We start from the raw sequence: 72,089 nt of genomic DNA on the forward strand, positions 1-72,089 counted from the left end.
AATTTCTAGTCGCTAGCTTCATAATAATTCTGTAACGCTTCCGCATAATTTCCTTCGGATTGGGATTGGGTTGACATCCGTTACGGTTGTCATTTAGTTCAAAGAATCTCCGTTACATAACCGTACATAAGATTTTCATCTCATACGGCTCCTCCATTATGTGCATAATGATAAAATGATAAAATAAAGAAGATGAAAAACTTCTCATTATGAATTGAGTAGGGCTAGTGTTTTTACAATAAATCTCTAGTCAACCTTCCTGCAAGAGGTCTTTTCTTAACATCAAACGTATTGGTACTAGAGAGAAATGATAACTCCAACAATTTCTTTGTTCTCAACGCTTCCCAATTTCCAAAAATAAGTCACTTCAACAGCCTTCGAGGATTCGCGTTATGTCAAGCCCTGATAAGGTTCTTCGCTTTGCATCGAATTAAACCACATGCTCCACCGTTTGTGCGGCCCCCCGTCAATTCCTTTGAGTTTCATTCTTGTGAACGTACTCCCCATGCGGGATACTTAACGCGTTAGCTACAACACTGCACTGGTCGATACACATTTAATATTTTTGCAAGACAATCACATTGTAACGAGGAAATAACTTTTCCTGAATCTCATTGTAACGAATAAATAACTTTTCCTTGCCCATAAGATCGGACACTATGGGTGCGTAAGAGGGCGGCCTGGGGCGCGGAATACTGTCGGGGTGCGACAATGGCGGGGGCGACGAGGGAGGGGCGGCCTTGGAACGTCGGCCGCCTTCGCTCTCTCAATCTCACACACACACATACATACATATATATGTATATATGTATATAATAAGGGCGCCCAAGGGGTTTTAACCACATCGGGGCGTTATAGGTTGGGGCTTCGATGCCCCCGGTGCTAACATGGCGCTGACGTGACATTGTGGAGGGGCTTCGATGTCCCCCACCATAGAGAACAGTCTAATAGTGTGACATTTGACGTGCTAGTTGTGTGATATCAACTTTGTTTCATTTTCTTTTTGGTTTTGACAAAACTAGTATCTTTACTCCCCGCGTTGCGGCCGGGGGGTGGGGGGGTGGGGGTGTGAACTGTAACCTATGATCTTACGTTGTTAAATATGACGAAAAGAATTAACGTAATGGTGTTGCACATTCGGTCAAATCATAGAAACCATTTTTTCTATATAAGGTTCAAATAAATATACCTATTGTTTCCATTCTAGAGTCAGTTCACTGTTGATCAACACTAAATTGTCCTTAGTAGAATCTCAAAGTGATCAATCCCAAACAGCTCACATGCGGGATACGACAAAATTTACGGTTAGCACCACAACTACACAATCATCCTCTTTACCGATTCCAAAAAAACGTACCATATGACCGTTTGCTCCAAGTGATGACCTGTAATTAAAATTTGACGTAAATGGTATAAATAAATATGGTGAACGGGTTTTGTTGTGCAAGTTGGGTCGAGTAATTTAAAACGGGTATGTTTGAATAAAAATCAGTTGTTTCTAACGAAAGTTTGAAAACACCAATGCGTACTAAACGAAGCAAGAAAAAGCAAAGTCGACACTACACTAACCAAAAAACGATAACTAATTAACAACGTGGGCAGATAGTAAATGAAACCACATAACACATACCTTATATGACAAAGCTAGCAATCATCTTCTACCATAACCGCACAAAGTAAACACCAAGAAAGTCGAAAACCTGTTACACCAGGAGAAAACACAGTACAAATGCAGCTAAAAAATAGACAACCTAGCATGCAAAGAAAGAGGATACCACTTTTTGATTAGTTATTGTTTGCAAGTAAACTGTTGATTTGTTAGATTTATATTTTTAGATAAATGTAAGCTGCGAAATGAACTTTTTAGTTTAGTTAGCGACCCTTTTGCAACACACTGTAACCAGATATTAAATATTTTGTAGAAGAAATTGTCATTTTATGTTGATGTGAATCTCTTCCTTTCAATTTTGAATTCAAATTAGTATGTAAGCTATGGCTGTCATTTTTACCAGAAACCCAAAACCCAACCCGAGAAAACACGTACCCAAACCCGAATTAAACCGGCCCGAAAAACCCGAACTCGAGAAAAGACTAACCTGAATCCGAACCGAAGTAATTCAGGTTGGTTATCGGGTTTAATTTATAAGTTTCAGGTCAACCCGAATAACCCAAATAAACTTTTAGTTTTGAAATTATATACCTAATTTTTAGGTATATTATAGATCGATTGTTTATTGTTAATTTATGTTTTCAGTTTATTAATAATATCAACCGTAATCGAATAACCAAATCACGCTCGATAGAAGACGATTATGGTTCGAGTTAGTTTTACTCTTCTTTACGATTGTTTTACCAAGTTATATTGGTTTATTCTTTGATTATTTGCTTACGAGCAAAGAATAATATGTTGTTTTAATTTTAGCATTGTAGTTTTTTATATTTTTTTGTTCTTTGTTTTGTTTTCTAGGATACTCGAAACCCCATTAACCCAACCCGAAAAAACCCGAACCCGAAAAAAATCGTGGGAGATTCAAGTTGGGTTTCAGGTCAAGATTTAAAACTTTTAAAGCCGAAGAACCCGACCCGAAAAATCCGAAACCCGAAAAACGAACCCAAAGAACACCCCTAATGTAAGCTGTTATGATGCAATAAAAAATATTATGGGTCAAACGGGCCATGGTCATCCTGTAAAGATGCGTGTCTAGTTTGGGTCCTGGTTCGGTGTGTCACATGTCTTTGATTGTGTTCAGGTTTATGTGTATATATACACACACACATGGTCTTCGGGTCCGGTTTCGTGTCGTAGAACATGCTCAATATAGTTGTTTATAAAAATTTGTAGTTGATAACCAATTCAACTTCCCCTAAAATTATTACTACACCGACCCATCTCCAGTTTTGATATAAAAATTAGCTATAAGCATTTCATCAAACACCTTATGAGCAATTGAGAAAATAATGGTTATTTATTTGATGAAACCACTGTCGCCAACAACAACAGTAAGTACAAGTGTTGGTGGGAGGCTGTGAAACTGGGATGAGGACCACTGATTGTGTAGGAGAATGTTCCACTTCTAGACGAGGGTGATGTTTGGAACTCAAAGGATTGTGATGACATGACCAAAGGTCTACTCATTTCCGATGAACTATGACCTACGTTTTCCTCCAGCGAGGAGTCGTTTTTCCAGCCGATCATCGTTTGTAGAAATGCCTTGATAGGATTACTTTTCCCGGCCATAAGAGGATAATACTTGAGAATAATGGAGCTAACACTACCATAATTGTTGTTCTAAGTAGCGCTAGCCCCATGTTGGGCACCACTTGTTGCTACAAGGGGTATAGCGGACAATGAGAGTATGGCGGTTCAAGAGTATGATCCTATCAAAGCTTCCTAACCTGCTAAGAATCAAAGAAAAACCGACCGGTTAGTCTCACCGTAGGAGGGAGCCTCCTACGATCAACCTCTGGCGTGAGAATCAGTGATATGATACAAGAGATATTGTAGAAGTATGAAGAGAGAGTTTAGAGAAAATAGTGAGTGAGAATGATCAATACCTTTGGTGGAGTGTCCTATTTATAGGTAGTTTGGAAGCTTCTCCGAGGAAGCTAAAGCTTCTTAAGTAGAAAATGTCAGCTCTCCTTTCAGCTCATGCAGACTGGGTAGATGCCATTTCCGTGTAACCTGCTCACATCTTTTATTTTGTCTTGTAGTTGCTTTTACTTTATGGCAGACGTCAGCTTTTGGTCAGTTGTGACTTTTTCTGAAATTACTGTAGCATGAGTTTCTTAGTCAACTTAGGAATCTTGTTGGGCAAGTGTCAAGCTTCCCATCTGACAGCTTATGCTTCCTGCTCCTTTATTCCTAAGCTTCCTAGCTTGTGAGATACTTCTCTATTGTTAAGCTTATGGGTGGGTAAGGGTACCCACGCCATCAGAACCAATGAACGTATTTGGTTAAACTGAATAGATTTGGGTTAACATTTCCTTTTTTAACTATTAACTTTTGATTTAAACAAATTTTATTTAAAATATAAGTATAAGTGGATAAACTAATTGGCACAAATGAAAACTGCAGCTGCCACAACTTTTTTTCAAATTTGACTTTTCACTGGTTAAAGTTGACCTGAAAGTAAAAAATGATCAATGAGATATGACTATTAGATGCAATTATTATGTGTATTACGAAAGAAATAATGTTGGTCATTTATATATTTTTGTATTTGACTATTTTTGCATGCGGAGGAGTCCATCATACACCTTCATGTTGGGGGTCTGAAATCGTTTTGGGATTTCAGCATCACAAATAGATGGAGCAAATCTGGACAATTTGTGGCTTCCTTCTGGTATTTCAGGGATTGATCGGACCACCCCTGGTACACTGGATATCATATCCTTAAGCTTCTGCAGTTCCTTAGCCATAGCTTGGTTGATACCTGCACCCTGCATAGAACCAAGGTTAGCATCTAAGGATATTGGATTATATGTGTTACCTCTTTGTTGCGTGAATGTCGGCATCCCAGAACAATAGCTGAGGTAAGAAGCGTCTGCTATAGGAGTTGGTCCGCCAGAGGCAATGGTTTGCATGGGGATAATATCTCCTTCATGGACCTCTGAAGACCTCTGATGTTGAATTCCGGAGGATCCTAGATCATGAAAGAAGGATCCTTGAGGATGGAGGTATTAGGATCCTTGGTGACACAACCTAGATGATCCTGGTTGAAGGATTGATGATCCTTGCTGGAAGATCGATGATCCTCGAGCCTTCTGACCCATCGACCTTGGATTAAGGATGGATGATCCTTACTGAAAAATCGAGGATCCTTGAACCTGCTGACCCATGGACCCTGGATTAAGGATGGATGATCTTTGCTGAAAGATCGAGGATCCTTGAACCTGCTGACCCATGAACCCTGGATTAAGGATGGATGATCCTTGTTGGAAAACTGAGGATCCCTGAGTCTGCTGACTCATGGGTCCCGGTTGAAGGATAGATGATCCTTGAGTAAGTTGAGCCAACAATCCCGGAGTGGTAAAATCCAGCATCCTAGGCATTAGTGTAGTTTGATCATCCTCCGTTGGCCTCTTAGTCCTCTTGAGGTCTTATATCTCCCGAAGGATCCTCTGGTTAGTCTTGTTTTGTTGCTCCATTTATGCTTTAACCTGCGAAAACATAGCATAAACATAATTGTTAGAATTAACAACCGAAGTGGCAGCAGTGGTTTTCGAGCTCTGAAAGACTGATAGTTGCGTCTTATTTCCAGCAATAGTAGCCCTTGGTGCTCCCGCAAGTGGATGACGCATTGGTAGTGAGGATCTCGGTGGGAGTGAAACTGAGGAAGGCATGGTTGATGAAGCAGAAGATTGTTGAGAGGCCATTGATGGTGATATGGGTATGAAAGGTTGAATATTGATAGGGTATTTTCTGGATTATAGCACCAATTGCCTCACGGTGGGTGCCAAATTGTTTTGTTCAAAAATCTGCCAAGGATAATGTAACTAAATCCGAAATTGTGAGGTCTTGTGCTATGATGATAATAACGATTAGGTAATGATTGTTAACACAAACACGTAGGATTTGTTACGAGGAAAAGCCCATGATCTTGTTCGGATCGCGGGCACAAAAACCCCTGGTGACGACAATTGTCTATCACCACTTTATTAATCAAAAATCGGGTTACAAATGGTGGAGATATGATCAATGATTAAAAGAATGCTAAGTGTAAGTGTTCTGCTAGCTTGCTCAGTGAATAAGTATGAACGTGTGTTGTGTGACCTAATTGATCATAATCTCGTTTATAAAGATAAATAACAACTACTCCTACAAATCTGCCACTAACTCCTTCAACGTCTTTTGACCACGTGCTGGGAGTCTCCACTAGCGAAATATGAGGTGGACTTGGTCATAGAGTCGTTATACCTATCAAACACAACACCACTCAAACACAATTATTAGTAAACATATATTACTGAGGATCCTTGATCCTTCGCAACCTTGAACATATCTCAAGGATAAGCGACAATAAGTCGCTTAAAAATAATGGATCCTCAGCATAAATTCTATGCCCTAACAGCAAGCATGAACATTTTTCCTCCTGGTGCTATAGGCAGCCTACCCACAATATCCATGCCCCACTTCATGAAAGGCCATGTTGAGGATACAAGATACATATGCTCCGCTGGCTGATGCAAAATGTTGCCATGTCTTTGACAGGAATCACACTTCTTGGAGTACTCCATGGCATCTCTCTTCATGTTTGACCAGAAGTACTCTTGTGACAATCGTCAATTTCAGGTTAACTCCGTTAACTCAACTCCGTCAATTCAAACTTAAGATCACTGAATCTATAACGCACACCTCATTACATTTAAACTAGGGTTTAAATGACGCTTAACACTTACTACATGTGTAGTCTTTCGGGAATTGCACCGAAACGCAAACGAGTTGACGCAAACGATTGGTGAATAAACGAAAAACGTCAAAACAGTAATTATGTGATAATTATGTGTTAGACTTATGTGTTGTGTGATAACATCGTTATAAACGTTAACTCAATGTACTAGAACTAGTTAGTTAAGCTAGAAAAGCAACAATCGAAAGTAGAGGGGCTTGAGTGTAACATAGTATTATTATAAATAATAATAATAATAATAAACCCTAACTCACTTTTTTTCTTTCTCTTCCTCTACCCCGATCGGACTTCTCTTCCCCCCCCCCCCCCTCACGGCTGCCGCCACTTATATACACACATACAACCAAGTTTTCAAGCCTTTGATTGAAGATTAAGGTGCTAGGAAGGTATAAACGACTATCCTATGCATCCTTTATACTTAATTTTGATGTTTAATGGGTTAATTGTAAACCCTAGGGGCCGATTTTATGTGTGTATGTAGTTCATATGATTGTTGTTGATTGGATGATGATATGATAACTAGAATGGATATTGTTAAATGTTAATTGCTTGTGTCTTTGATTTGAATTCAAACAAAAACCCTAATCATGTATGTAATGTGTAATTGATGTGCTTGGATAGTGATTATGGAGTCTAGAGTGTTATATGAATGAATGATGGTCCATAGATAGTTAATATGTTGAGTTTGGATGCAAACAGTTTCTGGACAGATTGTGTTATTGATGTTTAATTGACTGTAATGAAGTGTAAATGTAAAAATTGGTTGAGATTATTGATACTACAGTAAACTAGATTGAGTCTAGTTTCTAAATAATATAAATTTGCAATTTTTGGACGTGTAAAAGTTAACTTTTATGATTTTACAAAAACGTTGTGCAAAGCTGAGCTGTTAGACCTGCTGTTAGGTTGTTTTGTAAATATTATATCTCATGAACTACAAAGCCAAATGGGTTGGTTCCACTTCTGGAAGTTGACTTGTTGAGTTAGGAACCTAACCCAAGTGGTCTTGCACTTGTTGGATTTTTCATTTAACGGGAATTTCAAATAACATTCTGTTGCGCATGAATTTGACTGTTATGAGCTTGCTGTAGTGTTTTGATCATTATGAGAAATCTAGGTGGAATAAAATTAAAATAAAATATGTTCTGGAAACCTAACAAATGCATGCTTTAGTGATGATTTTTGGTAAATTAATTGAGATGCTATGATCAGTGGAATAGTACAATCTTTCAAGTAGAATTTCTGTCTCGGTGAAACTAGCTGCTGAATTTTGTGAAAATGCATGAAACATGATAATTGCTAGTTAATTGTTATGTTTTGACCAAATTGCCCCTGTGGGGAATACTTGCTATATAATTGTTATGTTTTGACCAAATTGCCCCTGCGGGGAATACTTGCTAAATAGTTGTCGTGTTTTGACCAAATTGCCATTGCGGGGAATAATTGCTAGTTAATTGTTATGTGTGACCAAATTGCCCTTACGGGGAGAAATTGCTAGTGATGTACATTATTAATACATGACACATAAATAATTGCTCACACACGTATCGTATCACAAATGTATTTGTTAAAGTCACACACGATTCACAAACGAAACACGAAACATGTTATGTGCATAGGTATTATGTGCCGGGTCTAGAGACTCGATAATATTCCGACACTTAGAAAAATCTCTTTATTGTTTTAGAACGCTAGAGAGAGTTTTTCTGTGACGCGCATCTTGGTGAATTATTTTGGGAATACTTCGCAAACAGTGAGTTTCACTTTCCCCTTTTAAACTTTTTAAACGCTTTTCACTTGGGGGAGATAACATACTCCGAAACGCATTTAAGATTTTGTTAATATAGATTATATATCACTTGTAAAGACTAAGTGGCAAACGCGTTAACTAAAGTCCTTCATTCACATCGAACCGTTTAATATTGGATAATAGCGAGTCATTGTTGAGTAGTACTACTGGGTTTGACAAACCCCACCCAACGCTAAACTCGACTGGAGGTCGAGTGGGTGTAATCTTGGCTAAACACATACCATGGTCGGGATAGACCTGGTGGCAAGGCAAATGATAAACAGTCAGCTTCGGTGTCGAACACTTAGTGATACTTGTTTTATAGGCTAGCTACCTATAGATATATAATTGACATAACACTATCTGGTAACGCAAAACGCTGTAACGCAAAACGCTGAACACAAACGCTAAACGCTTTATTTTATATAAACTGTGAACTCACCAACCTTGTGTTGACACTTTTAGTATGTTATTCTCAAGTAGCCGAGGCGGGCGCGCGGTTTAGGGTCATGCATTGCTTGAAACACTTTTAAATATGCAAACTTATTTTAAACTATTATCATTGGTTTTTAAGTCGTCCTCCGTGACGCAACATTGGTTTCTATGGTTTTACGCTTCCGCACTTATTTTCATTTAAACATTTTTATGGTTTGATTATAACTAATGATTCTGATCCTGTTAGTTCACATCCTCTGACGGTAAAACTCCGTTAGTGGATTTTGAGGGTGTGACAGATTGGTATCAGAGCCATTGGTTATAGCGAACTAGAAGCTGCATGCATACTAGACTATAACCGCGACGACCCATTAGTTATAATGATACGCACTACATATGTTTGTGTAGTCTTTGTTATCTTATCTCTTTACCTCTTTCACTCATACGCGCGCGCACACACGGCTTACCTGTAGGAATGTCGACGCCGCCACCCTCATCATCATCTGATCCGATGACTCATGCTCACGGGAAGGAACCGCAGTTACCTACCGCATCGCCACCCACCGCGTAGTCCCGGAACTCGAAGCTCCTGCACCGAAGAGGTACCGCTTATCCGGAGGCATGTACGAAAACGAAGTTAGCTGGGATTGGTACACTAATATGATCAGACGTATGGTCTATCGCGAACAAGTTCCCCCGTTACCTCACCCGAACCACCCTGCTTACCCCAACACCCTACCACCCATAACTGAACCTGTAGAGCGAGTTCTCGCGGCTGTCGTTTCTTGCTTGGAGCGTGACGTGGGTTACATGCGCTATACGAGAGCTAACGTTTCCGGACTGTTAAAAGACGGAACCGAGACTAAGGAGGAGATTGCCCGCATGGCAGCTGGCAATGAAGGAAATGCAAGAGGCTAGTGATCAACAGATGAAGATTATGAGAAAGATGCAAGCCGAGATGATAGACTTGCAAGAGCAACTCCAAGTAGCAAGGACCCGAACCGAGATAGCTTTAGAGCGCTGCGATGTCTTACAAATGCAGATTGCTCAGAACGCAGCCGAACCCGAGGCAGAGCCTGAGGCAGAACCTGAAGCCAGAGCCTGAGGCAGAGCCTGAAGAGGAACCCGAAGAAGATCCCCGAAGTGGAGCCTGAGGAAGATCCCGAGGAGGAACTTGAAGAAGAACCGGAGGAAGAACCGGCTGAGGAGGAGGCACACTCAGAGGTGTCCTCAGATGATGACATCTAGTGATGATGACACCTAGATGGAGGGGTTGTCTCCATCCGAACTATTATTTTCTATGATTTTAAGGATTGATTGGAAATACTTTGTAGTGAATACAATGGTTTTAATCATGAATTATTAAGTAGATTAATATATGGTTGTGATGTGATGTTGTTTCTTATTTCTTTCTTACCTATCTTTTTATTACATGTATGGTGTGTTGGATATGAAAGAAAAATTCATGTTTAACATTTTATACTGTGATTCTAGGAAATGGCTGGAAGAAACGCTAGACACGGTCGCGGTAACATCAACTTGACTGCAGCAGAACTCCAAACTTTGCTGAACGACCATGCGGGCGGCTGCTCTAGCCGCACACGTTCAGAATCAAGCTGGAGGTCCAACTGGAACGTGTACTTTCAAGAATTACCTTGACTGCAAGCCCAGTACGTTTAAGGGCACTGAGGGAGCTATAGGCTTCCTGCGTTGGGCTGAGAAGGCCGAGTCGGCCTTTGAGATGTGTAATTGTCCCCCTGCCAGTAGGGTCAAATTCGCTGCTGGAACACTTGAGGATTCTGCCCTCACTTGGTGGAATTCGAACGTACAGATCCTTGGATTAGAACTGGCTAACGCGATGAACTGGGAGGAGTTCAAAAACATGATGCGAGAAGAGTACTGTCCGAGAGAAGAGATTTCAAAGTTGGAGTCAGAATTTTGGTCGTTGAAGATGGTGGGTTCAGAAATCGAAGCCTACACTACCCGTTCTCACGAGTTAGCTGTGATGTGTCCGCGGATGATGGATCCGCCGAGTAAGAGGATTGAAATGTATCTTGATGGGTTAGCACCGCAAATTCAGGGCATGGTGACGTCTTCCAGACCAGCCACGATTCAACAAGCGATTCGTTTAGCTCACAAACTGACGGATCAAGTAGTGACCCAAGGTACGCTACCACCTAGGGGTTCAACCGCTAAAGCCCGTGACAACCTGAGTAATGACAACAACAGCAACTGCAACCCGAGCAGCGGAAAGAGAAAGTTTGACAACACCAGATCCTCATCCTCGAACCTCCCACAGCAACAACACTACCGTAAGCCCGAATTCACTCGGAGCTTTAACAATCAGAGTCACAACAACAATAACAACGGTAGCGGGCAGGGTTCGAGCGGATATGCTGGGAAATATCCGAAGTGCAATTGGTGCAACTATCATCATGTTGGCCCGTGTGACCGTGTCAAGTGTCAGAGATGCGGAAAGATGGGTCACCAGGCGAAGGAATGTAGAGGAGACCTTGCGGCAAAGGGTGCTCCTAAACCACCTATGACGACGAAGGGATGTTTCGAATGTGGGCAGGAAGGTCATTTCAGGAAAGATTGTCCCAAGCTGAAACAGAACGACAACAATGGAGGTAATGGAAATGGCAGTAATGGTGGAAGCAATGGCAAAGGGAGAGCTTTTGTAATTGGGTCGGGTCAAGCCCACAATGATCCGTACGTAGTGACTGATAAGTTCCCTGTGAACGATTGTTTTGCTTCTGTATTGTTTGACACTGGAGCTGATAGGAGTTTTATGTCGAAAGCCTTTAGCCAACTCTTAGACTTAACTCCAACTCCGTTAGATGCTAAGTTTCCTGTTGAATTAGCTGACGGTAAGACTATAGTAACGACTCATGTACTTGCGGGATGTAAGTTAAAACTGTCAGGTCATGTCTTTGATATCGACCTTATTCCTTTTACGCTTAGTAGTTTCGATGTCGTGGTCGGCATGGACTGGTTGTCCGAGAACCGAGCGGAGATTATATGTCACGACAAGATAGTCCACATTACTACCCCTTCCGGCGAGATCATTTCGATCCGAGGTGAGAGAAGCGGCATGACCACCAGCGTCATTACCCTCATGAAGGCGCAGAAGTACCTACGAAAGGGTCATCCGGCAATTTTGGCGCAGATTGTTGAGAAACCCGCGGAGGAGAAGCGAATTGAAGATATACCGATTGTGCGAGATTTTCCGGAAGTTTTCCCGGAGGATTTGCCTGGACTCCCTCCTATACGACAAGTCGAATTCCAAATCGAGTTAACACCCGGTGCAGCACCCATAGCACGAGCCCCGTATCGGCTCACACCGGCGGAGCTTCAGGAGTTGTCCACTCAGTTGCAAGATTTGTTGGATAAGGGTTTTATCTGACCTAGCTCATCGCCATGGGGAGCCCCTGTCTTGTTTGTCTGAAAGATGGACGGGACTTTCCGCATGTGTATCGACTACCGGGAGTTGAACAAGGTGACGGTTAAGAACCGTTATCCTTTACCCCGAATTGATGATTTGTTTGACCAGCTTCAAGGATCGAGTTACTACTCGAAGATCGATCTGCGATCTGGTTATCACCAACTAAGAGTGCGCGAAGAAGATATTTCAAAGACGGCTTTCAGAACACGGTATGGTCACTACGAGTTTTCGGTTATGCCTTTTGGCCTAACCAACGCACCAGCCGTATTTATGGATCTCATGAATCGAGTATGCAAGGCGTACCTCGACATGTTTGTGATTGTTTTCATTGATGATATTCTCGTCTACTCCAAGAACGAAGCTGACCATGAAGAACACTTAAGGGTAATTCTGGAATTATTGAAGAAGGAACAACTGTATGCTAAACTCTCGAAATGTGAGTTTTGGCTTCGCGAGGTTCACTTTTTATGACATGTGATCAGCGAGAACGGTATCCATGTCGATCCCGGTAAGGTAGAGGCCATCAAAAACTGGGAAGCACCTAAGACTCCGACTGAGGTGCGGCAATTCCTAGGACTGGCCGGCTACTACCGACGTTTCATCGAGGGATTTTCAAAGATTGCTCGACCCCTCACCGCATTGACTCACAAAGGCACTAAGTACAATTGGGGTGACGCGCAAGAATCCGCTTTTCAACTGTTGAAAACCAAACTCTGTAGCGCCCCTATTCTAGCCCTCCCCGAGGGAACGGAAAATTTTGAGGTACACTGTGACGCATCGATACAAGGTCTCGGTTGTGTGCTGATGCAACTCGAGAAGGTTATAGCTTATGCCTCTCGACAACTACGGGTTCACGAGAAGAACTACACGACCCATGATTTGGAACTCGGAGCTGTGGTGTTTGCCCTTAAGATATGGAGGCATTACTTGTACGGTACCAAGTTTACCATTTACACCGACCACAAGAGTCTCAAGCATATCTACGATCAGAAGGAGCTGAACATGCGACAACGTCGTTGGGTCGAGCTACTCAAGGATTATGATTGTGCCATCAAGTATCACCCTGGCAAGGCCAATGTAGTGGCTGATGCCCTCAGCAGAAAAGAAACAGATAAACCCAGACGAGTGCGAGCATTGCAACTCACGATTCATGCAAACTTACCCGACCAGATTCGCGATGCGCAACACGAAGCTTTGAAAGATGATAATCTTCCATCGGAACTCATGCGGGGCATGAACAAGCAACTTGAAACCAGATCGGACGGGGTCCGATATTTTGAGAACCGGATTTGGGTTCCACGGTTCGGAGAGTTGAGAACTCTGGTGATGGACGAAGCACACAAGTCCCGATATTCTATCCACCCTGGCTCAGATAAAATGTATCATGATTTAAAGGCACTTTACTGGTGGCCGAACATGAAAGCCGACATTGCCACCTACGTGAGCAAATGCTTGACTTGTGCCAGAGTCAAAGTAGAATACCAGAAACCATCTGGCCTACTACAACAACAACCGGAACTTCCAATGTGGAAATGGGAACACATTTCAATGGATTTTATCACGGGTTTACCTAAGACACCGACGGGATGCGATACCATCTGGGTGATCGTTGACCGGTTGACTAAGTCTGCACACTTCTTAGCGATTAAGGAATCGGACAAAATGGAAAGACTGACTCATGTTTACATGAAAGAAGTGGTGTCTAGACACGGAGTGCCTGTCTCAATCATTTCTGATCGAGATTCTCGTTTCACTTCGCACTTTTGGAAGTCGCTGCAAAGCGCACTAGGCACCCGTCTTTATATGAGCACAGCATACCATCCTCAGACGGATGGGCAAAGTGAACGAACTATTCAGACCCTGGAGGATATGTTGCGTGCATGCGTGTTGGATTTCAGAAAAAGTTGGGAACCTCACTTACCTTTGGTAGAGTTTTCGTATAATAACAGCTACCACGCAAGTATTAAAGCAGCGCCGTTTGAAGCGCTGTACGGACGGAAGTGTCGATCACCACTCTGCTGGGCAGAGGTGGGTGACAGCCAAATCACTGGTCCAGAACTGGTACTCGAAACTTCGGAAAAGATTGTTCAAATCCGAAATCGCATGGCAGCAGCACGAGATCGCCAAAAGAGTTACGCCGACAAGCGCCGAAAGCCTCTCGAATTTCAAGTGAATGACCAAGTGTTACTTAAAGTCTCACCTTGGAAAGGTGTGGTTCGCTTTGGTAAGCGAAACAAACTCAACCCACGATATGTTGGTCCTTACCGGATAACTGAGCGCATTAGTCCGGTGGCGTACCGACTGGACCTACCAATGGAACTCAGTGGCGTACACAATGTATTCCACGTATCCAATTTGAAGAAATGCTTATCCGATGAAACCCAAGTAGTCCCTTTGGAGGAACTGCAAGTTGATGAACAGTTACGTTTCATTGAAGAACCAGTCGAGGTTTTGGATTGGGAAACCAAAACGCTCAAGCACAGCAAAATTCCAATCGTTAAGGTTTGTTGGAACTCGAGACGTGGACCGGAGTTCACGTGGGAACGCGAGGATCAAATGATGAAAAGTATCCTCACCTTTTTAAAGGGCTGACCAAACACAGAAAACCGCGAAACCCGGCAAACCGTCAGAAATCACCGGAGGTATGAATTAAATTTCGGGACGAAATTTCTTTCTACTAGGGGATGAAATGACAAACTGAAAATTTTTCTTACTTTTTCAGACACTCATCACGACTTGACTCAAATTTTCGGGACGAAAATTCTTTAACAAGGGAATGATGTGACAATCGTCAATTTCAGGTTAACTCCGTTAACTCAACTCCGTCAATTCAAACTTAAGATCACTGAATCTATAACGCACACCTCATTACATTTAAACTAAGGTTTAAATGACGCTTAACACTTACTACATGTGTAGTCTTTCGGGAATTGCACCGAAACGCAAACGAGTTGACGCAAACGATTGGTGAATAAACGAAAAACGTCAAAACAGTAATTATGTGATAATTATGTGTTAGACTTATGTGTTGTGTGATAACATCGTTATAAACGTTAACTCAATGTACTAGAACTAGTTAGTTAAGCTAGAAAAGCAACAATCGAAAGTTGAGGGGCTTGAGTGTAACATAGTATTATTATAAATAATAATAATAATAATAAACCCTAACTCACTTTTTTTCATTCTCTTCCTCTACCCCGATCGGACTTCTCTTCCCCCCCCCCCCTCATGGCTGCCGCCACTTATATACACACATACAACCAAGTTTTCAAGCCTTTGATTGAAGATTAAGGTGCTAGGAAGGTATAAACGACTATCCTATGCATTCTTTATACTTAATTTTGATGTTTAATGGGTTAATTGTAAACCCTAGGGGCTGATTTTATGTGTGTATGTAGTTCATATGATTGTTGTTGATTGGATGATGATATGATAACTAGAATCGATATTGTTACATGTTAATTGCTTGTGTCTTTGATTTGAATTCAAACAAAAACCCTAATCATGTATGTAATGGGTAATTGATGTGCATGGATAGTGATTATGGAGTCTAGAGTGTTATATGAATGAATGATGGTCCATAGATAGTTAATATGTTGAGTTTGGATGCAAACAGTTTCTGGACAGATTGTGTTATTGATGTTTAATTAACTGTAACGAAGTGTAAATGTGAAAATTGGTTGAGATTATTGATACTACAGTAAACTAGGTTGAGTCTAGTTTCTAAAGAATATAAATTTGTAATTTTTGGACGTGTAAAAGTTAACTTTTATGATTTTACAAAAACGTTGTGCAAAGCTGAGCTGTTAGACCTGCTGTTAGGTTGTTTTGTAAATATTATATCTCATGAACTACAAAGCCAAATGGGTTGGTTCCACTTCTGGAAGTTGAATTGTTGAGTTAGGAACCTAACCCAAGTGGTCTTGCATTTGTTGGATTTTTCATTTAACGGGAATTTCAAATAACATTCTGTTGCGCATGAAATTGACTGTTATGAGCTTGCTGTAGTGTTTTGATCATTATGAGAAATCTAGGTGGAATAAAAATAAAATAAAATATGCTGGAAACCTAACACATGCATGCTTTAGTGATGATTTTTGGTAAATTAATTGAGATGCTATGATTGGTGGAATAGTACAATCTTTCAAGTAGAATTTCTGTCTCGGTGAAACTAGCTGCTGAATTTTGTGAAAATGCATGAAACATGATAATTGCTAGTTAATTGTTATGTTTTGACCAAATTGCCCCTGTGGGGAATACTTGCTATATAATTGTTATGTTTTGACCAAATTGCCCCTGCGGGGAATACTTGCTAAATAGTTGTCGTGTTTTGACCAAATTGCCCTTGCGGGGAATAATTGCTAGTTAATTGTTATGTGTGACCAAATTGCCCTTACGGGGAGAAATTGCTAGTGATGTACATTATTAATACATGACACATAAATAATTGCTCACACACGTATCGTATCACAAATGTATTTGTTAAAGTCACACACGATTCACAAACGAAACACGAAACATGTTATGTGCATAGGTATTATATGCCGGGTCTAGAGACTCGATAATATTCCGACACTTAGAAAAATCTCTTTATTGTTTTAGAACGCTAGAGAGAGTTTTTCTGTGACGCGCATCTTGGTGAATTATTTTGGGAATACTTCGCAAACAGTGAGTTTCACTTTCCCCTTTTAAACTTTTTAAACGCTTTTCACTTGGGGGAGATAACATACTCCGAAACGCATTTAAGATTTTGTTAATATAGATTATATATCACTTGTAAAGACTAAGTGGCAAACGCGTTAACTAAAGTCCTTCATTCACATCGAACCGTTTAATATTGGATAATAGCGAGTCATTGTTGAGTAGTACTACTGGGTTTGACAAACCCCACCCAACGCTAAACTCGACTGGAGGTCGAGTGGGTGTAATCTTGGCTAAACACATACCATGGTCGGGATAGACCTGGTGGCAAGGCAAATGATAAACAGTCAGCTTCGGTGTCGAACACTTAGTGATACTTGTTTTATAGGCTAGCTACCTATAGATATATAATTGACATAACACTATCTGGTAACGCAAAACGCTGTAACGCAAAACGCTGTAACGCAAAACGCTGAACACAAACGCTAAACGTTTTATTTTATATAAACTGTGAACTCACCAACTTTGTGTTGACACTTTTAGTATGTTATTCTCAGGTAGCCGAGGCGGGCGCGCGGTTTAGGGTCATGCATTGCTTGAAACACTTTTAATTATGCAAAATTATTTTAAACTGTTATCATTGGTTTTTAAGTCGTCCTGCGTGACGCAACATTGGTTTCTATGGTTTTACGCTTCCGCACTTATTTTCATTTAAATGTTTTTATGGTTTGATTATAACTAATGATTCCGATCCTGTTAGTTCACACCCTCTGACGGTAAAACTCCGTTAGTGGATTTTGAGGGTGTGACAACTCTGTTCTTAGAATCCTAGAGAATAGAGCTCTACATCTAGTGTGATTACCACAATCACCTTCATGAAAATCTTTGAGCACCTATTGGATTTCAGGTTCCTCAATACACCTCAAGTATGGACATGCAAGATAGTTCCTATACAGGATATCATGTAATAAGATGTATGGTGATACCTTAGTTTGAAGGTTTTAGGATTTTCTGTGGCGGGAATCTCTCCATCTTGAATAAATTTCTTGATCGGGAGGATCCAATATCCTTGATTATTAGAGGATAATAGATCCCAAAGCATAATCTCTTTGTACGTTATAAACTCCATAACTTCTTGTTCTCCTATTGCTGGTGAGAGTATATGGATGATCGGGATCTTTGTATCTTCTGGGATCTTTAAGGGTGAAGCTAGATTTGCTAAGGCATATGCCCCAACGTTTTCTTCCCTTGGTACCTATATAATACTAAAAGAATCGAAGAACTTTGACAGTTCTTTCACAATGTCTAGATATTTGATTAGTTTTTCTCCTTTAACAGCGTATGATCCATTAAAGTGGTTAGGTATTAATAACAAATCTATATACACCTGAAGATACATGATCTTCATATGTTTAGCTAGTTGCAAACCTGTAATTAAAGCTTCGTATTCCGCTTCATTATTTGTTGCTTGAAACTCACAGGCTATAGACTGGGGTATTATGTCCCACTGTGGCGATTTCAGTAGGATACCTAATCCTGTTCCTCTAAGATTGGATGCCCCATCTGTGAATAAGATCTACGGATCCTTGGTTTCTTCCAACTGTTGGACCTCCAAGTCAGCTTCCTTTTGTAGATCACTACTGAAATCAACCACAAAGTCAGCTAATGCTTGAGACTTTATAGCAGTCCTTGGCTCGTATTGGATATCGTATGCACTTAGCTTTACAACCCATTTAGCCATCCTACTTGACATATCTGGTTTTCTAAAAACATTCTTGATAGGATAGTTAGTTTTCACAATTATAGTATGAGTTTCAAAGTAATGCCTTAACTTAGTAGAAGCCACAATTAATGCAAGGATCAATTTTTCTAAATGAGAATACTTGGCTTCAGTATCTATAAGACTTTTACTTACATAATAAACAAGTTGTTGCTCCCATTCATGATCCTTTACAAGGACAACGCTTACTGCATTACCCGAGACAACTAGGTACTAGGATAGGGGTTCCCCTTCTATTGGCTTCATTAATGCTGGTGCTGAGGATAAGTAATCCTTCAAGGCTTTGAGTGCAGTCTCATGTTTCTCCGTCCGCTCGAACTTTTTATTCTTTCTAAGAATATCATAAAAATCCTTACACTTCTCTGAAGATCGAGAGATGAACCTATTCAAGGCTGCAATTCTTCCAGTCAACCTTTGTACATCCTTTGCATTCACGGGAGACTTCAGGTTGATGATGGCCTTTAGTTGTTCCGGGCTAGCCTCTATACCCCTCTTAGTGACCATATAACCAAGGAACTTTCCCGCCTTAACACCAAAATGACATTTAGATGGATTGAGTTTCATGTTATACTGGTCAAGGATATTGAAGGCTTCTTCCAAGTCTTTAAGACGATCTTCAGCCTTCTTGGATTTGACCACCATGTCATCTATATAGACTTCCATGGTCTTCCCTAGCTGGTTTTTAAGCATCATGTTGACTAAGCGTTGATAAGTCGCACCTGCATTTCTTAGTCCAAAAGGCATGGCAATATAGCAATATATTCCAGTAGAAGTCATAAATGTTGTGTCTTCCTGATCAGATGGTTCCATCTGAATTTGTTGAAATCCAGAGGAAGCATCCATAAAAGTAAGCATCTCATGTCCTGTTGTTGCATCCACCATGGAGTATATATGTGGTAATGGGAAAGGATCCTTGTGAAATGCCTTGTTTAAATCTGTGAAATCGACACATACCCTCCACTTTCCATTCTTTTTTGAAACAACCACAACATTAGCCAACCATCGAGGATACTTAACCTCTCTGATCATACCAGCCTTAAGAAGTTTCTCAACCTCTTCTTGTATGATCACGTTCCTCTCAGGAGCGAATTTCCTTCGCTGCTGGTGAACGGGTTGAATAGAATTATCAAGACCTAGTTTATGAGTAATTACCTCTTTTAAAATACCTGTCATGTCGGAGTGCTTGAATACAAATGTAGATTTTTGTTGCTTGAGGAAGGATACTATATCCTCTTCAATGTTAGTAGGGATACTGGATTCTAGAAAAACTTTCACGTCTGGATCCTCGCGATCCAATGATACTTCTTTTAGGTCCTGTTCTCGAGCTTCCAGCACGTTTCTAGGATGTTGTTGTAGTTGCTATGCATGGCCGTCAGTTTCATGGATGAGGAATAATAGTTCTTAGCTTCCACTTGGTCGCCATCTATTCTCAATACTCCCTAAGGAGTTGGTAATTTTATACACTGGTGATAAGTAGATGCTACAACCTTTATTCCGTGTAGCCATAGCCTGCCAAGAATTACATTGCAACAAGACAAATTATCTATAACACAAAATTTTTTATTAGAGTTCAATCCCTCAATGTATATAAGAAGCTTGATGTCCCCCATTGTTTTCTTAGTTTCACCACTAAGACCAACGAGCACAGATGTTCGGGGAACGATTTCTAAGTCTGGGATATTCATCTTCTGGAGTACATCAAGTTGAATGATGTTGACTGAGCTTCCACCATCGACTAGGATCCTGCGCACATAATGATTAGCAATAAATAGAGTTACAATCAAACCATCGTGATGAGAATCCTGGATGCTTGTTTTATCCTCTGCATCAAAGAAGATTCTCTTATCAATCGTTAAGGTAGTGGATATGATAGGTCGCTCGTCGTTCTCCAACTTAGTCTCTTTAGCATGTCTCTTGGCCGAGTAGAAGGAGGTTCCACATATATCCGATCCACCGGAGATGAAATTGATGACTGGTGCATCAGGTGGGGGCGGAGTTAATTTTTGCGGGACATCTTTAGGATCCTGGATCCTTGAATTTTTTCTTCCTAAGAGCTCCTTAAAGTGTGTAAGGCCCCGATCCCGGTGCCTCACTTTGACGTCGGATTTACTCATAAACACAGTTCTTACAAATCAGAGTTAATTAAAACTTTTCGCGGAAACGATAACTTCAATTATTCGTTACAATACTTTCAATCTTTTCTTTAAAATCATAACATAAAACATCACATTTAAAACATCATTTCTCCATCTTCAGATGCCAGCCGTTCAATCCATGCCATATGCCATCCTCGTGCTATCTGTTTAGCTTGCTCACCTGCGTGCATACTAAAAGTCAGCTACGCTGAGTGAGTTCTAGTTAATCAAGCAACTTACCATATAACCACTACATGCATTTATATACGTGTCCGAAGGCACACAGTCCACTCTATGACCTGTTCACCTTACCGCTTAACCACTTAACTGTCCCATACGTCTTAGCCACTTATTTACGGAAGCACATAGAGGCTTTCCCTCCCACGCACTCACGTTATGCCACTTAATAACGAAGGCACGTATAGGCTTGCCCTACCACGCACTCACGCCATGCCACTTTAATAACAAAGGCACGTATAGGATTACCCTACCACGCAATCACGTCATGCCACTAACACCCTTACTAGACCCTTGCCACTTCTATCACACTCTACCTCTGCTTGTCTACAGCACACTTTCTATCATTACATCATTTGCACAATAACCAAGTTACATAATAACATTTACACACACTAATAACCACTTAGAGATCATTCTCTTTGCCGACACGTGCAATATCCGAAGATCGTTCACGCACCGACAAACATTCATTCATAACATAATACTATCACATCAAACACTATAGCATACACTTACCACTTAAGGTAAGTGTATTCACACTTCACATCGAGTATGCACATAGCCCCGAAAACATAACAAGGAAATGGGGCTAGAAACTCACCTGAACTTTGTTCCTTTCTCCGTTAATTGTTTATCCCTTCTTTGATTGAGCTCGGATAACTGTATATAAGTTACACATATCAATACTCAACTGATCTAATCTAATGGCCTAGTATTAGCTTACTTTACTTAGCATTTTTATGGTTTTTCCTTTATTTTAACATTATTGTATTTTATCTTTTAGATCCTTAAAATGCATACCATCACGTGTATACACATATATGCATACATTTACAAGTCGCCAGGTATCCGGGTCTCAATATAAGTGAACTTAGATATATAAGCGAACTTAGATATATAAGCGAACTTAAATAAATAAGCGAACTTAGATTAAGGCGAACTTGTATGTAAGCGAACATGGTAGCATACGAACTTGAATGAGGCGAACTTAACAATCAGCGAACTTATGTGGCGAAGTTAACAACAGGCGAACTTGCATACATGCGAACTTAATTGTGAGCGAACTTGCTCAGCGAACTTGTAGCAGCAGTTACAGGTTCATTCTTAACTCCCATAATCATCTCTGTTTCAACGTGAAACCCTTTGATATGATACTAACCAATCCCGTGAACCTTCCCATGATCATTTTCAGTTAAAACTCGGCCCGGAAAATCATAAAGTTTGGATCTTTAGGCTTAAAGCGTTCAAAACTAGATCTAGGGTTTATCTTTAACGAGCCGTTCATAACCGCAGGTTCGTTAAGTTCATTTTAACATCAAGTTTGCTACTTTAATACTCGTTTATACCCGATCTATTCTACGTTTAAGTTTCAAGGCTAAACGTTTATAAAAACATAAACTTTAATATGAAGAACATACCTTTATTTGTTCGTTAGGTCACGGTTAACTTGGTTATGAACTTCAAATCTTTTATATAGCTAGTACGTGCAATATCTATTAAGACATAGGCTCGGTTTGGGTCTCGAGTTGCTCCTTAGTTCGCTGCCGTGTATGGTGTAGGGAGTATGTGTGTGTTTTTAAGTGTGTAAAGAATATGGAGAGATGGAATGAGGATTTAGGGTTTTAGGGTGGTTTAAGGGAGTATTTATACTTCTTAAAGCCCATGGACCTAAGGCCCATCCCACCATCTTAATTCATTTTAGTTATCCAAATCCATACTTCTTTCAATATTTAATATTAATTAAATATTAACACACGATTCGAATCATAAACTTTATTTTATTTTTATTTATAAATTTTGGGATGTTACAAAGTGGCCTTTGCTTAGAAGATAGCCAATTTCTCTTCTTAAACCAATGCAGTCATCAGTCAATTGGCCAAAATCTTCATGGAATGCATACCACTTGGATTTTTCTTTGAAGGAAGTTGACTTCTCATTTTTCCGAGGCCACCTTGCTTTCTCTCCTAGACCTTTCATGGCACAAATTAAGCCATGAGTATTAACAGAGAGGCAATACTCGGAAATACTTGGATAATATTCATTATCATTGTTTCCTTCTTCAACTGCTTGGACATTTTGATTGTTGAATTTTGAATAAGGCTTTGAGTTGTTGTTCCTGAATGAGTATCCTTGTTTCTTGTCAGGAGACTCTTGTTTTGTTGGAGCCCCTAACCATTCTTGGATCTTCTTATCATCCTATAGCCTTATAAATCTGAGTGCCCTGTTTATGACTTCATATAACCACCTACATGGGGTCATCACAAGATCGTCATAAAATGGGGAGCCCCTATGTAGTCCCATCTTGAATGCCTCAACAGCCGTAGCCATATCAAGATTAGGGATCTCTATGGATTACCTGCCAAACCTTGTGACAAAATCTCATAGGGATTCATCATAAGGTTGGATAACTCTATATAAATCACTAGTTAATTTTTTGAATTTTCTACTACAAGAAAATTGGCTATTGAATAAATTAACTAAGTGTGAAAAAGAAGTACCAAAGTAGGGAGGAAGACTTAGCAGCCATTTAAGTGCAGATCCTATTAACGTGAATATGAAGCCCTTGTATAAACATGCCTCCTTGATTCTTTCAAGAATTAGATTGATCTCCATTCTCTCCCTAAACTGAGCCACATGCTCTTCTGGATCGGTGGTTCCATCGTACACCTTCATATTGGGGGTTTGAAAGCGTTTTGGGATCTCAGCATCACATATTGGTGGAGCAAATTGGTCGGACCACTCCCGGTACACTGGATATCATATCCTTCAGTTTCTGGAGCTCCTTGGCCATGGCCTGATTGATACATGTATCCTACATGGAACCAAGGTTAGTGTCTAAGGATATGAGATTATAAGGATTACCTCTTTGTTGACTAGACGTCGGCATCCCAGAAGAGTAGCCAAGATAGGAAGCATCTGCTATGGTAGTAGGTCCACCAAAGGCAATGGTTTGCATAGGGATGATGTCTCCTTCATGGACCTCTAAAGAACTTTGATGCTGAATTCCTGAGGATCCTTGACTATGCCAGAAGGATCCTTGAGGTTGGAAGTTGAAGGATCCTTGAGGATATAACCTAGAGGATCCTGGCTGAAGGATGGATGATCCTTGCTGAAGGAAAAAGGATCCCTGAATTTGCTGACTCATGGAACCTGGTTAAATGATAGATGATCCTTGTTGGAGGAATACGGATCCTTGAGCTTGTTGAGCCATGGATCCTGGTTGAAGGATAGATGATCCTTGTTGGAGGAACGAGGATCCTTGAGCTTGTTGACCCATGGATCCTGGTTGAAGGATAGATGATCCTTGTTGGAGGAACGAGGATCCTTGGGCTTGTTGACCCATGGATCCTGGTTGAAGGATGGATGATCCTTACTGGAAGATGGAGGATCCTTGAGCTTGTTGAGCCACAGATCCTAGAGTGGTAAAGTCCAGCAACCTAGGCATCAAAGGAGTTTGATCCTCTAGAGGCCTCTTGTTCTTCTTGAGATCCTCTATCTCACGTAGGATCTTCTAGTTAGTTTTATCTGTTGCTCCATGTACGCCTTTACCTGCGAAAACGTAGCAAAACATTGTTAGAGTTTACCACAGAAGTAGTAGTGTAACATCCTAAATTCTCGTATTTAATAAAAGAAAGTTGTGTTTAGTTATCGGGCCTGAATAATTAATTAGTATTAATAAAGAACATGGACTTGAATTAATTAAGGTGGATTAAGTGGTAATGGGCTTTAGGTCCACGGGCTTCAAGAGGTATAAATACCCTCTTAAAGCAACCTAAAACCCTAAACCCTCATTTATATCCATCCTAATCTCTACACACTAAAAAACACACACCCACTTCCTTATTACTATTTACGGCCGAGAGAGAGGAAGAGGGTGAAACGACCAACGAACATCGAATAGCAATAGATCTCTCATATACGAGCTAGATACAAGATAACCAAGCAAAAACGCGACCAACCGAACGTATAAAAGGTATGTTTTGATCCTAAAGTTTACGTTTTTATAAACGTTTAGCCATGAAACTTAGAACGAGAGTAGATCGGGTGTAAACGAAACATAAAGTTGTAAACTTGATGATAAATACGAGTGTAATGAACCCGAAAATGGAGACGGCTCGAATAATGAACCCTTAACACTAGTATTGAACGTTTTTGAACTCAAAGGTCCAAACTTTACGTGTTTTCGGGTCAAATCATATCCAAAAACGACCATAGGAATGATCGCGGGTTAGTCAAATACCATACCCATGGATTTCTCAGTAAAACGATGATGATTTTGGGGGATTAAGATTGAACAGAGGCGGTAGCTTGGCAACTTCGCCTGCAGGTAACCTCGCCTGCAGCTAAGTTCGCCAAGCTATAACTTCGCCTTCCAAATAAGTTCGCTCATGGCTAAACTTCTCTACATGCTAAGTTCGTTGGTGGCCAACTTCGCTTGTATAAGTTCGCTTGTATAAGTTCGCTTGTATAAGTTCGCTTATTGTTAAGTTCGCTTAATGATAAGTTCGCTGGAGTTAGCAAATTAGAAAATAAATTAAAAACCTAATGAAAAATGTGTTAAGACAGTTAATGGAAATAAAATTTTTCTAAGCTGACCTGGCAGCTCGACCGCAGCCAGGGGCTCTGCCCCTTGGACCCTCATAGGGGCTGCCGCCTCTAGACCCCGCTGCCAGGGGCGCTGCCCCCGGACCCCCGTTCGTTGTAGGTTATATAAAGATAGAAATACAACATGAGTAGTAGTAGTTAATTGATACATGTAAATATTATACAGTTAGTCGTGCACAGCTCAAGAAGGGAATAACGATTAACGGAGAGCGTAACAGGATTCAAGTGAGTTTCTAGCCCCACTTCCTTGTTATGTTTTCGGGGCTGTGTGCATACTCGATGTGATAGTTAATGCACTTATCTTAAGTGGTAAGTGTATGCCTTGTATGATTTATGTATGATGATTGTTTAACGGTGCGTGAACGATCTTCGGATATTGCATGTACCGTTAGGTGGTAGTTAAGATATGATTGATAAGTATGATGAAAGATATGATGTATGTATGAATATATGATGTATGCATAATGCATGTATGTTATGATGATGGTACGTGAACGCTCTTCGGAGATTGCACGTATTGTCAAGGAAAGTATGTATGAACAGGTACGGTACAGTTACACAAAACAAAGGGACCGGACCCTAATAATATCTGTGATGTTAGGGACCAGACCCTAATAATATCTGTGATGTTAGGGACCATACCCATATAATATCTGTGATGTCAGGGACCAGACCCTTATAATATCTGTGAGGTTATAGGGCGAAAGACTCTTTAAAACGTATGATTATGTATGTAAAGAAAGTATGAAGGTAAGAATGAAAGTATATGCACTTATGTGTGTATGAAAGAAAGTTAAAAGGTTAAGTATGAAATGTAATAAGGTATTGTATGAGTATGTGATTAACTAGAACTCACTCAGCGTAGCTGACTTTTTGTATGCACGCAGGTGAGTAGAATGAGGCAGGTAGCTTGAGGAGGACACATGGCAGAGTTGGACGAAGCTGGCATCTGAAGATTTTGCTATGATGTTTTATTTTAAAAGACTACGTTTTGTTTTTAAATGACTATGAATGCTCGATAAGACAAGAATTATGGTTATGGAATGTAATGGTTTGAATGTTTTTAATGTTCCGCGAATGTTTTAATTAACTCTGATATTTAGAACTGCGTTTATGAGTAAATCCAACACGAAAGTAGGGCTACCGGTAACGGGGCCTTACAAGTAGCAGTGGTCTTTTAGCTCTGGAAGACTGGGATTTGTGTTTTGTTTCCAGCAGCGGTGGCCCTATGTGATCCTGCTGGTGAAGGAGGCATCTGTGGTAATGTTCTTTGTGGGAGAGAAACTGATGAAGGCGTGGTGGATGAAGCAGAAGTTTGTTGAGAGGCCATTGATGATGGTATTGGTTGAAAAGGTTGATTATTGATAGGAAATTTTCTGGATTAAGTATTGCTGAATGAGTTTAGTAGCGAGTATTCAGGTAGACTAGGTCTTCCAGCCGTTATACCTATCAAATATTAACCTACACATGGGAAACAGTCGTTAATAATACCAATTACTGAGAATTCTTGATCCTGACATAAATCTGGAACTCTTTAAAAGGATAATTGATCCAGACATATTTTCAAGAATAACATATCCTCAGTACCGATTATTCGTGACCTAACAGGTATATAGACTAGTTATATATATATATATAACAATTTTAAAGGGCGGTGCGCGATACAAGTTGTATCTCCATTACCCACATATTCTCTCTTGCCATTACCACTATCTGTCACTACCTTTTGCCGCCACCACCATCGTCTATTTCTTTCGACTATGGTTCCGATTCCGACCTTTTTCTGTTGTGGGGCGTATTTGTGGGTTCGATTGACTACCCCCAGGTTTCATTTATGAACCCAGGCGATGAATGTTGCCTATCGAGGTGATGTTGTGGCTCCGATTGACTGCTCCATATATCTCCAATTTACCCACTAGACCATATGTTAGAAGCATTTTCAAGCTTATAGGCTTTATAAACCAGCCTAAAACAGCAAAATAGGTATGTACATTAGTCTATGAAGAGGCACACTACTAAGTCTAAAAGCATTAAACACCCAGGGGGGTCCATGAAGAAAAGAGTTAAGTCAGAAGCATTTATCATGTCACTCAAAATACTTCTGACTGGGGGTTGATGACGTGGTTACCACTACCCACTCATAAGCTAAAGAAGCCCAACAACTGAGAAGCAACAAGCTCCAACTACTAAGCTGGGAAGCTTGAAGCTTCAATACCTTAGATGGGGTGGCAAGGGAAGCTCGTCGATGCAGTAAACCTATGGCTGTCACATATGATGTGACATAAAGCTAAAGTCTGACATCTCGGATGCGACATAAAGTTGAAGTATGAGGAAAAGCAACTATGTCTCCTTATAGGCTTAACGCAGACTACAAGTTACATAAAAAAGGATGACTTGTCTGAGTAAGCTAAAAGGAGGAGTTGACCCATTCCTTTTATAGAAGCTTAAGTTTCTCCGAGGAAGCTTCCACACTGCCTATAAAAGGAGACCCCCACATTTGATGTTATCAGCTCGTTCTCTCTACTCTCTCTTCATTCCAACTCTCCTACTCTCTCACTATATTCTCCTACTCTCTTTTGCGCTCTCTATCTCTCTCTCTCTCTCCAAAATACTACTCGATAAGTGACCGATCTCCCTCTCCCGCGAGTAATGATCATTAACGAAGTTGTTAGTCCTCTGAGCATCTAAGGCATAACACTATCAGCTCACTCCAACCCCAACGACCAGTCACAAGTTAAGCAGTCTGTAATCGCCTTGGCTTCTCTCTAATCGTTGGGTCTCAACCACTATCTCCTATTGCATTCTCTATCTTTAGTATATATATCTATATTTATTATTAGTATACTTTCATGGGATAAAATAATAATGTTAAGCCTCGGAGGGTGGTCCAGAGACCCCGATCTCTATTCCCCTTCTAACGAGTTCTTTCGTGTTGTATGTACAAGTAGGAAGCTGGAAGGTGATCTTGGAAGCGTCAATACCATCACAGTATCATAATCTCATTGTCGCTATACCCGTTGTAGCAACTATTAAAGCTTAGTTTGTTAACTAAATCCTTAATATTAATGGTGGCTGATTCGATTCTCAGTGTGGCTTCTATTTTTTCTTTTTGGGAAAATTCCCTAAAATAGGCTAAATGAGGAGAGAGGTTCCTAATTTAGGCCAAAAATTTCGAAAAATCCCATAATGATCCATTGAAAACTCACGGATCCGTGACAATTAGGTCCGTGCCGTGAGTTTTCGCTAGCCAATAATATTATGCAACGTGTTATATTTCTGACCCCACTAGTGAGATTTCAAGCCAAATCCGTCTGACCTGTGACTTTTGATACCAAAGCCGTTTCCTTAAAAACCATCTCCTCCGTGATGTTTCACCGTGCATTTATCTTCTCCATGAGATTTGGAAAAAGTTTGAATCCACCTCATTGGTGGTGGTGGTGGTGAATCAATGGTGGAATGGAATGAGGTGGACTCATTGCCCAATATAGTTTGATACATAAATGTCTATCTCATTGAGCAAAAACATATAAAACTAGAATACGCTAACACACAATTTAACACGCTCTCTGTATGATAAGGTGATTAATGTGTAGAATAAAAGGTCAATTGTTCAATACATGTAGAATGTATCATTTAGTTATTAAAAAAACATATTATTATTTTAATTATTTTTTTTCTTATACTAATTAAAAACATATTGTTATTTTAATTATTTTTTTCCTATAGCAATTAAATAAAATCAAAACCTTCTGGACTAGCCTAGTTAGTTATGAAAATGAAGATAATAACTAGGCTTCTTTCGGGAGGTCGCTAGTTCAAATCCGAGCCACATAGGGGCTTTATCTGCCTGAGTTATGCTAGAGGGTTTTGTCTCTTATAGCAGCGTAATTGATGTCAAATGACATCAGGGGAGAAGGTTCATCCAAGGTCATGGGGATGACCTGGGAATCAAGGGTTATGCCCTCTAGGAGAAGCTCCATGGATCTTCCAAACCAGGGTCGCCCATAAGTCGATATGCGAACATCAGTCATCAATAGCCGTTCAAAATCTACGTATCTACCTATACTAATAAACAAAAATAATGAGGGTGATGTGTCTTAACCACATTCATTCTTAACTTCAATTTCCCTCATATATAATCTCTACCAATTAGTTATAACCCATATGAAAAAAAATGTATTTAATGTAATTTAACTCACACTAACTTTTACTAAACTCTTACATCTAATTTTACTATTAAGTATGAAAGTTTGACAATGATTTAAAAAAAACACAAACTATTGAATATCTATGATAAGTTAAAAATCAAGCAGTGAATTATTAAATTAGTTAAATAATGATTTACGCCATATCGTATAATAATTAACGACCTATGTTTATAAAAGATATTTAATTATGTGTGACAATATTTATAATATTTAACTTACATTCGTATTGATCGTATAAAACATCTTTAATATGTTTGGGTAATCACCAATATTTGATTTTATGATATCTGAAAACATTATTTCAATCTTAGTTAATGTAAAATTTAAATATGTAACATTTGATGTGTGTGTGATAATATTAAAAAAGAAAATGCCTAAATTACGTATGTCTGAATACCTAAATTTCGATTATTTGACAAATAATACACGGGTTTAAAAAACTACTAAATAAAAAAAAAATCAGAGTTTTGTTCTCCACAGTAGAATTACCCTTCCACCCCTACCTGTAGACTATAGTTAATTTTTTTACTGTGGTCGGCAAGATATTATTTTACTTATACTTACTCTCGTAACGCGTACTTTGAGAGAACAGAATAATAATAATAATATTATTATTATTATTATTATTATTATTATTATATAGGTGATTGAAAAGCGACCTGGTCTTGTTTCTCTTTCTATCTTGAACATTTGATCCTTGTCTCACCGATTACTTCAACCACCGAATCATTCGTCATCCTCCGATTCGATTCGATCCGTTCCGTTCAATCATTCATTCAGTCTCTGGTAACTTTCCGTTTTATTTATACTGTTTCACCTTCACTTCCAACTTAGGGTTTACTTTCATCTGTGTATGTTAATCAGATGCTGTCTGTTTCTGATTCTGAAGATATTTACTTTGAATTTAGTTGATTGAATTGTGTTTCTTTTGACTATCTATCACCTAATAATATATTAGTTTCCGAGTTTGAATGTTGCTGTAGAAATTGCAAGTTTTATTACTTTGGATGTTCAGTTTGATTTATAGTTCTGTTGATTAATCGTCTCTTTATTTTCATTTTTACATTTTCTGAATTTCAAGTTTTGCTAGATTGTCGACGCCCTCCCTCCGAGTTTTGCTCCTTTTGATTACTTTTTTTTTTTTTTTTTTTTTGAAGTTTGGATGTTTATTAGATATGTACAAATACATGTGGAGGCAATCATGACTCTAGATTTGCTGTAATGATTACAATAATGCAAAGGGAAGATTGTTATTTTCAACTTGAAATTTACATACAAAAACAGTAAACATTGCAATTTTATTGGAAGGATGGAGAATTATGAATTATGTTTTGTAACTTTGATTTTGATGAGGCAATATTTGGTGCGGTAGGATATTTCATTTTTGGTGGAATATTCATATAAGACAGTTAGGTTAAAAGATGGGCTTTTATTTGGATGACAAAGGTTATGTTTTGGTGTTTATATCCTGAATATGTTTTTGAAGGTTTTTATATCTGCACTGCAATGGAGGAGGGCAACAAGTCTAAGGATCATTTGATATCAGCTGCGGCTTTTGTTGAAGCTGGAGCACAGGATGCTTGTGATGATGCTTGCAGCATATGTCTTGAAGCATTTTCTGATAGTGATCCTCCAACGGTACCATTTTTTTGATTTTATATATTCTAAAAATAACATTTTTTTCTTTCTTTTTATTATTCAGTTATATTTTCCTTGGTGCAGGTTACGGGTTGCAAGCATGAGTTTCATCTTCAGTGCATTCTTGAATGGTAATCTAAACTGCACTCTACTTTGTTTCAGTCTTATCATTTATATTTAAACGTGCGTCTTTTTTTCTCAGTTTTAATTGGTCTTATTGCGCATATATATTTGTTTTAGTTGAACTTGAAAACATGCATAGTTACATACTAATCTTAAAATATAATGTTCAACTACTCCACATAGTTCCATAGTAGTGGTTCAAATTTTAAAATTGTCTATTAGGATGATAAAGCGGAGTTTGTCATTTACTTCAATAATCTCTCTCATTAATTATTGAATAACTTTAGCAAAACCTAGCTTCTAGTAGATTTGTTTGATATTCGTTAGAGAGGTGAAACATCAAACACCGGGTGCTTCATAGTTCACGCTAGCTGTAATGTTAACTCATGTCATGTGGAAAATATAAATATTTTGAAACTGTTTTTTGGTTACATATAATATAAATTTATAAACAAATATATATATATATATATATATATATATATATATATATATATATATATAGGATGAGCATCATTACAGAACTGTTAAATTATTTAAGAACTTGAAGAAACCCTTGAAATATAACGTTTTTTATAAATTTTTTTGTATGTTAATGTTATTAAAGTGTAGTTTTATCACTTTCTGTATATGTAATTACGATTACAATTTTGAAAATTAGTTTTTATACGTATCTATGTTTTGTTTTACACACATGCAAATTTGTTGGTACATAAATTTTACACATGTGTAAACTTGCGATTAATATATGTAATAACATTTTTTATATAAAATATGATAAAATTACTCTTAAATAATGTTAATATGTAAAATTTTTTTTGGTTGTGTAGAGTTCCTAAGAGTTCTTAACTTTTTTAGAATTCTTAAATGATACCAACCCTATATATATATATATATAGTATAATTAATTTAATAAAAATAATATATACGTTAATGCCACATCATTAAAACAATTAGTCATCGCCATGTAGTCACCATGTCACCTACCACATCATCAAAACTAACAATTTGTTAAAACAGGGCCGTTATTGGTGATAAAACTGAAAGTTGGGATTGCCTCCGGTCAGATTGTTAGTTGGGATTATATTGGCCAATAGTAATAGTTTGGATTGATAGAATCATATTTCCTATGTATTATTACTGTTTTGGTACTATCACTATTTTGGTGCTGTTACTATTTCTGTACGTGCTATTTTCTTGGTTGGTTAGAGTTCTCTAGCATATTATTTTTTTACATCTCAAATTTTCAAGTTTGTAATGAACTTGAAACTGGAAATAGCAACCTTAGCGTCACTTTAAGATCAAATCTAATTTTATTATATACTTAACAAACTTCTTTTAATCTCAAACTCACTGAAGTAACTCGTCAGACTAACCAATTTAAGTTTATGAATAGAGAACTGTGAGTTAGTTGTAACTTTTAAAGGCATTTATGCAAGTTGCAAAGTTTATATGTAGAAAAGTCGGTGTTTTAATGCTAAATAAACTGCTATTTGTATCTCAAATAGTTTGTCGCCTATTACGAGAGGTTATCGTCAGTTATTTTTTTATGTGACTGAATCTAACAACTCAGTTCTATTTTGGTAAATAGAATCTTCATGAATTCATATCAATTTTATTCGCCGATCAGAGATACCATTTATAAGTTATTTGGTGTTATTTCTCATTAGTTTTTAGGATCTAGAGGGCTTGAGTTTAGGAGTAGGCTGTTTCTTGAAAGAAACACATGGTGAAGGTCCAAGAAAGAAGTTTAGAGTGTAAATTGGACTGAATGTGTAAGTGCCTGTTATAAAGAAACAAGATTTAAGAAAAATGTTCCGAATTTTTTGGCTGTATTTAAAAGAAATATTGACAAGGTTATTATGTCACACTAGCATGTAATAAATAAGAGAGGATATCTTGCCATTATTAGCTTATCAGGAGGCGCTTGTTGGCATCTAATTGTTTTTAGTCATTGGATGACGATCAAGATGATGTATGTTTGGTATGCACAACTTTCTAAACTTTCAAGTTCAACTGGCACAGTTACAAATACTGTGTGCAAGTCTGACGTAATGATCTAATTGATAGTAAGCGGCGGGGTTTGTCAAAGCGATGCTAAACAATCATAACAGTCTTTATCACTCTATATCTGAAAGAAACTCTAGAGTTTGAAGACATTAATTTGAAAGAAGAATAAGTTTAAAAATTTAGAACTTTAAGAAACAAAAACTACTATGAAGGAAACAATTTTAAATCCAATAGTAGAAACACTCGCAGTAAATTCTTAGTCAGGATGGCCAACACAAACAATCATTTGAATAAAGTTAATTAAAAATAAATATTGGTAAACTTTATGTATTTCGTTTTTTATTACTGTGACTTGAAATCAATTAACGCAGTGTTTTCATGTTGCCAAATGCCAACTAGTTCCAATATAAAGATTAAACTCAAGTAATTATCATTTATGATTTCCATATTAGTTAAAAAACTAACCTAACCTAACCTCTAATTAATGGAAAATAACTTACAAGAGTTCAGCTAATCTCTAAACAGATAAACTAGGCAGATTTTATGCCGAAAAATTAATTTAAACTAAAAGTTCTCTTGTATGCAATTTCTCACCTAGTCATTTGTATAGAATTAGTTGTCTAAAATCCTAATTCTAATGCATGTCCTTATCATAGACAATATAAAGTATAAACTATAAACTACTATTTAATACATAGATTTTACGTTTACTGACCACTGACAATAGCAATCGATTAGTTTAATGGATTGCAATTATAAGAGAGATCTTGCCATTATTAGCCTATGCAGTTAATGCCAAAAAATAGCGGTGTATAATATATATATAACACCAAAAGTTATCTAATATTACTACTTAAGTCTTAATACCAAAATCACAAAAGTCAACAGTTCAAAACACAAAATAACAATATTTTAAATTTAAGACATGATTTAATCAATTAATCGAAAGCCATGAAAGCATCCTCCGAGTCCACATCAACCAAATCCTCCAATTGCTGTTCAAGATCGTCCATTTCAACTGTAGCATCACCATCATCTCTATAGTGTGATCTTAGGGTTAAATCAAATGGAATTGGGCTCTGGGCAAAAAAAGGTAACGGGAATCATCTTTGGGCCAAAAAGTTTAACAAATTTGGGTAAAAAATTTTAAACCGATAAATCCGCCGATAAATCCGCTATAGCGGTAGTCAAATAGCGGCAAAATATCGGTAAATAGCGCCGCAAATATCGGAACCGATATTTGGGCCGATATTTTGACCGCTATTTTACAGATAAACCGATAACCACTATAGCACCGATATCGATAGCATAGTTATTAGCTTATCAGGAGGCTCTTGTTGGCATCTAATTGTTTTTAGTCATTGGATGACGATCGAGAGGATGTGTGTTTGGTATGTGCAACTTTCTAAATTTACAAGTTCAACTAACACAGTTACAAATACTGTGCGCAAGTCTGACGTAATGATCTAATTGATAGTAAGCGATGCGGTTTGTCAAAGCGATGCTAAACAATCATAATTCAGTCTTTATCACTCTACATCTAAAAGAAACTCTAGAGTTTGAAGACATTAATTGAAAGAAGAATAAATCGGAAAAATTAGAACCTTAAGAAAACAAAAACTATCAAAATTAAATACTGGTAAACTCTTATCTATTTCATTTTCTATTACTGTGACTTGAAATCAATTAACGCAGCGCTTTCATGTTGCCAAATGCCAACTAATTTCAATATAAAGATTATACTTAAGTAATTATCATTTAGAATTTCCAGATTAGTTAGATAAACTAACTTAACCTCTAAATAGTGGAAAATAACTTACAAGAGTTCAGCTAATCTCTAATCAGATAAACCAGACAGATTTTATGCGGAAAATTATTTTAAGCTAAAAGTTCTCTTGTATGCAATTACTCACCTAGTCACTTGTATAGAATTAGTTGTCTAAAATCCTAATTCTAATGATATCCTTATCATAAATAAGTCTTTATAAAGTATAAACTACTATTTAATACATAGATTTTACGTTTATTGGCCATTGACAATAGCAATTAATTAGTTTTAATGGATTGCAAACTCAAACAAGTGGAAATAACATCAAGTCTGGAACCATTCAATCGTAAATAAAAATCATGATTTTAGATGAAAATAATTCATTTCCCACAACTTGCAAGGGCTTTTATCATCAGAATGTTTAAACGAAATCTACTCCATGTTAGACAAGATATTATTCTATATTTAAATAATGTCTAATTGTATAGGGTCTAGTTTGTATTATTCAAGTCTATATATATCTTGTAATCTCCTTATTATTTACAATAACAATTATTATTCCCTCTAATTAACTTGGTATCACAGCCAGATTATTCCTAACCCTAATTTCTGCAGCACAAACCTGCCGGCCCTACCTCTATTTATTTATTTTTCCTGATCACAGATCAGCAGCCTTGCTGCTGTCTTCCTCCCCTGTACCACCCCTCCAATCCTTTACCTCTTCTACCATCGACCCTAACACCGAACCAGCCTCCTTTACTATTGCCAACACTTTTCCTCAATGGCGTCAAGCTATGGCAGATGAATACTCGGCACTTTTGAAAAATGGCACATGGTCACTAGTTCCTCGTGTTCCGGGTTCTAATATCGTCGATTGCAAATGGGTTTACAAGATTAAACGTGATCCAAAAGGGACGATTCAACGTTATAAGGCTCGGTTAGTGGCCAAAGGGTTTCGACAACAACCGGGTATTGACTACAAGGAAACATTCAGTCCTGTGGTCAAGGCAACCACTATTCGTATTGTGCTTTCTTTGGCGATCATGCAAAAGTGGGCCCTTCGTCAGTTAGACGTTCAAAATGCTTTCCTGCATGGAGCCCTAAAAGAGACTGTTTATCTCCAGCAGCCACAAGGCTTTGTGGATCCTCACAAACCGGATCATGTCTGCTTACTGCACAAGCCTTTGTATGGGCTAAAACAAGCCCCACGGGCTTGGTTTCATCAGCTGTCTTCCACCTTACATCAGCTTGGGTTTCGAGGCTCCAAAACCGATCAGTCAATGTTTATTTACACCTCCGGGGCCACGATACTTTATATGTTGGTATATGTTGACGACATCATAATTACAGGTAATGATCCAAAGGCTGTTGATGCGGTTATTAGCCACCTCAGTCGAACTTACCCTATTCAGGATATGGGCAAACTTTCTTATTTTTTTGGGTATTGAGATTGTTTCCAAAGGGGCAAACATCATTTTATCTCAACAAAAGTATATTTTGGAGCTTCTACAAAAAGCAGGCCTATTGGACTCCAAACCCTTCTCTTCTCCAATTTCTACATCAGCAAATCTTGCTTTAGAGGACAGTCCACCATTTGCCAATCCGGCACGCTATCGACAAGTTGTCGGGGCTTTACAATATGCTACCCTTTCCCGTCCGGACATCGCCTTTGCAGTCAACAAGATCTGCCAGTTTATGCAGTCTCCGACGGAGAATCATTGGTCTGCGGTAAAGCGTATTTTGCGGTACTTAAAAGGTACTCTCTCCCACGGCTTGCTTGTTCAGCAGCAGTCTACTCAAGTTCTCCATGCCTATGCAGATTCAACCTTCAACAATCTGTCCGCTTTCTCAGATGCTGACTGGGCCGGGTGTCCAGATGACCGTCGTTCCACGGGGGGATTTGCTATCTATCTTGGGTGTAATCTTGTCTCGTGGTGTGCACATAAACAGAAAACTGTCTCTCGGTCATCTACAGAATCAGAGTATACAGCTCTGCTCTAGCTGATGAAGTTTCTGAACTCACTTGGATACAATCCGTTTTACAAGAATTACGGGTCCCAGTTCGCTCAACTCCTACATTGTGGTGTGATAATCTCGGATCCACATATTTATCAGCCAATCCGGTATTTCATGCCCGCACAAAGCATATTGAAGTTGATTTCCATTCAGTTCATGAAAGAGTCGCTAGAGGTCAACTCTCAGTACAATTCATCACTACAGATGATCAGATTGCCGACATCTTTACAAAGCCTCTGTCTACTCAGCGTTTTCTCTTTCTTCGATCCAAGCTAAGAGTCGCTCCCCGGCCTTAGCTTGCGGGGGGATGTTAGACAAGATATTATTCCATATTTAAATAATGTCTAATTGTATAGGGTCTAGTTTGTATTATTCAAGTCTATATATATCTTGTGATCTCCTTATTATTATTTACAATAACAATTATTATTCCCTCTAATTAACTCTCCATAATCATGGAATAGGAAACAAGAATACAAAAGAAAGCAAATCTCCTGAAAAGTAAAATAAAGAAGTTTAGGCAAAAATTAAGCCAAAGTTGTGAGAAGTTTGATTCTTGAATCTACACCTGTCAAATGTTGTTGCTTAAGATCTGATAGCTCGTATTTAGATACTTGAATGAAAAGATGAAAACTTGATTTATTTGGTTACTTGAAATATCTGGAATTCGAGTTCTTGAGTGTTGGCAGCGTGGTCAACATGTTTGACTTAATTTTCTCTTATATGCACTTCAGCCCTCTTATGAAGTATATATTTTCCTTTTACCTTTTTAAAGAAAGTTTCAAAGCAGAAGTTGCCCGCTCTGGTGGGATGAAGCATCTAATTTGATTGGTGTTATGAATTTTTTACATGCTTAAGTTACACAAAAAAACGCAGAAAGAAAGGAAACAGAGTTCTGTATTAGCCTTTTTTTTTTCCTTAATTTTTTTCTTTTTAGTCAAGGGCATTTAAAAGGTTTAATTCATTTTGTATACATCTGCATGCCTTCCAAGTTCCAACCAGTTTGACTCGTTTTTATTCAAATGCTTTTTAAAATTGCAGGCTTTTGACCCGTTTAAGATAAAATATACAACTCAAAAGCATTTAAACGGATCAAAATTACCACTTTTAACTGACGGTTGTGCAACTTAAAATTGTAGGTGCCAAAGGAGCTCCCAATGCCCGATGTGCTGGCAATCCATCAGCTTGAAAGACCCAAGCAGGTTATCTTTTTTAAATCATCCATATGTCATTTTCTCTAACATATATTTTTTTTTTTCATCGCTTGCTATCGATTCTTACATCATGGTATTTTGATTGACAGTCAGGAGTTGCTTGATGCAATAGAACAAGAAAGAAGCATTGCAAACAACCCATTTATGAATACTACAATATTTCATCATCCAACTTTTGGTGATTTTGAATTACAACATGTACCCAACTATCCCTATATTCTATGCGGGTTGGGCGGGTCAACATGAACTAAAAAGTTCTAGGCCTGCAAACAAACTGAATGAACACGAACAGAACATGTTCGTGTTTGTTTGTTTAACTTTTAACCAACAAACGATCGAACAGAACAATTAAACAAGCGGAGAGTGTCATGTCGTGTTCGTTTATCAAGAAACTGATCGTGTTCATGTTTGTTTGTTAATAGCATAAGCGAACGGTTCATGAACTGAAATTAGATGAACAAACATAAACGATTGAACGGCAGTTAAAAGTAGCTGCGAGCATCAATCTGTTGGGCCTAAAAAGTTATTAAAACTATTCTAAATTGTAGTGGGTAAAAAGTATTTGAATGAATAGATTAATGAACGAACGTTAAAGAACAAACATAAACGAGCGTAAACGAACGTTTATGAACATAAATGAACGAACAGGACATGTATCCATGTTAGTTCGTTTAACTAAATGAACGCAAAGTCCTATTCATATTTGTTTGTTTATTAAATAAATGAACATAAACGAGCATAAATTAACAAACATAAAGGAACATGAATGAATATGCGGGACATTTATTCGTGTTTGTTCATTTAACTAAATGAAGAAGGTTTTGTTTATGTTCGTTCGTTTATTAAATAAACGAACTTCCTGCCAAATAGTTCACCGAACATTCAGTTCGTTTACCTGCCAACTTTTGACCTATAAGTCAACCTGTTCATTTTGCCACCTTTAAGTTTAAACCTGTTTACATAGTTAGATGTTTTTTAACACTGTAGTTGCCCGTTAGTGCAACCGAGGCCGAGCTTGAGGAGCGTATAATACAACACTTGGCTGCTGCAGCAGCTATGGGCCGGGCCCGCCATATTGCTAGGCGGGAAGGTCATAGAAGTCGGGCATCATCCCAGGACCGTCCCCGGTATCTGGGCTTTTCTGCACAACCTAGTGTACCTTCCCCGACCCGACCCGTTTCAACCGATGATGTGGAACCTACTGCCCCTGTAGTCGGTGGGCCTCCTTTAGTAACCGTGCATGAAGATCCACTAAGAGGGACTGCACCGTCGTCATCATCTTCATCCTCTGTTCATGCTGGTGAACCGCCTTCTTCACCATTGATCCCGACAATTGTTCCTGCACGACCACGTGAATCTCCCTCTACTGACAGGTTCGCCGTTTTTATAATTATATTTTGTTATAATTGTAAAAATATATTTATATAATCATATGACCTACGGGTGTAAAGAGTCGGGTCCGAGCTCGACTAGGCTTGAGCTTGGTTTGTTTAACTTACTAGAGCTCGAGCTTGCCCGCTTTGAGCTCTAACTCGTGAGTAGTTTTTTAAGTTCAAGCTCGTATACATTTATTTTTATTTTTTGTATATATATTTTAACTAATTTATATATTACACAACATATATATCTTTTAGTTATTATGTTTATCATAATAAAATTTATAGTAATAATTATATATACGTATAGGGTCAGGATCAGGCACAAATAAGAAAATAACATGTGAAGCAAAAAACACGCGGTTGTATTTTTGTAAATAGCGTAATTACGCTACAACCATTTTGAACTGTCGTAATAATAATTACGCTACAGTTTACGAGTAGCGTGATATTATTACGCTACTTCATTAAAACTAGCGTAAGAATTATTATGTCAGTTCAAAATGTTTTGTATTGTAATTACGCTATTTACTAAATTGCCACCTGTGTTTCTTTCTCTTCGCTTCGTACACTTTGCAAGTTAAGAATGAGTTGTATTTGATCCTTACACTATAATAAATATATATTTAGTATATTAACTACAAATGTATTAATGTAAATGATATAATCGTTGTCTTTTGAGGTAGCTCAAGCTTGACAAATGATCCTTGGGCTTATTTTTTAAACACGCTTATTTTAAGGCTCAAGCTTGTTTAAGCTCGGCTCAGTTCGAGCTATTAGGGAACCGATCTCGAATAGCTCATGGTAATATTGACTGATTATTCGTCATTCTTTTAGTAGGTCGATTATGCACTCATCCCCAAACTACCAAGATAGAGCAGGACCTTCTGAACAGAACTCGTTTTCTGATTTCAAAACTCGAGTTAATGCAATATCTATGAGGTAACTTATGTTTTCATTTGTTAAACTCTATTATTTAATTTTAGTATTAATTTAAATTTTTTATTAAGATACAAAGAATCGATTACAAAAACCACAAAGAACTGGAAGGATAGATTATTCTCCCGCAACAACAGTCCTACGGAGCATGGTTCTAAAGACCCTGGTGAGGGTAGTACCGGAATCGTGACATTATCGCGTATGATGGACCATCTTCAACACGATTTGTCACCTGTCAATTCAGCCAACAATTCTGCACGTCGGAATGAGATAACAGGCTCACATGCACCGCCTCCACCATCACCGCCATCACCACCTACACCACCAGCAGTGTGAGGACATTATATAGTTTTCATGTTACTAATCTCATATAAACTACAAAAATTTGTAGTATTTGACCTAAGACTCGAGATCTATAGATACTTGTGTTGGATGCCGATTGTTATAGTTTGTACACTTTTAAACCTTCTTGTGTCCATAAAGGTTGCATGCTAACCTTGTTAGCTCTAGAAAATTTTATAAGGGGTGTGTATCGGATCAAAATTTGGCTTGACTGAAAGATAATGGTTAATATATTTAAACCATGCATTTTTTATGATAGAGAGTCCATTTGAGGAACCCTAGGGCATCCTTAGCGGACCTCAGAGTGACGCCTTCGAGCCTTGCAACCTTTGTCGGGTGTTGCTAAACGTACCCCCATATCCTTTATTTTTACTAAACGCACCCCCTCTCTTAAGTTTTACATTATTAATACGATTTAAACTTTTATGTTCATTCTTTATCATTTGTTTTTTGTTATTATTTAAATAGATTTTCTTTTCCTTCTTTTTTTTTTGCATATTATAATATATTTTTTTGTTTTTTTTAAACAAAAATTGTTTATGTAAAAAATGTTTATTAAATTAAAAAGAAATTTTTTTTTTCTATAAGTGTTTTAATACTTTTAGAGTGAGTTTTTTTTATAACAATTTTTAGAGATAGTTTACTTAGAAAAGAAACCCATTTTTTTCATCAATAAAATAGATTAAACAACATAAGACTTGATCAACAAGTTGGTTCTTTTCTCATGTGACATTAATTTCATGCATTTAAATCTATCAAAAAATATTTAAATGATCTTTTTGTCGGGTATGAGGCATATGATAGGATAAATATAAACAAAACGTTTCGTCATTTTTATAAAGGCGTTATATCATTATTTTTTAATACATTTTATAATGATTATAAATATTAGTATTTTGATAAAGAACAATAAACACAAAAAGATAGAAAATAAAAATATAAACTTTATAATATTTGATTTGATATTTTAAAGAAGACTTGAAATGACTAAATATATTAGAGGGTAGTAATATGTCAAATAAAATTGTTGAAGGAACTAAAAGTCTAACCCCCTTTATCGCTCTTGCAAAGTAACCGGATTAATTACTAAAATGTTGTCTTTCCACATAAAACAAGATATTGCAAAAATAGGGATGTTACATGAGAATGGATTCATTGAGGAACCAATGTCAAATGATTGTTTGGCGCATTTTAGCATTGATTCTAAAATCTCCTGACTTTTATCAACAGCAAATGCTGTGAGCAAGATTTTACTTCGATACAATATGGCATCAGTGCATACATCTTCAGCTAATTTATCAATGATAATGTTAAATCATTAGATAAATTATGGGATGTTTCTATAAGAGCATTCTCAGCCCGTCCCTCATCTTCATATCTTTAATTACTCTACATTTTTCTATCATGTTCAATTAAATAATATTTTTATACTAATATCATTGCAGTGTTCTCTCTCCTCTACTCACACCTAATTCAACAAATATTAAAAAATAAATTTAGACAAACAAAGTTTTCCCAAATTTACAAAAACACACTATATTTTCTCACAACCACTCAAAAACCCTATAATTTACACTCACAACCACTCAAAGCCCCATCATATAATTTACAAACTCTCCTCACATATATTTAGGGGATGGATTGGGAACGCTTTAAGGAGTTGTAAGAATAGATCAATAATGTTTGGATTTTTTTAGCAACCAACAGCATGGCCGGTTACACCCACCGGTTACATCGCTAGTGACCTGACACGACAATTGTGAAAAACGAGTCTCGAATCGATGGCCTTCCCTAGATAGCCACTCCCATAGGTACTGTTAGAGCACTGCTCATTTGGTAAGTATTCGTTGTTATTATTGTGGCAATTAAATCGGAGGATGTTTTACTATTGAAATTAAGTGTAATACTGGTTGTCAAATTAAGTTTGGAATATTTTAAATTTGTTTTACATTGAATATAATAGGTTTTTTTAAAATAAACTATTTAAATAGTTCAATTAGTTATTTAGTTTGGATAATTCTTGTAACCACAGTTAATTAAAGATATGCTAACTATGAAAGTAAGTTCCAACTGAAGCGACTATGGCGATACTAAAGATAAAAATACTGAAAATCCGTACTACAAAGTAACTGGACTACAAGTAACGGAGATCAAAATCAATACTATCATAAAAAGAAAACATAATCCGTACATTAGCTAAAACGCAAAAGCATAACAATAAAAGTCGTCCTCAACGAGTACGTGAACCTACACTTTAATTATAGTTCGCGTAAATCTACATTGTGCGATTAGTATGCCGATAGGTTTTATGACGACCTATAACTATTTTTAAATGATGCGTTTATGATATACTTTGTAACATAGATCCAAAATCAAATAATGTAATGGAACAGTTAATATTCTAGTCATCACAAGTCATATGATATTTGGAGTCAAGGGAGTAGCGTTTCTATCTTTCGTGATCGAGGTATGATTTGCCTACATTCTATCATCTCCAGACCTTGCTTATCGCTCTGCTATGAGTGAGACTTTACTAAGTATTGTTGATTAATTGTATAAAGTTAATGGGAAAGTTAATTAGGTTCTATGTTAATCAGTGATCAATTATTTGCCCAGCTAAATTCTAAAATCTACTTAATAAATAAGACTGGTCAAACATCTAGAAAACATATATAATTGTTCAACTAAAAACTTGTCACACCATAAATAAAACTAACGGAATTAGTGTTCCCTTAGTTTAGGAGTGCCAGAAGAAAATAAGTCGAAAGTTTAGGAGTGATGATAAACATTTTGTTAGTTGAGAGTGTTCCCAGCCAACAAGAGAAAGTTCGGATTATTTAAATCTAATAATCCTATGATAGGAGGCTAAATTAAATTGACTCACTGTTAACAAAAGGTATGGGCCACATTCAAACTAACAAGAGCATGGACTTAAAGAAAAGGTTTAGAACCTGTAGCTTCCTTCAAGGTCTTCAACCAACATATACACAAGTGCCCGATTTAACTTACCGTAACGGACTATGTGGCGTTGGCCAGTGGTCAAAAGAAGATAGAAACGACCTTGTATGTCTCCACGCACGTGTAGCCGTAGGTGATCAAAACAAGGTTTATCAGGAGGTGAATCTTCTCTTCAGTTAAACTATATAATCAAAAGATCCCAGCTAGCACGTGTCTTGATTTTAAAGTCAAGAATTAACCAATGGAACAAAAGAGAAACAATCCGAGATTTAATTTAATTTCGTATATTGAGTTAGTTTACTTCTGTTCCGAAACTTCAACAGAGAAACCGCTGATTAAGTCGTGATTACAATGGTGGTTTGAAGCAGCATACCAGATGGTCCAGATCCTAGCAATCTGATAGATGGAGAGTTTTTGCTATGCAAGTAAATTGCAGTATGAACCTGATCGATGTAGCGTAGTAGTAATATATAGAAACAAAAAAGTTACTGATTTAAAGATAATAAAAGTAAATACATTTGAAACAAACAACAAAAACTAAACACTAACCATCTCACTGGAACCGTACCCTCCAAACAAATACCGAAGATGCATCCTTAGAACCACATTATTCTAACAAACTAGCATGTAGTCGAAAACAGCATCAATAATACCGCGAACCTGAACCTGAACCTGAGCCAGAACCATAAGCCCGACCACCAGGGTACTGCCCTCTGGGCTCAAATCCAGGGTCCCGAGAATCCCTTCCACCAAGCCGCGGTCTGTCTCTATAAGAATCAGCATGAGGGGCATTATTATTACTATTATTATTATATGGTCTTTGTGACTCTCCTCCACCAGTAGCATTGTAACCATGATGAGGGTCACTGAACCCCATGGGGTTGGCGGTGTACTGGTGGTGCTCCATGGCTGCAGCCGCCTGCTGGTACTGCTGTTGTCGGGCATGTGACTCGCGTCTCAGAAATTCGTCTCTACGGTTGGCGTGCCTAGCTCTAAGTGCTGTCAGCTGTTCCTCATATTGTGCATTGATTGCATTTACTCTCTGCAAACATAGAAAACCAATGAGCTAGACAGTCTTGAAAAAGTCAACATTTTGGTCAAATGCAACCTTACGTGGCTGTAATGTTTTGGGTTGTTAAGTTCGCCCAACAAGCAAAAATATAACCTTAAAATACAAATGCAATTAGGGTTGTTAACGAGCGGATCCGTGCCGATGGAGATCGGGTTGATAAAAGCTTAAATCATGCTGAGTTTAACAAGCTCGAGCTTATATTGAAGCTCATTTAACAAGCAAGCTAAATGTCGAGCTTTTATTTACACAACTTTTATTTAATATATTTATAATATATTCATATCATAAATAAATTAATAATTACTACATATTAAACTATGTGAAGATAACTAGATAACATATATTTCAATAATAAGTATATAAATATAATTAAAATGTAAATAAATATAATAACTAATAAACAATATATAAGCCGAGTTTGGGCTTGAAAAATACACACGAGCCAAAACTGAGCTTTAAACAATGATTTAAATAATATATAATATGTTATATATTAAAAGTATAATTAAAAAACACTTAAACATAATTATACAAACAAACAAGTATAAAACTATAAGGCAAATCTCCAAAATAATCTATGGCCCTAATAGGATGTTTCAATGAGAATATTTACAATTATATAAGTACGGGAAAGTTAACGTACAAATGAAATTAATGTGTTAATTGTGAGAATCATGTAGAGTATTTATATATACAAGTAGAGTAATTATGTAATTACATCATAGAGTAATTACAAGTAGAGTAATTATGTAATTACATTACAGAGTAATTATGTAATTACTCTATGATGTAATTACATAATTACTCTACTTGTATATATAAATACTCTACATGATTCTCACAATTAGCACATTAATTTCATTTGTATTTGATCCAAACCCTATATAACTATTTAAGAATAATAATTAATATATGCCCGAGACAAGCTCGAGCTTTAGAAACAGAGCTCTAAACGAGCCGCCTCATGCTAAGACGAGCTTGGACTCGACACGACTCGGCTCGTTTACACACCTAATTGTAATGATTAAAATAATCATTATTATATAAAACTATGATATAAATAATTCAATAACACATATTACATTATTATATAAACTATATTTATAAATAGATATAAAAGTAAATATACATTTATATAACACTAAATTATTAGTATATATCGAACAAGCCGAGCCAAGATTGAGCTTTAGAAATAGAGCTCTAAACGAGCCGAGCTCGGGCTCAACTTGTTTACACCCCTAGTTTAAAACTGTAGAGACTATGGTTAAAAAAAATAGCCCTTTTCTGTAAAAAGCATATACAAAAATGAATAAAGAGAAAAGTCAGATAATATATAGTTCTTTAATCACTTGTATTAAACATAGAGAAATCAATTTAGATACTATACAAACCACTCGGTGGCGTGCATTCTCCGCATCCTCTGCATCGTTCTGTTCTTTGGAGAGTTTCACTATATCATCATAAAACCTTTGTTCAAGACCTTCGAACGTCTGGCTTGCAACATTATCCTCGTAACCTATCTCCATATTCTCCTCACGGGACATAGATCTGATATCATGACCCGGTTTCTCAGACCCTGATCTTTGACCCTGGCTTTGGTAATAAGATCTAGACACATCAGCCCCTTGACCTAAATAAACCAAACCAACTAATTATAAGAAGCCAAATAATTAATAACACTTATAAGTAGATTACGCATACCTTCATTGAACATGTGTGATGATCCATCTCTCTCCCATCTCCACTTGTCGTTCTCGGGTTTAATATAGTTACTGGATTTTTGATCCATTCGCTGACTGGGCATGCGTTGCATATCATATGCATTCCCACCAGAATCAACGTATTGCCCACCTTGTCTCATATTTAAACCCTAACAAAAGATAATGAAAAGAACAATTTAATATGACACATATATATAACTTAGAAGTTACTATGACAAAGATAATACTTTTGAGATAGTGAAACCACAAGAAAAGAAAAGATTGTATGGCTTAATCTTAATACGCTAACAAGTCATAACCGAGATCCTAACAAAGGATATCTAACATATTCTATCTACATTGTGAAGAAACTTGCAGTGATGCTCATAAACAACAATTACAGTTACAGAGTTCGTGTCTTAGATACATAACATAAGCGACTTAATCAATCTTTTGTCAACCGCTTCATGTAGACAAATAAACACCAAAACAAGGACTAACTCTATAATGAAAACAGGTGTAACTGTAACGATGTGATGAATTAGTCAGCTTTGACCAAAATCACACTTTTGAGAGCCTAAATTTTCTTTTTAAACCACATATTCCACCGATTTAACATCCCTGTAAAGGAAGTTCTACATCATCCATGTGGTTTTCATTAATACATCATCATCATCAGGATCTGCCCTAGGTTTTTCAAACTGAATCTATTAAAGCTAGAATCCTCTGAATATATGAAAAGTTTTGTCACAGGTTAAGCGTGTACCAGGGCCGGATTACGTGCGTTCTGTTAAGTGTAACCGTCACGGGAATGCGCGTAACCGGCATTTAAACACGACGCCGCACGGGTAACAAACCCCTGAACGTGCGTAACCAAAAACCAGAAGCCGCATCTGTATCTGGCTGTCAGTTGACCGTTTAATGGCAATGATACTTTAGTAATTAGATAAATAATAATAATAATAACAACAACAACAGCAAATCGATGATTTTGGATCTCATCTCATCTTCATCCCAAATCCCTTCCTCTGAATCTCATCATCAAATCCCGACTCATATTCATCACGATCTGAACAAACAACAAAAGTCTCCTTTTTCCACCATTCATCTTCTTCCACGATTTGAACAAGACCGTCGGCACCGTCACCACCACATCCCCGTACACCGTCACCATCACCACTGTGAATCTTTGAGATTGATTTGGTGAGAATTTGGGATTCAGGTTTTCAAATTTGAGATTTTGTTCTTGCATACTAGGTGTTTGTGTTATTGGCTTAGAGAAATAAAAAAGTTTGACTTTTTGTTGTTCAAATTTGATATTCGCCTCCTTACTCGCTGTATTCCGGAAAAAAATCGATTTTACGGCTACCAAACTAGGGTTCCAGCAAGGTCTCTCATAGTCAATTCGAGCATCGTTTGAGGTAATTTTTACGGGTTATCGGTTCCATCCTTGTTCCAGCGGGCACGACCCTGACCGGATCATTCCCGTTTTGTAGAGTTAATTCATAACTCGTACTGAACCATATATTGAATGCATATCCTCTTAAACAGGTTTGGCGAGTCTGTCTCACGAAGTGCTCACCCCTATTTGGAACCTGCTTTGAACGAGTTTCCATGGAACCAGTTTGCATGAAATTTGTGATGTTATTGACTTCCCGCGTAAGTTAAAAAAAGTGTTTTTCTGCACAAATGACAATCCTCAATCTATGATGTTTATGAGGTAGCAAGTTCTGTACTATCACACCAATGAATGCATTATATATGAGCTAGCAATTTGCACATAAAAAACAAACTTGCATGTAAACTATTCAAACAAGTAAACAACAATTCATCCAAACAAATCATGCACATAATAAATTACATAAAACACATCTAAATATACATAAAACACTAGCAGCCCAAACAAACACAATAATGCCAAGAATCAATAAATGTATAAAAGTAATCATTTCACCATAACCAAAGATACTTGTTCTCAAGATCCATAACAAACAACTACTATTAAATGCCATATTTGATTGAATAACCAAAAAACACACATCTTTTCACACCCCAACCTAAGGCGGAAATGTTGGGGCGTGAGCTGATTGCTCACAGCTCTCAAGGTATTATTATGTAATATTTAAAAATGACAATATCTATTTAATTCAATTAAATGATTCAAATAATTCAAGTACAAAGTACAAAATCCACAATTATACAACAATACAATTTATATCACAAATGATCTTGATTAAAAGTTTTCTAACTTAAATTTTTCGCTAAGTTTCCACCAAATCTTGCAACTAGTTCAAATAATAACCTGCATATGCGTATAAAATAGAAAAGTTTGTCAAGAACACATGTTGAGTGAGTAAAACACAAGTTTATGACACAACAGTAATAATATATAATAAATAAGAAAAGATGCAAACTGTTCATGTGAGAATAAACAGTTACGCCATAGCACATACACAATCAATCAAACCTCAAAGAAAGGGCTCAACCAATTTCATATAAATGGACATTGGTTACCAAACAATGACTAAACCGTTGCCATAAAAATGGACATCGGTTGCCGAAGATAGTCGTATGATCATACTATAAATGAGGAACTTCACCAAAATGAATTCAAACAAAGCAAGTAAGCAAATAGCAAGTTAGGCATAAACTGATATACACACAAGGATTAAACAGTTGCGGTTTTTAATAGTAAATAAAAGATAAATACTGTAAATACGCATATGTCCCCAAAAGAATTTAAAATAAGTAAAAAGGGGAGTGATTACTCACCTGATCAAATAAGCAAAGCGGGGATGAATACGGCAAGAAAGGGATAAGTAACGCTCTTCTGAAATTACCGACGATAAATCCAAAGTAACAATAATTGCGGAAAATAAATACGAATAGAATAAAGAATCTAAAACTAAATAGAGGATCGGAAATTTGATGATCGAGGGTAATCTTACAAACGTTAGAATTTACAGATTAATTGTTAATTTTATTATTTTGAAGTATTACTTTAATAAATAGTATATTTTAATTACGAAAAATTATAATTATAAATAAAATAGTTAAATACATATTTATAAAATTTTGGATAAACTATATAAAGAGATTTGTTTTAAATGAGTATTTTAAACTAAATATACTTTCAATACATTTTTTTATTATTAATAAAGATTTCTATTAAATTAATAATGTAAATAGAAATTAATTGATAATAAGTAATTTATATAAATTAATATAAAATCTTTTATAAAATACTTGACCAAATAGTTATGTAAAATATTGAAGTGTAATATATATTCTAATTATGTATTTTTAAAAGAGATAAAACCTTTTAAACATTTATAAATTTCCAATATCTATTATATACATATATACAAATAATTATGAATATATACATACATATAGATATATATGGTTCTAACATAGGTTCGGAAAAAGTTCGGTTAAAATGTCGGTTTTTAAATAATATATTGATTAATTATTATATATATAATGTTAATAATCTTAGAGGACAATATATTAATTAATAATGTTTAAAAGAGTTAAACCAAAAAAAAAAAAGAACCAAGGACGGGATGGGGTGGCTCGAACCTGCGCCCCCAGCCACAACAGCCCTAACACGCGCACACCCTAGCCAACTGGGCTAGGGTGCTGGATGGTTATAACCTGAAACAGGTTAGATATAAACATACTGACCAGATAACCCAAAGATTATGAACCCTAGCGGATTCAATCGCTTAATATCGTTTATGTTGGCTTAATTAATCATGGGGTTAGCGTTCGCAGATTATAAACAAACTGTAATAGCAAATTAATTACCATATGCAATGTTGTAAAGATGGTTAATTGAATCGCTATTGAATACGACTAGGGTAGATCATGGACAGGTACATGCATGCCGTGATAACATAATTAATATTAGTGGTTTAATTGTCGATGCAGTAGTGATGGTTTATGCAAGACTAATTGAGTTATAATGTTCGTCCAAGGGTATAATGTGTGACGGGTTGAGACAGGTTATACAATAATCAATTTCGTATCATAATGATCTTTGTTTCCAGAATTAAAACGTCGGTGTGATCGTTTTGGTGAGGTAACCGATTTACAATGATTCATTCCAACAATATTACGAGAATTTTGGTGCAAGGAATCAAAACGGATCTCGGGTGGTCAACTGAATACGGGTTGAAAAGCATGATGATTCAAAATAATAATAATAATAATAATATATAATTTACATTTCAGTCCCTGGAGAATGAAAATGGAAACATATTTGGGCTAACGTTTGGTTTTGGTTTAAAATGGCCTATTATAGAAAGTTATAATCACATATTATATAATTAATTAAATAATAATATAATAAAAGTTAATTTACTTAATAATGCGATAAAGTTTCACGAACATCGTAATGGGTCGGGTTTTAATAAAAATATAACTTTTTAAAAGTCCGAGTTGTTACACATCTAAAGATGACAAATAATAATAATAATATCAAAATACATAACCAACAACTACTAACAATGTCATATTCACTTGAATTTCCAATAATCACATAACATTTAAAGATGACTAGTAAAAACAACATCAAATTGATAACACAAAACTACTAACAATGTCACCATTTCCTGAACTCGCTTACTTACTGCCCTTTATCATATCTTTCGGTATACCCACATGCATATGAAGAGGACAAATAAATAATGTCTTTGATTTTTCTTGATTGTTAGCCAAATAAATTAAATTGTTCCGTATGTCATGGGGAATTAAATTGTTCCATATGTCATGGGGAGAAACCACATTAGCCACATTGTCAAGGCAATTCACAAGCTTTGAGTTAAACACTTCATATCCTGTATCTAATTTTTTTTTTTTCACTTTACAGTTTGTTTGCATTTTAAGATGGCCCAGGTGGAGAAACCACAAAATCTAACACTTGATACCATCATTAAAATTGTATTGGTTCTCAAGCTAGGAAGTCCTACCATTCAACAAATGTTTCTACTTTATTGTAGTTATTCTTCAACAAGTGAGCATTTCTTTGTTTAGCGGTTTCAACATGTGCACTGGATCCCATATCCCTTTCAAATAGTCTAGCATTTCATTGTAGTTTGCCACTCTTTTCGTCTTCAACATTACAACATCGAGCTTTGACGTTTTAACAAAATTAAGATAATAAATATTATAATCGACCATGTAACTACTAAAGAAAACACTTAAAATTCTTACTACATTTATCATACTTTGTCATTTGCCTCAATTAGTTGAGTCTCAGAATTCCATTAGAATCCACTCAATGAAGTTCCTTAAAACGTATCATACCATTGAGAAAATCAGAAAAATGATCTTTCAATGCTTTTATATGATGCTTCAAATGATTTTTGGTAAAAATGCATTTGAAGCTTTGTAGTTAGCTCCTCAATCATATTACAGTATGCTTGTGAGGTAAATATCTTGTTTATCCTATTGCCCTAATCTTTTTTTGTTATTATGTCTTGAATAGAATGCATCATCCATCATCTTTGTCCGCTTAAATGTTCCTCCTTACTAGTGGTGTTTCCAATGCCTTCTTGTTTCCTAATGATTACTTTCTACATAGTAACAAAGATAAAATGATACATTGTTATAAAAATTAAATAAAGGTAAATATCAATACTATGATATATACAAAATACTAAATAGTATAAATAAGTTCGAACACCAATGCTCATTTTGGCAGCTAATGTGATTAGGGGTGTAAATGGGCCGAGCCCAAGCTCGACTCATTTTGACTTACGAGAGGTAAAGCTTGAGCTCGACAGTTTCGAGTTATTTTTTTAAAGCCGGAGCTTGACTTGTGAGTTGTTTTTTCAAGCCGGAGCTTAGCTCGTTTATTACCTATTAATCGATTTATATGAGTTTGATGATACACACTACTTTATTTTAAAATAAGAATTTGTCATTCCTCCTGGCATGACTATGACAATGACTCCTCGAAATGGAAACTTTTATAAGCTAAGAATGAAATATGTTATTTCTAGAGGTGCATGTTTTGTTTCTAAAGCCGCTGATAATAAAAAAAAAACTTTAGCATAGGAAATTGTGTCATGTTAATCTGAAGAACATGAACAAACTTGTGAAAGGTGAACATGTAACTGGTTGACCCATAAGGGAGTTCAAGGTAGATGACAAATGTTCCTCATGCATTAATGGAAAATAACACAAATTATCACATAAGACAAAGTTGTGAACTCAATTTATCAAGTGCTTGAAATGCTTCATATGGATATTTTTGGTCCTGTGAGTGTTCCATTGTTGGAAAGAAGAGATTTTGTCTTGTTATCATTGATGATTTCTCAATATTTACATGGATACATTTTCTCTCAACAAATAATGAAGCAACTGAGTTGATCAAGGGATGTGTAACTAGAATGGAAAATCAATTGGACAAAAGATTAAAGGTGACAATATCATAGAGTTAAAGAATGGGGTGGTGTATGAATTTTGCAATGCAAAAGGAATATTACAACAATTCAGTGCTCCTAGAACTCCATAACAAAATGGTGTTTCGCAGAAAGAAGAAACTATTCACTTATTGAAGCTGCAAGGACCATGATCGCAGATGCCTATCTACCTATCACTTTTTGGTATGAAGCTATAAACACAACTTGTTATGTTCAAAAAATGGTGCTCCTCAATAAAAACCATAACAAAACTCCTTATGAAAATTTGTTCAATAGAAAGCCTTATATCAAGTTCTTTAAGCCTTTTGGGTGCAAGTGTTCTTTGTTAAATACTAAAGACTATTTGAACAAGTTCCAAGCCAAATATCTTGATAGATTCTTTGTTGGATACTCTTCACAAGAAAAGGCTTGTTAAGTAAAGATCAACTTAGTGTGATTGAGTCATCTGGCATACTGTTCAATAAGAAAACCAGTTCAATACTGTTGAAGGTCCAAGATGGTTATTTGATATTAATAAGCTCACCAAGTCATTAAAAATTTACCTTGAAGACATTGAATCAAGTGCATACCAAACAAGATTACCTGAAGCAACAACTGAAGTGAGACTAGATTTGGACAAACTGTGGTCCAAGTTTGCTAATGAAGGAAATGAGTTTAATTTTGTGAAGAAAAAGTCTGATGAAGCTGAAGTTGTTGTTGAGGAAGATGACAATTCTAAAGAAACCCTTGTCGTAAACATTGAAGCTCGTGGTCATGGAGAACATGAAGGAGATGCTCCTGCCACTATGTTTAAACCTTTGTTCAATGAGGAAAATCCTTTCGCCTCATCAAATTCAGCTCAAACAATTGAAGAACCAGAGTTGAACAATTCCAACGTTGATCCCGAAGTCACCACATGTACTATTATTCAAACAACTGCTACACAAAGGAATCATCCTCTTGATAACATCATTGGAGATTTACATGAAAGAGTGACCAGAAGTGGATCTGAAACTGCTAACATATGCTTTTCTTGTTTCGTGTCCCAAGTTGAACCAAACAACATTGAACAAGCCTTGAAAGACAACAACTAGGTGGAAGCTATGCATGAAGAATTGGCTTAGTTTAGAGATCTACATGTATGGGAACTAGTTAATAAACAAAGAGGGAAATATGCAATAGGTACGAAATGGGTATTTAGAAACAAGAGGAATGAAAGAGGCATTGTTGCGAAGAATAAAGCAAGACTTGTAGCATTTGCAAGTTTTACAATAAGAAGGAATATATTTTATAAAAGTGTTTGCACATGTGGCTAGACCGAAAGCCATAAGGATTTTTCTAACATGTGCAGCATCAAAGAACATAAAAGTATATCAGTTGGATGTCAAATCCTCATTCTTAAATGGCAAGATAGATGAAGAGGTGTATGTCACTCAAACTCCAGGTTTTGAGAATCCTAATTATCCTAATAGGGTGTATAAGCTTAGCAAAGCCTTATATAGATTGCATCAAGTACCTAGAGCTTGGTATGATGAGTGGTCAAATCATCTACTTGCTAGTGGTTTCTGCAGATGAGCTATTGACAAGACCTTGTTCTACAAAAGGAATAGAAGAAATTTGCTTCTACTTCAAGTTTATGTAGATGAAATCATCTTTGGATCAATTGATGAAGCCATATGTAAGAAGTTTGAAGAGGTAATGAAGTCCAAATATAATATGAGTTCAATGGGAGAGATGAACTTCTTCCTTGGGTTGCAAGTTCAACAGAAAAATAATGGAATATTAGTTAACCAATTCAAGTATGTGAATGAGATCTTGATCAAATTCAAGTACAATGATGTGAAGGCCGTTACAAATTCTATGAATACACATGAAAATAGACAATATTACAGAAATTATCCTTTATGTTTACCCTAAATTTCACTGGTGGTCCTTTATCTTCCAAACTGATGTTTATTGTCCTTTACCTTTAAAAAGTAACACCTTTTGTCCTTTAGGCCTAACCCCGTTAAAAAATCTTGTTAAGTTGTGTCATGTGCTGCTCACGTGTGGGTATTACCGTAATTTCAGGTCCTGTTATAACCCCCCCCCCCCATTATATACCAAATCCAACCCCCGATCAGTCCCAATTCCACTCTGTCTGTCCTTCGTCTCTGATAATTTAGGGTTTAACCACACAATTACTGATCGTCGATAACATGGATGATTCAGGCTGGTACATATGAAAAGCAATTGAGGATGTGGACCTCGACCAAGTATATGGTTATGTTTCTTATCCAATTTTGATTTTTAACCCTAGTTTCTCTGAACCCGTCTATGAACTTGTTCATTAACTTCTCAAAATTTTGTTTTTGCATCTTTATATCCAAGTCTTTTTAGCACATGCCTGCATTCTGGTGGTAGGTTAACATCACCTCCAAATCGTACCTATGTGGGAGGTAAGATAACATTTGTGGACTTAATAAACATAAACAAGTTTTTCAATTCATGAGCTTGATCTTATGTTGGATATGTTAGGCCATAATGGGACAATTCCAATGTATTACCAGTTCTCACATCCTAAAAAGAACTTAGACAATGGTCTTGAACACCTAAGTTGTGACCAGGATTGTCTGAACTTGGCTACACATGTGGAAGAGCATAAGCTCATCCATGTTTATACCAGTCATGAGATAAATAACATAAAGGCACTTTTTACCTCACCAACTAAGTTTGTTACTATGAAGAGATTGATGAACCTGGACCATATGCTATACCTCTACAATCAATAAAACCTGATGATTATATGCATGAGCCACAGATTGATGCCTGAAATGATTTGACTGATGTTGAGGATGATGAGGTGGATGAAAATAAAGAAGAAGTACATGATTCTCCCCATGTGGACCTAACTGACATACACAGAGAAAACATTCAAGCCAGACTTGATGAATTAAAGAGAGAAGATCTGAGGATCATAAATTTAATGGGACATGGTTTTGAATTTGATAAATTGGCAGAGTTGACTGAAGAGGTGTTGGACTCTTTGTTTAAAAAGAAGATAGAGGATGTAAGAAAGATAATGGAGAAGAGGATAAACATGACAAAGAACTACATCACCTACCTCAGGCTCCACAAGGTCTCTGAAAAAACAAATAAGTCATATGAACTATGAAGATCTTGAAAAAGTATACAAAGCCACAAAGGCAAGAGTTGAAGAAGAAGAGAAGGAGAGGATAAAAAGAAAATTTTTTAACGATAAAAAACGAACTGATAAGATATTTAGCAGATTTGGAGAGAAATGTGGGTTTCTCATTGATCATGGATTTAATTATGAACTTGTTAATGCCATGAGTAGAAGGGAAATGGAGGAAAACTTTAAGAAACTCTCAAAGAAGAAACAAGCAAGTTCATATGCTGCTGCATATAATCAAAACAAATGAGATTGGCCGAGGAAAAGAAAAAGAAACTATCTGAAGATAAGGAGATTTTGTTAGAAATATTGACGATTGCGTGGGGTGAAGGAGACAGAGACAAAACTATGACTGCTGGTGAAAAGAAAAGTTTGTATGAATCTGAATTAGCAAAGTACAGGGAGGAGTTGAAAGATAGGTCTTTAAGTAATAAACCAACTCAAGATCCTTCCCTTATAACTAAAGTGAAAGAAGAACCGGTTGAAGCAAGTATAAGAACCAATCTATTGCCATGGGAAGATGCAGATAGAATCGGAACCTTGAGACAAGCCATGTTAAACAAAGGGATGTCTGCAAGTGATTTTGATAATCTTGGCCAAGCACAATTGAAAGAATTGTTTTACACTGAAAAGGTTCATTGGGAGAAAGTGGAAGAAAAACACAGAAGATTAATGTCACTTCAATGTGAGCCAAAAGGGAAATCAGTTCAAAGACAATGATCTCCACAAACTGAGCAACTTGATAAAAAGACAATGGAAATGATAAACATATTGTCTAAAGAATGGGGTGACTATCTGAAGTTAATAATGATGAGAAAAGGTGAAATTGTGAAGATGTATGAACCAAAAGTGCATGTGAGATGACCCCAACCTAAAAGACAATATACTTCAAGGGGTTTCACTGTAAGTGTCCGTATTCCATCCACAAGATCAAGACTGCAAAGAGAACAAAGGCCACCTTCAAATGTGGACCTACCTAAGAACCTGTATATTGATTCAAGGACAAAGACTTTAAAAGTGATTATGTCTAGTGGAGAATTGAGGAATATTGTGTTCAAAGATGATTTTCAAGACTATAACAGAGAACAACTGGAGGATTTGGATAGACTTCATTTGTATGATTACCTGGAAAGAAACAGATTGGCAGGACAACAAAGGAATGAACTTTTTAAGTTCTTAAAAGAACAATCTAGAAAGGAATTTCCTTTACTTCACAAGAAAAGGAAGCTGGAATACTCTCAAGCTGAACGAACAAAGAGGCAGAGGAGGATGAGTGACATTAGGATGACTGAACTATCCTACAAGCAATCAAGAAAATACTCTGATCCGCTGGCCACCATGAAAGAGTGTATCAACATGAAGCAACATATGATGAGGCCGAACTACGGAGTCCAGAAGAATGGAAAACTTTCAAAGATAGTCTATGAACAGAAGACTCGATCATTTATCTTAAGAAATTCAGAAGGACTAGCATTAGACATTATTGAGCATGACACAAAGTTGAAGTATCTCCATGTGAAAGATCTTGAAGACATAATCAGATGGAATTCGCCGTCTCAGCATCCACATCACAAGGAGATCTCCTTATTCCAGCAGAATGCAGCTGCAATCAAGTTTGACCGAAGACATGAGGTTGGAAGCTCAAGAAAATAAAGACCTTTTGTTTTATTTGATTAAATTTGATGTGTAATGTCCTAGTGACAATCTTTTGATTATGTAAATTTTCTTTAAGTAATGTAATTTATTGCTTGTAGAGATTTGATGTGTATTTTGAAAAGTGTAAGTAACCTAGGGTGCATCTGAGTTTGTTTAAATCTAAGGGGAGATTGTTAGGATGAAGATTTGACAAAGGAAAGATTGGAATCTTCTCAACCTCCCCAGAAATGGCTAAGTATGAAAACCGAGCAAACTTGGCACTTCAAGCAATCCTAGACTTAATCAAGCAAGGTATTTCACTCTCGAGTAAAGTTATCTTCTAGAATTCTTCTAAGTTTATGTTCGAGCAAACTACACTTCATCGAGCAAGGTTGTTCTTCTAGTCGATCAAGGTTTGTTTCAGAGCAAACCCTTGACTTAACCAAGCTGAAACCAAGTATTTTGGTGGATCGAGCAAGGTTTAATAATAAACAGTGATCCAAGCACACTTGAAGGAAGTTATTGAAGAAATTATTCTAAGGACTTCCAACGAGCAAGGTTCAGTCTCGAGCAAGCTACAGTGTCACCAGCACACTTGGCCTGTTCAAATAAGTTAAAGACAAAAGGTTGAAGGAAAAATGAAGAACACGTTTGCTTGTAGGATTATATCGAGCAAAGTTTGATATTATCATGAATATTGAAGTCTGCTTAAAGAATATTTTCTTAGAAGAATATTCTAAGTAAATCTTATTCGAAGAAGTGTTCCAAGAACACTTAAGGTTATAAGGTCTGCTAGACAAGGATAAAAGCTTATAAGCTTACTCGATGACCTGTTTACACTTGTAATATTTTTAAATATGTTTGAATACGTTATTGTTAGTGCACGGTTTTGTCGTCTCGAGTCTTTGTAACTTATTGGTTGTAATTTATTATTATTATTATTATTATTATTATTATTATTATTATTATAATGTTAGGTATTGGATCATTTCAGAAGTATTTTTACGGCGAGAAGTGCGAGAAGTGAATGTGTAACTCCATTAATCCCTAATTTCACTCCCTTTCTTATTATGTAGGTGCGTACGTACGTGTGTAGGTACGTATTTTTGTATATGTGTATGTATGTTTGTATGTGTGTTGGTATGTAGATTTGAATGTGGCTCGGTATTTTTGTATGTGTGTAGGTAGGTTTGAATGTGTGTAGCTAAGACATAAATACAACCAACCTACATGCATGTATGTAACATCATAAGAAAGGGAGTGAAATTAGGTATTAATGGAGTTACACCTTCACTTCTCACACTTCTCGCTGTAATATCACTTCTCGCAAGATCCATCCCCTATAATGTTAAGGGTATTTATGGAAAATATTTAGTTCGTTATGTATCGGCTAATTCGTTAAGGATGTTTAGCGAATTAGCCAGTTCGTTATATGCAAAGTCCATTCGTTAAGGTTGTTTAATGAATAGACTGTAATTCGTTATGTTTATTCCCATTCGTCATGGAATGTTGACGAATGGGAGCATAACGAATCACTGATTCGTTATGCTCTCTTTCTTTGTCTTGTAAGTTAATAAACTAGGAGCCAATTCGTTACGGATGTGTAACGAATTGGTCTCCATCGTCTATTTAAGGGATGTTCATGCCCTCATAATTTAAGTTTTGAGTTTAAATATATTGAACCTCTGTCCGAACTCTCTCTCGCTCAATTCTTCCTTAACGTATTACTAATATACCTATTACAATTACTATTATACTATATCTATAATTAAGAACATATCATAAACTAGATCCTAAGGTATTAGATCTAATCCTATTATCTATATTGATTAGATCTGTACGTTTAATACGTATTTTCAAGTAGTATCAGAGATGTTGGACGTTTGTAACATCCTACTTTCGTTAAATATTAATAAAATAAATTTCGTTTATTCTATAGTGTGTCGTTTACTGGTTTAAATAAATAAACTAATAGAAGGTGGGCTTGGACTTTAAAAGATGGAATGGGCCTTAGGTCAATGGGCTTAAGGGAGTATAAATACCCTTAAACCCTAAACTTTTTCATTTTTATCCATCTCTACACCATAGCCTACACCATCGAAACACACAAACACCATCCTATAACCCGAGCCAAGATTTGAAGGTGGAAACATGTCACACCCTCAAAATCCACTAACGGAGGAGGGTGTGAACTAACAGGATCGGAATCATTAGTTATAATCAAATACCATAAATAAAGTTTTCAAAACCACCAAGACATCAAGTCTTAAGTAAAATGCGGAAGCAAAAAGTGTAAAGCATATAGTTGCGCCACACAGGACTTAAAACACAAGTTATCAAGATAAAACTTTAAAAGAAGTTTTAAAACAATGGTGTTCAGCGAATGCATATCCTATACCGCGCGCCCGCCTCGGCCACCTGAGATATACATACTAAAAGTGTCAACACAAAGGTTGGTGAGTTCACAGGTTTACATAAATTAAAACATTTCGTTTTAGCGTTACTAGATAATGTTAAGTCAATTATATCTCAATAGGTAGCTAACCTATCAAGCATGCATTACTAAGTGTTCGACACCGAAGCTGACTGTTTAACGATTGCCTTGCCACCATGTCAACCACGACCATGGTAATGTGTTAGCCAATATTACACCTACTCGACCTACAGTCGAGTTTAGAGTTGGGTGGGGTTTGTCAAACCCAGTAGTACTACTCAAAGGTGACTCGCTATTATCCAAATATTAACCGGTTCGATGTTCAGAAGGACTTTAGTTGGTTTGTTTGCCACTTAGCCTTACAAGTGATATATAAAAGTAACAAAATCTACATCGATGGAGTATGTTATCTCCCCCTAATAAAAGCGTTAAAAATAGTAAAAGGGGTCGTGAAACTCACTGTTTGCGAAGATAACAAAAAGATCCGAGAAAAGTGTGCGTTAATCAATTGTACATTTCAAACCGTTGGTACATTTCAATCGAAACACACACGATTCTATTCAAACCGAACACATCGTGTGGTAACATTTAACACTTTTGTTGTTTTAATATTTATCGTTTGTTCACCAACGGTTTGAATAGAATCGTGTGTGTTTCAGTGAATTTCCGATAGACTACTTGTTTAATGATTGTCATGCGTCATTTAAACCCTAATTTAAATGTAATGTGATATGCGTTACAGTTTGTGTGATCTTAAGTTTGAATTAACGGAGTTCGGATTAACGGAGTTAACCTGAAATTGACGAGTGTCACATCATTACCATATTGAATGAATTTTCGTCCCGAAAATTTGTGTCAAGTCGTGATGGGTGTTTGAAAAAGGCAAAAATTTTCAGTTTGTTATATCATCTCCCTGTAGAAAGAAATTTCGTCCCGAAATTTAATTCATACTTCTGGTGTATTCTGACGGTTTTTCGGCTTTCACGGTTTTCGGTGCTTGGTCAACCCTTCGAAAAGGTGAGGATACTTTTTCATCATTTGATCCTCGCGTTCCCACGTGAACTCTGGTCCACATCTCGAGTTCCAACGAACTTTAACGATGGGAATCTTGCCGTGTTTGAGTGTTTTGGTTTCCCAGTCCATAACTTCGACTGGTTCTTCGATGAAGCGTAACTGTTCATCAACTTGCAACTTGCCCAAATGAATTGCTTGTGTTTCGTCAGAAAGGCATTTCTTCAAGTTGGATACATGGAAAACATTGTGTACGCCACTGAGTTCCGTGTGTAAATCCAATCGGTACGCTACTGGACCAATACGTTCAGTTATCCGGTATGGGCAAACGTATCGTGGGTTGAGTTTGTTTCGCTTTCCAAAGCGAACTACACCTTTCCAAGGTTAGACTTTCAGCAAAACCTTGTCGTCCACTTGAAATTCCAGAGGTTTTCGGCGCTTGTTGGCGTAAATCTTTTGGCGATCTCATGCTGCTGCCATGCGATTTCGGATTTAGACAAACTTTTCAGAGGTCTAGAGCACTACTTCGGGACCAGTGATTTGGCTGTCACCTACTTCTGCCCAGCAAAGAGGCGATCGACACTTTCGTCCATAAAACACATCAAACGGCGCTGCTTTAATGCTGACGTGGTAGCTGTTATTATACGAAAACTCTACCAAGGGCAAGTGAGGTTCCCAACTTTTTCCGAAATCCAACACGCATGCACGCAACATGTCTTCCAAGGTCTGAATGGTGCATTCACTTTGCCCATCCGTTTGAGGATGGTATGTTGTGCTCAGATCAAAGCGGGTGCCTAGTGCGCTCTTTAGTGACTTCCAAAAGTGCGAAGTGAAACGAGAATCTCGATTAGATATGATTGAGACAGGCACTCCGTGTCTAAACACTACTTCTTTCATTTAGATGCGAGTCAGTCTTTCCATTTTGTCCGATTCCTTGATCGCTAAGAAATGCGCAGACTTAGTCAACCGGTCAATGATCACCCAGATGGTATCGCATCCCGTCGGTGTTTTGGGTAATCCCGTGATGAAATCCATGGAAATGCGTTCCTATTTTCATGTTGGGATTTCCGGTTGCTGTAACAGTCCGGATGGTTTCTGATACTCCACCTTGACTCTAGCAAAAGTCAAACATTTTCTCACGTAGGTGGCATTGTCGGCTTTCATGTTTGACCACCAGTAAAGTACCTTCAAGTCATGGTACATTTTATCTGAGCCAGGGTGAATGGAATATCGGGATTTATGTGCCTCGTACATCACTAGATTTCTCAAGTCTCCGTATCGAGGGACCCAAATCAGGTTTTTGAAATATCGGACCCCGTCCTATTTGGTTTCAAGCTGCTTATCCATGCCCCGCATGAGTTCTGATGGGAGGTTATCGTCTTTCAAAGCTTCGAGTTGAGCATCACGAATCTGATAAGGTAAGTTGGCATGAATTGTGAGTTGTAATGCTCGCACTCGTCTAGGCTTATCGGTTTCCTTTCCACAGAGAGCATCGGCCACTACATTGGCCTTGTCGGGGTGGTACTTGATGGCACAGTCATAATCCTTAATAGCTCGACGCAACGACGCTGTCGCATGATCAACTCCTTTTGATCGTAGATATGTTGGAGACTCTTGTGGACGGTGTAAATGGTGAATCTGGTACCGTACAAGTAATGTCTCCATATCTTAAGGGTAAACACCACAGCTCCGAGTTCCAAGTCATGAGTCGTATAGTTCTTCTCGTGGATCCGTAGCTGTCGAGAGGCATAGGCTATAACCTTCTCGAGTTGCATTAACACACAACCGAGACTTGTATCAATACGTCACAATGCACCTCAAAATTTTCCGTCCCCTCGGGGAGGGCTAGGATAGGTGCGCTACATAGTTTAGTTTTCAACAGTTAGAAGGCAGACTCCTGCGCGTCACCCCAATTGTACTTAGTACCCTTGTGTGTCAGTGAGGTGAGAGGTTGAGCAATCTTTGAAAATCCCTCGATGAACATCGGTAGTAGCCAGCCAGTCCTAGGAATTGTCGCACCTCAGTCGGAGTCTTAGGTGCTTCGCAGTTTTTGATGGCCTCCACCTTGCCTGGATCGACATGGATACCACTCTCATTGATCACATGTCCTAAGAAGTGAACCTCACGAAGCCAAAATTCGCATTTCGAAAGCTTTGCGTACACTTGTTCCTTCTTTAGCAATTCCAGGATTAACCTCAGGTGTTCTTCATGGTCGGTCTTGTTCTTGGAGTAGACGAGGATATAATCTATGAAAACGATAACAAACTTGTCGAGGTATGCCTTGCATACTCTGTTCATGAGGTCCATGAATACGGCTGGTGCATTTGTTAAGCCGAATGGCATAACTGAAAACTCATAGTGACCGTACCGAGTTCTGAATGCCGTCTTTGAAATGTCCTCTTCGCGCACTCTCAATTTATAGTAACCAGATCTCAGATCGATCTTCGAGTAGTAACTCGATCCTTGAATATGGTTGAAAAGATCATCAATTCGGGGTAGGGGATAACGGTTCTTGACCGTCACCTTGTTCGAATCCCGGTAGTCGATGCACATGCGGAAAGTTCCGTCTTTCTTTCGAACAAATAGGACAGGGGCTCCCCATGGTGATGAGCTGGGTCGGATGAAACCTTCATCTAACAAATCTTGTAGTTGAGTGGGCAACTCCTGAAGCTCCACCGGTGCGAGCCGATACGGGGCTCGTGCTATGGGTGCAGCACCGGGGACTAAGTCGATTTGGAACTCGACTTGTCGAATGGGTGGGAGTCCTGGTACTCTTCCGTGGGTTTCTCCATAACGTGAGCTAAAATTTCCGGATGACCCTTTCGTAAGTATTTATGCGCCTTCATGAGGGTGATGATGCTGGTGGTCATGTGTCACACCCCAACCTACGGCGGAAATGCCGGGGCGCGAACTGATTGTCACAGCTCTCAAGGTTACTATCATGCACAATATAAGTTTCAATATCTTATTAATAATTTCAAATAAAACAAATATTCATGTACATCAAATTTATAAATAAACAATTACATTAAACATCCAAAACTAAGTTCTTGTATCTTTTCGCTAACATGCATCCTAAGTTGCTTCAAACAATCTAGATAATCACGTCACACGATAACATGCATATGCGTTGATAATAATATAGTTTGTCAACACAAGGTTGAGTGAGCAACGCACCAGTTTAAATGTACATATAGTATATAACAAAAATATGTAGTTGCAACAAGTCATATGAGAATAACAAATTAACCAAATGAGCAAGTATAACTGAGATGTCGAGAAGCACAAAGGCTAACGACTGGCGTATGATCATACTAGACTGAGATTATGTTGGACCTCTCCGATGCGAAAGCATATAAAGGAAATAAGCACATAAACAAGTAAGGTATAAGTTGTTAACATATAAGACAAAGTTGCAGTTTTGTGTATAAGTATATATGAAAAGTATATTTACGCATATGTCCCCAAAATATTGAAAGCGGTAAAATAGGGGAATGTGGTACTCACCTCGAAGACGATCAAAGGTGATCAAGACAATAAAAATGCGGGAGAGTCACACGCGAATGTTAACGACTAATGAGGAATAAGAGAAATACGAATATGCTAAGTGAATGTACAAGATTGATTAAGAAAAGTCGATAACCATTTAGTTAATATTATATCCCTTTACTATAATAATATATATAAAGATTTATTATATAAAATAATATCCATTTATCATATACTTATAATTTGTTATATAAAATTAATAGTTTGGTTTATATATTGGTAAAACACATCTTAAAAATATTACTATTAGTTTTAGAATACATTTATATATATAGTTTACTTGATTTATATATATCAAAATATTAGTTTTAAGTATTTATATATATACAAATATGCTTACATATGAAACGTGAGAAACATGTATTATAGAGTCGGTTTTCACAAGAAAAAGCTTTAAGTAGTTATTATTATTAATAATACGATTATTAAATGTTCAAAAAAAAAAAGAAATATCATTAAATCCTAAAAATCCGGGGTGGCTGGGGGTCGAACCCGCGACCTGCCCGCCCGTGACTCAACTGAATTATCCAGCTGGGCTACCATCCATCTGCAACATAATCCAGCTTTCATTAATTATATACATCAGCATTTTCAACCAGTTTTGATTATAAACCCTAACATCACAATCTGATCTATCCGACGAAATCAATCAAAGTGGTGTTGGGGCTTTTGATAAGCATGCAAACGCGATCTGAATAGTGTGTTTAATTACCTCAATGGATGAACGACAGTGGGTGAATAGACGCAGAACAGGGCCGACGAGAATGGGTCACGAATTTGTATCCAGAGCTTAGTTAAATTCAATTGGTTAAAGGGGTTTCGTAGGCGCAGATGTAAGGATTATGAGGACATGTTTAATTGCATTATAACATCTCGTTTATAAAGAATTGAAATTAGGGTTCTTAGTCGGTTTGATTATTAAGGAAAAACGAATAAAATATTGATATAATTAACATGTTTTAGGCCGAATATAACTCATTTACATGATACGTAAGATCAATTGTAATTAATAAACGAAAATTGAGGTCCAAGCAATCAATCTTTGAATTCGGGTTCAAGAAACTGAAATGGATATGGGTTTGGTATTTGGATATCCAGTTAGGTTAAATGGGTTATAACATAAATTTCACTTTTAGTTCCTAGGGTTTGAGGATGGGTACAAAAGAGTTAAAAGGTTTTAATTTGGGTTGTTTTTGCCAAAACAAGAAATATTTAATTATAACTTAATAAATAATAATATAATAATCAATTTAAACTCAATAAATGCGGAAAATTTCCCGAACATAGAAATGGGTCGGGTTTTAATAAAAATATAGTTCTCGAAAAGTCCGAGTTGTTACAGTCTCCCCTACTTTAAGGGATTTCATCCCGAAATTAAAGAATTCTATAAAACACCATTAAAGTTTAGGGAAAGAAAATTTTAAAATAAATTTTAAAAATTTATCATAACACCGAACTTTGAATAGTTAAAATAACGCTTCAAATGCAAATCCGATAAGGGCACTTGTATGTAGGATGTACCAGCGGCGTATCCACCATGTCCTTATCATCTCTACATTTTCACCGTTATCTCAACTACTTACGGTTCTATATTATGACACACAACTTTACGCTTCATGATTTCCATGTGAGGACTTCGATAATTATGTTCCGGACCATAATTATTGTTATCGTCGGATGGTCCACATGATTCGTCCCATCGTGTGGATTTACAAAACGTTTGATTAAATCATGATTTTTGAGGAAACAAAAGTTTTAAGGAGTTTTAATTTAGAACACTAGAAAATAATTTCAAACGTTGCAGTGAATTTTAGTAAAACAAAGAAATTTTAAGACGACCTGTAAAGATATAAGTATTTAAAGTTCAAGAAGGGGTAGCTTATAAGTAGTTAAGGTTAATGAAGGAAAAGAAATAGGATAGAGGTATGCTTTAATAAGCAATCTATTTAATCAAAAAGAAACTTTATTCATAAGATAGATTATAAAAGATAAATAATTTAAATGGCCATAAAAGGCGTTACAATAATTAAGAAAAAGACAAAATATGGAAAGATAGATAAAGGGAACGACAAAGGTATTCAATATCTTCGAGTAGCTTGATTGGCGTGACTTGAGGCACCATGAGGAGTTGCAGGAGTAGGAGCAGTCGAGGTAGGTTGATTTGGCATTGCTTGGAAAACTAGAGCTTGTACGGTTTGCAAGAAAGTTGTTTGGTGGAAATATGCTTGATAAACTTGAGCTTGTGGTTGCGAGGTCTGATAATGTTGGGTTAAGTAAATGTGACCTTGATTGATGGGAGGAGCTTGAGAGACATGAGGTTGATAGGTTTGAGCTTGGTAAGCATGGGTCGAGTAGTATGGTGCAGTCATGGATTATGCTTGATGAGCTTGGGTAAGTTGAGGGAACGCATTATGGAGGTGATCTGGGTTTCCATAATGGTAGCAAGCACGGGTATTAGAAACACCGGGTCAGGTTAAGCAAGATGGCCATAACGGTTACATTGGATGCAGCGACGACATAGGGATTTAACCGAGTGATGATAATTACAAAAGGAGCATGACAGAAAAGGACCGAGGTAAGGTTTCTTGTTTGAGGTGACTTGCGAGTGATTGGGATTTTTTGCAGCAAGGTTCTTACGTTTCTTGTTGTGAGGATGAGTGGAGGTAGATGGTTTGTAGTCACCAGCAGAGGAATTAGTGGGAAAAGTTGAATCAGTTGCATTGATGTTTTGAATTTGTGTCACTATCCTAGGGATTGCAGCAGTTATCTCTTGGATGATACAGGCAGCTATACGGTGGTCGTGAGAATCAAACGATTGATGTCGAGGATAACGTTATAAGAATAGTAAAATGTTTAATTATGTGAAAATAATAATGTTGTCATAATATGTGAGGAATTGCGTCATGAGGATTAAAAGTAAAAGTTTATAAGATGAGGGGATACATTGCGTAAACAGTTATTAAATTATGTACTCTGTAAGATTAATGTGTGATAACTACATGGGAGTTAAGTCAGTTTAAAATTTAGATTATTAAGTTTACAATAAACTAACGAAATATAAATTGTGGATGTTGGCCTCCCAAGAGCTTTCCATGGCAATTTGAATGGCCCAGCGAACTAACGAAAAACAACTGAGTTGGACAGCCCATGAGCGTTACATGGCAATTTGATTGTCCCAACTAATTAACGAATTAACAATGCAATGAAGTTTGTCGGCCCAATGAGCGTTACACGGCGTTTTAACCGACCAAACTAAAAAACGAACTATCGAAATAAATATGAGTAGCCGGAGAATCTTGTGAATCACCACGTTGATTACTCCAACAAAAATACGAAATCGAGTTAAGAAATGAATAGTAGGAGTGCCCATGGGTTCTCTGGATTTTTCACCCAACTAACCATTTAAATAACGGAACACAATAATCGGGAAAACCGAGTTTAGCCACGTATCACCGTGAATTCGGTTAAAAATCAACCTAAGGTGTCGGTCATATCGCATTTATGGGTCTCGCTTGGGTCTATAGGGTTGAGTACCGTGGTCAGGTTATCACCCAGGTAAGGAATAACGTCTTACCTTTGGTTCTTGTAACCGTTTTGCCAGTGCCCAACTCACAGTTTCTCTTCCCCTTTCATTTATCATAGGGACATGCCACATAAACTAGCCTTAAGGTGTACGAGTGAAAAAAACAGGTGGGAATTCTTAAGGAATTTTCCGAAAATAAAAAGCAATCTAATTTTTTTTTAAAAGTTTTCTTTGAATGTTGAGGCATACCCTCGGAGTTTGTGTGTGTGTGCATAACAATACAATAGATAATAAATAATAATTATATAAGAAAGCTGTAAACAATTTAATTTGAACACATAAAGGTAAACATATAGGCACGTATAGGGTTCCTAAACATTTGTCTAAGGTAATTTCTAACGACCTATCTTAAACCTTCGGCTCCACCGGTGCGAGCCGATACGGGGCTCGTGCTATGGGTGCAGCACCGGGGACTAAGTCGATTTGGAACTCGATTTGTCGAATGGGTGGGAGTCCTGGTACTCTTCCGTGGGTTTCTCAATAACGTGAGCTAAAATTGCCGGATGACCCTTTCGTAAGTATTTCTGCGCCTTCATGAGGGTGATGATGCTGGTGGTCATGTGTCACACCCCAACCTACGGCGGAAATGCCGGGGCGCGAACTGATTGTCACAGCTTTCAAGGTTACTATCATGCACAATATAAGTTTCAATATCTTATTAATAATTTCAAATAAAACAAATATTCATGTACATCAAATTTATAAATAAACAATTACATTAAACATCCAAAACTAAGTTCTTGTATCTTTTCGCTAACATGCATCCTAAGTTGCTTCAAACAATCTAGATAATCACGTCACACGATAACATGCATATGCGTTGATAATAATATAGTTTGTCAACACAAGGTTGAGTGAGCAACACACCAGTTTAAATGTACATATAGTATATAACAAAAATATGTTGTTGCAACAAGTCATATGAGAATAACAAATTAACCAAATGAGCAAGTATAACTGAGATGTCGAGAAGCACAAAGGCTAACGACTGGCGTATGATCATACTAGACTGAGATTATGTTGGACCTCTCCGAATGCGAAAGCATATAAAGGAAATAAGCACATAAACAAGTAAGGTATAAGTTGTTAACATATAAGACAAAGTTGCAGTTTTGTGTATAAGTATATATGAAAAGTATATTTACGCATATGTCCCCAAAATATTGAAAGCGGTAAAATAGGGGAATGTGGTACTCACCTCGAAGACGATCAAAGGTGATCAAGACAATAAAAATGCGGGAGAGTCACACGCGAATGTTAACGACTAATGAGGAATAAGAGAAATACGAATATGCTAAGTGAATGTACAAGATTGATTAAGAAAAGTCGATAACCATTTAGTTAATATTATATCCCTTTACTATAATAATATATATAAAGATTTATTATATAAAATAATATCCATTTATCATATACTTATAATTTGTTATATAAAATTAATAGTTTGGTTTATATATTGGTAAAACACATCTTAAAAATATTACTATTAGTTTTAGAATACATTTATATATATAGTTTACTTGATTTATATATATCAAAATATTAGTTTTAAGTATTTATATATATACAAATATGCTTACATATGAAACGTGAGAAACATGTATTATAGAGTCGGTTTTCACAAGAAAAAGCTTTAAGTAGTTATTATTATTAATAATACGATTATTAAATGTTCAAAAAAAAAAAGAAATATCATTAAATCCTAAAAATCCGGGGTGGCAGGGGGTCGAACCCGCGACCTGCCCCCCCGTGACTTACATCCCGATAGTACATGAGTTGCTTCTATTGACTTACCGTCAGCTAATTGAACAAGAAACTTAGCATCTAACGGGGTTGGAGTTAAGTCTAAGAGTTTACTAAAGGCTTTCGACACAAAATTCCTATTAGCTCGAGTGCCAAACAAAATAGAAGCAAAACAGTCGTTCACAGGGAACTTACCGGTAACCACATTAGGATCGCTGCGGGCCTCGCCCGATCCAATGACGAAAGCTCTACCCTTACTACCGCTTCCGTTACTGTTATTGCCTCCATTGCTCTCATTCTGCTTCAGTTTTGAACAATCCTTCCTGAAGTGCTAACCACACTTGAAGCACCCTTTCGTTGTTGCAGGCTGTTTAGGAGCACCCTTACTCGCTAGGTCTCCCCTACAGTCTTTGGCCTGATGACACAATTTACCGCATCGCAAACACTTGATAAGGTCGCATGGGCCAACATGGTGATAGTTGCACTTGTTGTACTTTGGGTACTTTTCAGCATAGCCACTCGAACCCTGTCCACCACCGTTGTTGTTGTTGGAACCCTGATTATTGAAGTTCCGAGCGAGTTTGGGTCTACGGTGGTGTTGTTGCCGTGGAGGGTTCGATGATGAGGACCTGGTGTTTTCAAACTTCCTCTTTCCATTCCCAGAGTTGTTGTTGTTGTCATTGCTTGAGTTGTCACGGGTTTTAGAGGTGGAACCTCTAGGTGGTAACGCACCTTGTGCCACTGCTTGATCCGTCAGCTTGTGGGCTATTCGGATCGCTTGCTGAATAGTGGTTGGTTTAGAAGACGTCACCATACCCTGAATCTGGGGTACCAAACCATCAATATACATCTCGATTCTCTTAATTGGCGGATCTACCATCCGCGGGCACATCACCGCCAGCTCGTGGGAACGGGTGGTGTAGGCTTCAATCTCATAACCAACCATCTTTAACGCCCAAAATTCCGAATCCAACTTCGAGATTTCCTCTCTAGGACAATACTCTTCTCGCATCATGTTCTTGAATTCTTCCTAATTCATAGCATTTGCCAATTCCAAACCAAGATTCTGCACATTAGAGTTCCACCAGCAAACTTGACCCTGCTGGCTGGTGGAAAAACCTATGGCTCCCACGGTGCCGTCACGAATTGGGCTTGCAGTCCAGGTAGTTCTTGAAAGTACAGACTCCGGCTTGACCTCCGGCTTGATTCTGAACATGCGCAGCTAGAGCTGCCTCCGCATGGTCATTCAGCAAGGCTTGGAGTTCTGCCACGGTCATGTTGATGTTACCGCAACCACGACCAGCGTTTCTTCCAGACATATCTTAGAATTACAGCATAAAATGTTAGACATGAACTCTCGGTTTCATATGCAACACACCATACGTAATAAAAGGTAGAAAAGAAAAGAAAAGAAAGAAAAGAAATAAAAACATCGCATCACAACCATATAATAATCCAAATAATAATTCATGATTAAAACCATTGTATCCGCTACAAAGTATTTAAAATCAATCCTTACAATTATAGAAAAAAAATATAAGTTTGGATGGAGACAATCCCTCCATCTAGGTGTTATCCTCCTTAGATGTCATCGCCTGAGGACTTCAAGGGTGTAAATAATAAAATTATTAACGAACTATGAACAGTAAAAGTAACGAACTGTGAACAGTAAAAGTAACGAACTGTGAACAGTGGTTAACGAATCACA

General features: G+C 37.2%; 2 protein-coding genes across 5 annotated transcripts; one reads left to right on the forward strand and one right to left on the reverse strand.

The window, feature by feature from the left end:
- The first annotated feature begins 30,456 nt into the window (after window positions 1-30,456).
- Window positions 30,457-41,238, forward strand: LOC143623362 (E3 ubiquitin-protein ligase RHF2A-like). Of its 3 annotated transcripts, none has more exons than XM_077094292.1 (8): window positions 30,457-30,474; window positions 31,175-31,326; window positions 31,411-31,457; window positions 38,383-38,445; window positions 38,547-38,655; window positions 39,445-39,830; window positions 40,671-40,775; window positions 40,844-41,238. In XM_077094292.1, the coding sequence occupies exons 2-8, from the start codon at window positions 31,195-31,197 to the stop codon at window positions 41,106-41,108; spliced, it is 1,107 nt and encodes a 368-aa protein (XP_076950407.1). In that variant the 5' UTR covers window positions 30,457-30,474; window positions 31,175-31,194; the 3' UTR covers window positions 41,109-41,238. The 3 variants fall into 3 exon arrangements, with proteins under 3 accessions (XP_076950407.1, XP_076950408.1, XP_076950409.1); XM_077094293.1 differs by having other exon boundaries at window positions 40,674-40,775; XM_077094294.1 differs by lacking the exon at window positions 30,457-30,474.
- A 2,814-nt stretch (window positions 41,239-44,052) lies between these two features.
- Window positions 44,053-47,432, reverse strand: LOC143623356 (uncharacterized). 2 transcript variants are annotated; one of them, XM_077094287.1, is made up of 3 exons: window positions 46,846-47,432; window positions 46,536-46,768; window positions 44,053-45,114 (listed from the first exon to the last, which is right to left on the reverse strand). In XM_077094287.1, exons 1-3 carry the CDS (start codon window positions 47,003-47,005, stop codon window positions 44,716-44,718), a joined length of 792 nt encoding a protein of 263 aa, XP_076950402.1. In that variant the 5' UTR covers window positions 47,006-47,432; the 3' UTR covers window positions 44,053-44,715. The 2 variants fall into 2 exon arrangements, with proteins under 2 accessions (XP_076950402.1, XP_076950401.1); XM_077094286.1 differs by having other exon boundaries at window positions 44,054-45,114; window positions 46,536-46,774; window positions 46,846-47,429.
- Window positions 47,433-72,089: the final 24,657 nt, after the last annotated feature.

This window comes from Bidens hawaiensis, unplaced genomic scaffold (assembly GCF_021521415.1).
Source record: "Bidens hawaiensis isolate Kalapana, Puna unplaced genomic scaffold, B.hawaiensis_p1.1 tig00003393_1, whole genome shotgun sequence".
Classification (NCBI taxonomy): Eukaryota; Viridiplantae; Streptophyta; class Magnoliopsida; order Asterales; family Asteraceae; genus Bidens; species Bidens hawaiensis.

Bases quoted from the DNA above. Each gene is read 5' to 3' on its own strand.
- LOC143623362 (XM_077094292.1), top strand. From the start codon at position 31,195: ATGGAGGAGGGCAACAAGTCTAAGGATCATTTGATATCAGCTGCGGCT. The intron at 31,458-38,382 runs GTAATCTAAACT...TTAAAATTGTAG, and splicing joins CTTCAGTGCATTCTTGAATG to GTGCCAAAGGAGCTCCCAAT. The intron at 39,831-40,670 runs GTTCGCCGTTTT...TCATTCTTTTAG, and splicing joins GAATCTCCCTCTACTGACAG to TAGGTCGATTATGCACTCAT.
- LOC143623356 (XM_077094286.1), bottom strand. From the start codon at position 47,005: ATGAGACAAGGTGGGCAATACGTTGATTCTGGTGGGAATGCATATGAT. The intron at 46,775-46,845 runs GTATGCGTAATC...TGGTTTATTTAG, and splicing joins ATCACACATGTTCAATGAAG to GTCAAGGGGCTGATGTGTCT. The intron at 45,115-46,535 runs GTTTGTATAGTA...CTATGTTTGCAG, and splicing joins AGAATGCACGCCACCGAGTG to AGAGTAAATGCAATCAATGC.